Genomic DNA, 71,059 nt, shown 5'->3' on the forward strand with positions numbered 1-71,059 from the left:
TCGCTAGTAGCCACCCTTGCCACAGGCCCTGAGTCCCTGAAGCTGGGTGAGCTATGCTGGACGCGGGGTGGGCACATATGCACATATCCCCTTGTCACCTTCAGGGACCGAAGGTGCAATCTCTGGAGCCACCCACCAGCTTCTCTGCTCTCTCCCAGCCCCTACCTGCTCAGACACCTGTCTCCCCAGACCACAGCCCTCTTCCAAGCTCACCTGCCCCCAGCTCTCCGTTGGAATGGAACGTCTGTGCTGCCCACCCAGGGCTGCTGCTCCCGTGTGCCTGCTGCCTGTGTTCTCCCTGCCCTCCCAGGCCCAGGGGTCATGGCTCCCCCCGCCCACACTCCAGTAAAGTCCCCTTCTCCTCCCTTCTGGCCTGTGCGCGGGATGTGCCTGGTGAGCGCTGGAATCCTGGAACCACCTCAGGTAGAGCGAGCTCCTTAACCTCCCCGAACCTGTCTTCTCCGTCTGTGAACTGGGAATGTCACCTGCCTTGAGACTGCATGTGAAGCAGTGAGCGTGAGCCTGGTCACAGGAGGAGGTTCCCCACAAAGCTCAGGAGCGGCTTTCTGGGGGTGGGGGGAAGGGGTTGCTCTGAAGTGGGAAATGGCTTGGTGTTTTCCAGGATCCAAAGGAGAGTGACACTGTGGGGGCTCGGAGTAGGTAGCGGGGACCAGCTACATGATGTGCTTAGGCCCGGCCTGCGGCCCAGCTGCCTTCCCGGGCTGGAGCAGAGCCACCCTGGAAGCCCGTCTGTGCCCGCACACTCCGCTGGCCCTGCTGTGGGCATGAAGCTCCCAGGAGGATTTCTCCTCCATGCCCCATTTTTAGGCAGCACGGCGGGGTGTTGTGGCCCTCAGAGGGCCTCAGAATCACCCAGGAGGCTTCTCGAACGCCCTGCGGGGTCTCCCAGCCGCTTCCAACTCAGCAGGTTGGAGTGGGGACTTGAGAGAATGTATTTCTAACTGGTTCCCAGTGGGTGCTATTTACTGGCGAGAGGACCCTGCTCGCTTATAGAAGTATCCAAGACGGGAAATGAGTCGTCCAAGATGCAGACGTGGGGGTGAGCTAAGGGTGGGGGTGGCGGTGGCCGGGACTACGGAATGTTACAGTCCCCTGATGTCCCCCAGAACCTGGGGTGTGGGGCCAGCTGTGGGACCCTCCTCCCATCCTGGCTGTAAGGGAAGCGGACTCCAGTTCTGAAACCCAGTGACTGGGCCTCCAGGGGAGGCAGTGGGGCCTCCGGGCGGCAGCCACGTTCAGCGCCACCACCTCTGCTCCTCCCCCCACGTCCAGGAAGTCCTGGGCCACAGCTGTCCCCACGTCCCCGACTGTGGCAGTCCCCACGGGAGACCGACAGCGTCCGCGCTGGGTGGGGGGCACCCAGTGTCCGGGCCTCTGTCCCGCAGGCTGGAGACTGCCCGAGTGAGCGGGAAGGGCAGGCCCTGGGAGACGGACTCGCGAGCACCCAGCTGGCAGGAGCCGAGGGCCTAACGCAGAATCCCCGGGGAGGGGCGACGCGTTCTCCGGCGGCCGGCGCGGCCCGAGCAGGACGGGCTCCCCCTCTGCATCCTTTCCCGGGTCGGTTTACGCTCCCCCAGCGCCGTGTCCTCCGTCCTCACCTGGTCCTCGCCCCGGGCCGGGCGGGTCCTGGGCCGCCGCTGCGGGCACACGCGTGGAGGCGGCCTTGCGGGGCGCTCGGGGCCTGCGGGAGACTGAGGCCCCGGCCCGAGCCGGCCTCGTCGCCCCGGGCACCTGCCTTCCAGGGACGGGAGCCTGGGGGCCAGGAGGCCTGCAGAGCTCTGCTCGGTTGAGTATTAACCTGCCTCGATGGGGTGGATCAATATTTAAACTCAATTACGAGGGAAAGGGGTGATCTGGAAGGAGCTTCTCGGGCAAGAGGCGGCTCCTGGGCTCCGATCAGCGGCGAGGCGGGGCCGGAGGGGGCGGGGCTTCAGACGGGCCACGGGACGTGCACGGGGACCAGCCGACTCCCACTTGCCGGGCCGCCCTTCCTCCTCCCTCCCTCCCCACCCCCTCCCTCTCTCCCTCTCTCCCCATCCCTCCTTCCCCCTCCTCTCCCCCCTCCTTCCCCCTCCCATCCTTCCTTCATTCCCACCCCCCGCCCCACTTCCTCCATTCCTCTGGGGACTCAGCTCCTTCCTGGCTCCCAAGTCACAGCGCTCGCCAGCCCCACTCTCCCCTAGAGCTCTCGTGGGCTCCTGTGCAGAGGCTCAACTGTCTGTCTGTCTGTCTGTCTGCTTCGCTCACTGAGCAGAACTCCTCGGGGACAGAGATTGGTTTGCTCCACCAATGCCACTCAGCAGTCCAGCCCAGGGCCTGGCAGGGAGAAGCCTCTCCAGCAGTGTTTGTTGAGTGAGTGAATGATAGCGGTGCGGTGCTGATTGGCCAGCGAGGGAGAGGGACGGGAGGCCCCCGCGAGAGGGGCCTGTGCCAGGCGGGGAGCCAGCTGCTGTGCCTTCTTAACCAGACTTCAGATTAGTGTACTAGCTTAGCACACTGAGGACACGGTATGGTGGCAGGGGACTGGGACAGGTGAGTTTGGATGGGAGAGTAGGGAATTGGGCAAAGGACCAAAAGTGGGGCAAAGAGCCCCTGGCCGTGTTGGCATGGACAGGGCCTGACAGGGGCCTCCAGTTGGGTATCTGCCGAGTGCCAAGGGTCTTGCAGGCTGCTGAAAGGAACCAGAATAGACCGCTGTGAAGAGCTTTGGGGTTTTTACTTGGTGTGTGTTCTTTATGAACTCTCCTTATCTGCCCCAAAGCAGAGCCTCCCAAAGAATTCAACTGCCATAAATCTCCCTGGGCGTTTTGCAACCAGAGGAGACTGACTCCTCTCAGCCACGAGAAGCTGAGAAGCCTTGACTGGAATAAGAGATGAGCTCCCACATGCGTGCCATCTGTTCTCCTACAGGCCCATTTCTCTTTCCTAAGAGGCGGATGTGCTCCCAGCCTCCCCCCTACACTCCCCCACTCCCGGAAAGATGGTACGTGAGCCCCCAGTTCTGACCGCTTCCTTCACTCACGTGTTGGTGTGTGCGACTGTGTACATATGAGAATAAATATCTTTCTTTTGCTGTCTTCTACCCATTTCATTTCCCCGCCCCAAGCACTGGATGGAAGAGGGTGGAGGAAGACTCTTTCCTCCTTGACATTTCATGATCTCACCCGGTGCTCACACCACCTTTGGAGGCAGGTGTTAAAGTCTCCACATTGTGGGGGCCCCTGGGTGGCTCAGTGGTCGAGCATCTGCTTTTGGCTCAGGGCGTGATCCTGGGTCCTGGGATCGAGTCCCACGTTGGGCTCCCTGCATGGAGCCTGCTTCTCCCTCTGCCTGGGTCTCTGCCTCTGTGTGTGTGTGTGTCTCTCGTGAATAAATAATAAAATCTTAAAAAAAGCCTCTGCATTGCCCTTGGGGAAACTGAGGCTCAGAGAGGCTGGGTAGTTGACTCAAGGACACTCATGGGGCAGAGTGGGCTTCTGACCTGGGTCTGTCACTTCCCGGGACTGTCGTGGACCCAGAGGACCGTGCCAGGTGGCTCTGGGAGAGGTGGTGAGCTAGGGAGGGAGGCATCCTAGCCTGGGTGCTGCCCTGAGCTTGGAAGGGGAATCCAGGATGGTCTAGGTGGGTTGTGGGATGTCCCTCCTCCAATTCTCCATATGTTCAGGAGTGGGGGGAATGTGCCTTTGGGACAGGGTGGTACCATGGGCATCCCTTCCTTGTCTCCACCGTGTCCTAGTTTTGTCCTTGGGGCCATGTGATGGGGTGAGCCAGGACCACCTCCTACATCAGAGTCTCCACCTCCCATCTGCCTCCCCGGGGGGGCAGCGAAGGTGGCGGGTGGGGGGTTGCTCAGCAAGGGGGCTGACTCTACCAAGTCTTCAGCTCAGAGCCTGGCCCCAGCTAGAGGACCCCTGGTTCCCAGACCCCCTCATGATCACTGCCTGGGCATCTTCCCCACAACTGCATGTCCCTCGGTCACTCTGCTGCTGGTATCTGGAATGTGTGCCCCCAGAAAGGAGGCCTGTCCCCAGATCCCTGCGTTTGCAGCCCTTCCCCGCCACAGGCTCCTGATCTCCAGAATTCACTCTGCACCCACAGCTCCCCAGAGTGCCTTCTGCTGAGCCCTGAGCTTCAGGGAGGACACCTGCTGACCTCCTGGATCCTACATCGCTGATGTGCTCACGAAATCGTTTCCGTGTTCACCGAAGCTGGCAGGACTGGAGGGTGTTCGAGTCAGGCTGAAAATCTGCATTAGGAGCCTTTGGGCCCAGCATGCCTGTCACTCGGGAAAAGCACTGCTGCTAGTTTGCCAGAGATGAGCTTCAGGGAGAATTTTGCTCTTTCCTTTGGGCTGTAAGAGCCCCCCAGCTGTGTTGTAGCCAAGGGAGTGGAGGGCCCAACTCCCACTTGCTGGTCTGGAGCTCTGCCAGGGGTTCTGAAGGCTTCATCTTGGTCTTTTGGCCTTTGACCAAATTGTCCATTTGGGAAGCTTCCATCTCCCCATGGCCTGATGTCCCCAGTGCCCTTATGAGACCAGCCTCTATGTTCTGGAAAGTTTTTTTTTAAGATTTTATTTATTCATGAGAGACACACAGAGAGAGGCAGAGACACAGGCAGAGGGAGAAGCAGGCTCCATACAGGGAGCCCGACATGGGACTCGATCCCAGGACCCCAGTCACTCACACCCTGAGCCGAAGGCAGATGCTCAACCAGAGCCACCCAGGTGTCCTTTTTTTTTTTTTTTTGTTCTGAAATTAATCTGACTGTAGGAAAGGAGTCATTAGTTCCCCGGGTGGAACCATGTGTCAAAGTTTTGAGTGCCTTTTTTCTTTTTTTTTCTTTTTTTTTTGGCTGCTAGTGACTTAAGAGTTCAAAGAATGGGTTGGTCTGTAAACTAACTGACTAATTGAACTGTCTGTAAAGTATCCAAAAGATAACATTAAAAAGAAGACTGCCAAGAATATAAAACAGCACCACTATGGTAATAACTGTTCGGAAAAAAATCAATTTGGAAATATCCAAGAAGAACTAATTAAGAGAGTCTCATATTATGGGCATATTATTAGGTAAGTAACACTAGATGCTGTGAAAACAACCCCTAAACCTGAGTGGCTCAACACAATAAAGGCTTATTTCTTCTTTGTGTGGCAGGTGGATCTGGCTCGCCAGGCTGCGTCCTACATGGTCATCTGGGGACCTGCGTGCCTTCCATCTGGTGGTCTTGTCATGTTCTAGGGCCTCAGAGGCTTCCCTTGACCCTTCACTCCAGGCAGAGGAAGGGATGACACCCTAGAGAGTGGAGGGAGAGGTTTTAGGGACCAGGCTGCAAGTGGTGCCCAGCAGCTTCCCCTCGTGTGACAGTGGCAGATCAAGGCCCCGTGGCCCCAGCCAGCCTTGTCACAGGGTGGTTGGGAAGTGTAGTCTAGCCATAGGTCTGGCATCCTCTGATTAACAAGCCAGAATGAATGAAAAAAGAAATTGCCAGCACCTGCGGTGTTGGGCCCTGTTTGGCGTCTGTAATAGCAATGGGCCCACAGCCCTGCTCCGGGGCCTCATCGATGCTGTTGCAGGAAGGAAGAGATTGAGGTCCGGGGGCCGGGGGGGGGCAGTGACTTGCCCAGGAAAGACTTTGAACTCAGGTATTTTGATTCAAGTCTGTGCTCAACCACTATTTGATTCTGCCTTAGCAGAGAAACAGGCTTAAAAAAATATAAAGGCCAAAGTAGGCTGCATCAACATTCATTCATTCATTCATTCATTCATTCATCAACATTCATTCATCATTCATTCATTTTTTTCTTAGCCAACAGCCCTGAGCCCATGGTGCCGTGTGCCAGGCCCTCTGTTGGATGCGGTGGAGGCAGTCAGGGAGACGCAGGGGCTGAGAGGAACCCCATCTCCTCCAGGCCCCTCGTACGGCCTCTCCGTGCCTCTCCAACCCTGAGAGGTCTCTGCGGTGCCTTTAAGAAAAAAAGGGCATTGTTATTGGAAAGGTGAAATCAGCCTACAGGTTTCCAATGTCCCATCCTGGGTGTTGGTGTACAAAACAGAGGCTGGCCCCGGGGTGGCGGGGCAGGGCGGTGGCACACAGGGCCCACTGTGAGGCGGGCCGCGACTCTGGGCTTGCTGCGGTTCCCTCTGTCTCTGGCACAGAAGACCTGGTGGGGTCCAGCAGTGACACAGGACCAAGAGTCACATGCACAATTGACTGTGCCACCCAGGCCCCCCTCTAATGTTCTCTGCATTTTGTTCTATTTATTTATTACTTATTTTTAAAGATTTTATTTCTTTATTTGAGAGAGAGAGAGAACATGAGCAGGGGGGCAGGAGTAGAGGGAGAGAGAAGCCAGCTTGCTGCTGAGCAGGGAGCCCGAGTTGGGCCTCGATCCCAGGACCCCAGGATCATGACCTGAGCCAAAGGCAGATGCGTACTGCACTGAGCCACCCAGGCGGCCCTGTTCTCTGTATTTTAAAATTGATTTCAACCTGGCCAGGGATTTGATACGTTGACTTCAAAGGAGCATTGCGGCCAGGACAGATTTGAGGGTCATGGTTAGGTCAGGGAACCAGGACATAGCCATTTTCAGGGTGGCCTAGCATCAAAATTAGGAGGTGCCTTGGGGATGCCTGGCTGGCATAGGTGGTGGAGCATGTGACTCTAGACATTGGGGGTGTGAGTTCCAGCCCCATGTTGGGTGTGCAGCCTACGTAAGAAAAAATAAAAGTTTTTTTTTTTTTTTTAAAAAAAGGTGCCTTAGTCTTGGCCGGGCAGCCTAGTAGGGAAAGGAGGTCACCTGGGGGAAGCCTGAGAGACTCAAGGTTCCCACCCCACATGCCATAGCCACCTGCTGCCCACAGTTGCTAGTGTGCCAGCCTCATCTGAGGGATGTTGCCTTCTGTCTGTCTGTCTTTCTTTCTAACACTGGTGCCTTTGCTTACAAAGAGATGCCCTTTCTGAGCCTGCAGGGTTGGCTGAAATGGCAAAGCTTGCAGAGCATGAAGGTTCATAAGGTTGTCAGTGGACCCCCTGGGCTCGGAGGCGGCAGGGAGTCCGGAGGACACAGACAGGATCCAGATCTGGCCCTGACTTTTCCGGCAGGCCTCGGCCTCCGAGTCCATAGAATAAAGAGGATCGCACCTACCTCCCAAGGCCGGTTGCCTGGATTCTTTGTGACGCCTTCGCAAAAGCCCGTGGCAGCATGTTTGCGTGGAGAGGGCCCAGCTGCGCGGCGTCCTTGCTCAGGACCGCCGCTCCTGTCCGCAGGCTTAGAAAGGGTCCGAACCCCCACCTGACCGTGCTGCTCTCTTGCTTAACATCTCCAGTCCCCTTGCTGGCCGCAGGGAGGCCTCCTGACCTCCCCCAAACCCAGGTGGGGTCAGACGCCCTCCTCCAGCCCCCACGGCCCCCTGGGGCCTGCCCTGTCCTCCCACTGTGTGGAGAGCCCCTGGAGCGCAGGGACTTGTCTTATTCAGCTCCACGTTCCAGATGCTCTTGCACCAACCCAGAGCCTGGACACGGCCGGAGAACGACTCGTGGGTCTCTCTCGATAATGGAGCCTGAGGCCCAGAAGCCCCAGTGAGTGAAGGCAGCTGACCAGCTGGCCAGAGCAATCCCCCACGCTCCGTTCCATGCCTCTGGTTCTGCAGATTAATCTGGATACCTCTCACTTCCAACAGTAGCCACGTTGCTGAGCTCAAATGGAATGCCGGTCAATCAAGGGCTGGTTCAATGCGCCAACAAGACTCAGCATTTAAGGGGAGCCTATGATGGGTTCAGGTAGTTCTTTGGGGGAGTAAAAGATCCTTTTGTAACATAGCAAAGCTCACCTCCACCTTCAAAAGAAAAAAAATTCTTTTCCCCTTATATGAATTCAGATTTTGGATTTTGGAGGGTCTGGGTTCCCTGGGAAGCAGATTCTGGGGCAGTGATTTGGATGTAGGACATTTAACAGGAATGTTCTTGAGGTCAGCCCCGGGAGAGGAAGGGAGGAGAGAAGCTGAGCTGTATGTAGTCTCAGTGGGGTCCTCCATGGGCAGCTTGGGCAGCTCGAGCTGCCCCACATTTCAGAGTTGCCTCCACAGAGGGAGGCAGCCAGACCTTTATATCCCCAGCCAAACCCCTTCTAGGTGCTAGGCTCTGTACGTCACTCTTGTGATGGCTTTATAGTGTAGGGGTTATTATACCCATTTTCCAGATGGGAAAGTAGAGGAAGAAAAGGTAAGTTATCAAGGAGACTGTTGGTACTGCACTCCCACCCTCCCACCCGGCTCCCTATCCCCCTCACGCTCCCATCTTGCTCTGGGATGGGCTGCAGGACTGCAGCTTGTCAGGAAGCTGCATCCTGCCTCGCCATGCACCTGCCTCCATGCCTCATCCACAGGCATTCAAGCGTGCTCCCGGTGAACGAGAGCCTCTGGGGTGAGACCCTTCCAGGTTGACCGCTGGGGTCCAGGGCTCAGCAAGGGGTCCAGAGCAGAGCCAAGGAAATGCTGTTATAGCCCGAGGTCAGACAGACAGAGCTGGGCTCCTCTGGAAACTGCCCCATGCAAGTGCTGCTTTGCTGGAGGACGTGGCTTTAAGGACATCCACGTAGCAGACTTGGGCAGGAGCGTGCTTGGCACTGGGGGCCTGGGCAAAGTGGCACATCAGCCCTGGCTCAAGGGACTCCTGGACTAGTGGGAGATAAAGATGGAAAACCATCAACCCCCAAACCCCAAACACTGCAACAAATCCTGCAGGAATGAGAATGGCTCTCGGCGGTCTAGAGGTTCTGTGTGGCCCTGACCAGCAGCATCATCCTGCCCTGGGATGCTGCAGTCACCTCCTGACGGGTCTCCCTGGCCCTGCCCCGGACTGTGGTCTGTCCTCCACGAAGCAGCCAGAATGATCCTTCTAAAACTCTAAGTCCGATCACTCAAGAGGCTCATGGGCTCTCTAACATCAGCATCCTCCCCTTCTACTACCAGCCTCACTGACCTTCTTGGGCTGTTTCTGGAATGCTGTTTGGCCTCAGGGCCTTTGCACTTGCTGTTCCCAGCTGGGAAGATCTTCCTTCCAGGATCTGCACAGCTCTGCTGTACACAGGCTGGGCCCATGGGAATGGTGCCCCCTGCAGGCGGCCCAGCGGCTCCATCACTTCATGCAGGGACACCCCTTCCCCACAGCATCCCTCTCTTGCCTTATCACACCAAAGAGGGATAGATACATTAGAGACCCCTGTAGTTGTGTGGGGCTGACTGTCCCCTGCAGCAGGACGTGGGAGGGGGAGGATCCATGGGGGATGAGCTGTGTTCCACTCGCTGCCATTATCGCCTTTACTTGGAGCAGAGCTCAGACAGGCAGGTGCTCTATGAAGAGTGAGCAAGGACCGAGTGACCGGGTGACAAGTCTGAGCCCTCCAAGTGCATCACATACTCCCCCTTGCTTCTGTGACACCATTTACAGAGACCCTGATGGCCCTGCCTGACCTCCCACCCTCAGGTCCTGGCCCTCAGCTGCCTGACGTCTCAGACTCTTTCTTGTACCCTTCCAGCTTTCCTGGAGAGACATTGAACTCATGGGAGTCAGCTAACAGTGGGTCAGGTGGCAGAGGACGAGTGGCCCGGTGGCCCAGGACAGTGGCCCTAGCCAGGGCGAGCAGCAATGTGGCTCGCACTCTCCTCCCCGTGCCCTGCACAACTAGGAGCTCCTGAAGATGGGCACGTCCCATCTTGCTCCAGTATTTTCAGAGCCCTAAGCCTAGAGCCGGGCACGCGCACACACATATCATGTGGGTCACAGATGTGAGTTCATCACCACCCCTGTCCCCCAGGCACTTGCTGTCTGAAGTGGGAAACAGACCATCACAGTGGCATGTGACAGGGAACACGAAGAGACAGTGGAAGAACTGGGTCTGGGTGGGGGCCGGAAGGAGTCCCTGCACCCAGCCTCCAGAGTTGGGGCTGTTTTATGGAGATGAGGATAAGGTTAGTGTGGTTTTTACTTATTTTCTGTATAAAAAAAAGATTTTATCCATTTGTGAGAGACACAGAGAGGGAGGCAGAGACATAGGCAGAGACAGAAGCAGACTCCCCATGGGGGGCCCAATGTGGGGACTCGATCCCAACCCTGGGATCACACCCTGAGCCAAAGGCAGATGCTTAACCACAGAGCCACACAGATGCCCCTATTTTCTGCATTTTTAAAGCAATAATTTTAAGCTTACAGAAAAGATGCAAAATTGGTACATGGCATTTTCAATATCCTTCCTTCAGATTCCTTAAAATGTCCGTATTTTACCAGTCTCCCTTCCCCCATCTATTTACCACCTGCCTATGGTCTATCGATCTATCTAATCTGTCGATCATCTACTCTCTCAATAAATTTCTTCTGAAATGTTTCAGTGCAATCCCGCTGCAGATGTGATGTCCCTTGGCCTCTAAGCACTGCAGCACTTCCTAAAGGCCATCACGTTCTTGGACATGCCCACAGTACAGAGGTCAAGGCGGGGACGCGGAGCCGGGTGGCGTGTGTAGGAGTCTGAGCACCTGGGGGGCGGGGGGCACCGCAGGGCGGCGGCCCAGGGAGGGCTCCATCGCGCAGGCCCTGGGACGAGACCGAGGGTAGGTTGAACCTGACGGGGAAAGCCGGGGCCGCCGGGCGGATCTGGGCTCCACGCTACTCCTGCCGTCCCTGTCCTGCGGGGAGGCCGGGCTGGAGCTGACGGTCCCTGTCGCCCGAGGCCCTCAGTCCACTGGGAAGGATCAGTTTGCCCTGTTGGTAGGAAGTTCAGAAGAACAGAATGTTCTCTAGGAGCTCAGGGATCAGGGAGGGGAAGGGCAGGGACGGAAAGGGGAAAAGTGAGTGAAAGTGTGCGTCTGGCACAGCGCAGTCTGTTTGTCACCGTGACAACGTCTCCCGGTGAGTCACCACTCTGCTCCCACACACACACACACACACACACACACACACACACAGGGCCTTCCTTCCGTGTCGCCTCCCTTCTGGCAGCCGGCACGGTCCCCTCTCGGCCTGCCCGGTCCCCTGGCTGGGTCCACGCACTTGGTGTTATTTAGAAGCAGGTTCAGATCCCAGCGTGGCCGGTGTGTGGGCCTGGGCACGTTGCTCGACCTCGCTGGGCCTCAGCTGTATGTCTCGGGAGCAGGAATGGCAGTCCACACCTCGAGGTCGTGCTAGCAGTGGGGACGGTTCTGCACAAAGCAGGCTCCAGGCAGGCCCGGCTGGTCCCCTGGGGCCCTGTGGGTCTCTTGGAGTTCGAGGCCCCACGGCTCCCACACACCCGTCCTCCCCATTGGTAAGGTGGCTCCAGCTTGCCAGGGGGAGCCCCGAGGGTAGGCCCACCTCTGATTCACCTGGGCACTCCTGCCGGGGTACGTGGAGGGGTTGAGGAGCCGCATGTGAAGCCAGGAGGGAGAGAAACCCCTGAGGTAGTGCCTGGCATGCACAGGTGCCCTGGGGAGGACCAGCTGTCTTGCAGGAGACCTTTACATCATCCACAGGCATGACCTGTAGCATCTGCTCAGAGGCAGGTGCCCCAGCCAATGAGGCCGCAGTGCAGAGGTGCATGGGTGCTAAGAGCAGGCCAGGTGGCCGCCAGCCTCCCCTCCCCAGCTCCTGCTCCCATCAGGCCAAGAAGCCTCCTGCCTATGGGGCTGAGGCAGAGGAGAGGAAGCTGTGGCCCGAGGACCGAGGTGTGGTCCTGCAGGAGCTTGACGAAGGATGGCAGAGGCCCTGGGCACCTGGCTGTAGGGGTCCCAGGCAATGCACTGCACGCTGGGGGAATGTGGGTGTGCTGGCAGGAGGGGTCGGCGGCTGCAGGCCTCGCTCCCACCAGGCCCTTCCTGTGCCACCCAGGGTAACCTGACACCGGCCACCCTTCTGCAGATTGCACATCACCTGCCTCTCTTGGCTGCTTGAGGAGGTTTGAAGGTGTTGCAAATTGCTCTCTGATGTTCTGGAGCCAAACCATGTCCCTGGCCTGTGGCCCATCCCCTGGGGCTTGGCATCAGCTATACTGTCCCTGGAAGACAAGCTGCCTTTGAGGGTTTGGTGTTTTGAGGGCTTGGGTTTAGAGGGCCAGGCCAGTGGCGTCTCCACCTGGCTGGCAGCGGGGAGGTGCTTGCCTGGGATTCAGGCAGCATCAAGGTGGTCAGAGGACAGAGCTCTGGCCCCAGCCACTCAAAGATGCTTCTGTGGTGATCGGCGTGGAGGTGAAGAGCATGTGCTCTGGGGCCAGACAGCCTGGTGCTGCTTCCTAGCCCTGTGACCTTGGATGATTGACTTGGCCTCTCTGTGTCTCGGTTTTCTCATCTGCAAAATGGGGGTGGTAACAGGCCTTGCCTCTGAGCAGCGCTGTGGAGGTTTCATGAGCTAATACAGGGGAACTGTCCAGAGCAGCCCGAACATGTGAATGCTGTGTAAACATGGCGAGGGTGTACAGTCACCCCCAGTCTAGGGGGGTAAGGCCAGCCTCACCTCAGTTGACCCTCCAGCTGTCTATGCGCAGCCCCGATCCACTGTCCAGCCTCCTCTATCCTCCCCCTCCCTCTGGAGCAGCCACAGTGAGCTCCTTGGGCTTTCCTGAGCTCACCGGGGCCTCTGGCCACTGCAGGGAACCTCCTCTGCCAGGAGCAGCTTTTCCCACAGGGGGCAAGCCACTCCCTGCCCTCCACTTCCCTCACCGCTCAGCTCCAGTGCCCCCTCCTTCGGCCCGTACTGCTCCCCAGAGCGCTCCCTAATAAATGTCCTGCGTGCTAATCGCCCACCCAGAATCTGCCTCCAGGAGCCCAGCCTGCAGCAGGGTCTTGTTGTAAGCACCAAAATCCTGGTTATAGGGATTTAGGGGCTCCCCAGAGTGTGGAGGGCCAGGCTTGAGAGCTACACAGCAGGAATCACTACCAGGCTACCCAGAATGCTGTGGGCAAATAGTCCCTCAACCCTGTGGTTGGGGCCCTGGGCCGGACACGAGATCTCTGCTATGCTGTCCCCGGACTAGTGGGGTTCCATCAGCACCTGCTGGAGGGGCTCACGTAGGGTGTGAGGGTGGATTTACTCAGTAATGGAAGGGGGAGGATGCAGGGGTGGCTTGGATGAGAGGAAAAGACTTGAAACCTCCTTTGCAAAAATACCGTGCCTCCTACGCCTCACCCCGGGGACAGTCTCTTAGATCAGCTAACTACAGGACTCCGAGGGCTTGCATCCCGGCTGATTCGTTTCCGCTCCAGGGTTTGGCACTGAGGACTGAGGGGTCTCCGGTGGGCATGGAGTGGGTGAATGAAAGGAGTGCAATCAGGTCTGTCCCCATTGGAATGCAAACCCTGCGAGGGCAGGGCCACACCTGCGTGTTTGCTGCCCATCCCAGGGCCCAGCAGGCCAAGGACACACCAGGTGGATGGATGAGAGAATGAAGGAGTTCTCCAAACCGTAGTCCACAGAGGTCTTTAGTGTTCAGTATATGTGCTGACGAGGTGAGCACGGTCTTTAGTGTTTAAAATGAGTGTGGGGAATAGTGCACATGGGATCTTCCCATCCCAGGGTCATCCCACACCACAGCACGTTAAGGCTCTGAGAAGGTCTGCAGTGAAGAAACTCGCCTTGTGTTATCCGACAGTTGCCAAATGTACTCTCCCCCGACTGGCAAATCACGGCCACCAGTGGGTCATGGAGAATGTTGGGGACCGCCGCCCCCATCTGAGAATCCGAATCAGAGGCCATCCTCCCAGGGAAGTCAGACATCTGCTTGGAGAGAGAGGAAGTGGGATCAGCTCCAGCTGGGGGAGAGGCCAGGCCGCAAGGAACTAGACTGCCCTTGGGCCGGGGATGCCGGTCGGTGGGCAGGGGACGCCGGCTGGGGGCTTCTGAGGGGCGTGTTGAGGACACAGTGGCAATCTGCTGTGACAGGGGCCTCTCTCGTGGCAAGGGAGGGAGAGAGAGAGCTGAAGACCTGGGCTTTTTTCCGTCACCCTGAGGTGAGGACACACGTGGGGACAGCACCAGGGGCTGGTCCCAGGAGTGTTCCTCTGGGGACGTTGAAGGAAACACTAGCCAGTTAGTGCGGAAGACACCTGCAGACTCGGGGCGGGCGGGGGGGTGAGGGGCCCGAGGATGAGTTTGGGACAGGAGCTACCCGGGAAGCTTCGTGGAGGAGGAGGGCCTGGCGGGGCCAAGGCCCAGCAGGGGCGGGGGCCCTGCAGACCGAGAGACCAGACATCTGGACTGGAAGGCCTCCTCTGGAGAGCCCCAGGACCAGCTCTGAGGGACGGGGGGGCCACCGGGGAGGGGCATCTGGGATCCTCCTGACCCCCCGGCGGGAGCAGCGGCCTGTGAGCGCGCAACTGTGGGCTGGACGGCAGAGGTCAGGGAGGGGAGCCCAGGCCCCAACGAGCTCCCAGAGCGGCCAGCTGTGCCGCCGGCCGGCCCGCCTACCGCAGACGGTGCTGGGTGCTGGGTGCTGGGTGCTGGGTGTCTGCCCAGCCTCCGGGCTCCACCACTTCTCCTTACTGCCCTTTATGAAAACAAAACTGCTCGTCCAGTCTCCCCTGGGGCTCGGGGTGTACACGTGCGTCGTTCTGGGCAGCAGCAGCTGGTGAACGTCCCTCGGGAAGGGCAAGGTTTTGCCTGGAAGGGTCCTTTGGCTCCTTTGCCCTTCCTTATCCTTTCTGACTGGAATGTGGCTGTGAGGCTTGAGCGGCAGCAGCCATCTCGCACCATGAGTCAACCAGGAGAAAGGGAAAGGCTCTCAAAGTATTTGAAGCCAGGTGTCTTCCCACCGGTTACATCTAAAGAAGAAATGTCTCTCTCACCGCCACTCAGAAAGGGGGTGCCACAGAGGCGAATGCCAGCAGCGCCCACGCCATGCGGCAGCCCGGGCGTTTACACATGTGACTCTGTTCTGAGAGGTGCACCTGGAGTGGCCCCCAGACCCCTGGACTGTAGGACGAGCTTACCTCGTGAGCTTGTGGACTACAGAAGATGTGCCACAGATGTGCAATGAAGGAAGGAATAAACGCCACCTTCCCCACAGGAGCTGGGTTCCCGAGGGCACGGTCTGGGAGTGCTTCACCCCTGAGGGTCCAGTTCGGGGCCTGATCCAGAGGACAGAGTCTGATTGTTCTCTGCAGCTCCCAGACACCAGACACCTCAACTGACCCCAGGTCCGGGGGGGCCCTCTGCTGAAGGCCATTACTCTCACCCCAGAGACCCGAGTCCTCGGCACAGGGCCCCAGGCTGTGGCCAGGGGGGGCAGGTGGGCTTTCCACAGTGCAGCTGCTCTCCGAATCCACTTTGCTTTTGCCAGAGTCTTTCTCCCCGAGGGTATCCGAGTTCGATTTGGTTACTTGTTGCACAAGGGCTTCTGGAACCTTCCATGTGAGTAAAGATTGAGGTCTGGATTCCCACCTGACCCAGGTAGGGTTTGGTCCAAGTTTGGATTAGGGCCACATTTGCCTCCCAGAGAAGGGTGAAGCCTAGATTGAGGTTATTAGCAGGGCCAGAGCTCGAGGGTCAGTTTTTGGGTCATGTTTTTGTCTATCTCAAGAGATGTGGAGGTTGGGTTCCGAGTTTTGCAGAGCTTGAGTGCTCATTGTGGAGCAAGCCTGGGGTCACCCTCTCTGGACCCCTCTGGGCCCCTCCAAGCCCCTCCCCGTACCTGGTGCCCCCATTCAGTAGGGGGTGGACAGGCCCCTGGGCTTACTCCCAGATGGGTCTAGTGATGGTGCCAGCTTCCTGTGGGCAGTGTCCTGACCTTCTACTTGCTGCGTCTTCTTCCTCCTTTGGGTCCCCAGGAGGCTTGCAGTAAATGCTGACTGGATGGACACTGGAAATGAAGTCTGTATCCCAAGGGCAAAACACTCACTTGGGTGCAAATTTTTCTTTTTCTTTTTCTTTTTTAAGATTTTATTTCTTCATGAGAGAGGCAAAGACACAGAAGGAGAAGCAGGCTCCCTGTGGGGATCCCGATGTGGGACTCAATCCCCAGACCCTAGGATCACGCCCTGACCAAAGGCAGACCCTTAACCACTGAGCCACCCAGGTGCCCTTAGTGGCAACTTTTCAAGTCAGTTTAATCGAATTATTTTCCACGGTTTTATTGACAGTGGAGGATGTAAGGACATTTTGGATCTTTTCCTGCTTTATAGGTATTCATCCTTCATCTATCCATATATCCATCTATTCATCCATCCATCCATCTCATAAACATTTTTTTAAAAGATTTTATTTATTCATGAGACACAGAAAGGCACAGACACAGGCAGAGCCCCATGTGGGACTCCATCCCAGGGCCCCAGGATCATGACCCGAGCCAAAGACAGACACTCAACCGCTGAGCCACCCAGGCACCCCTCATAAACATTTTTTGAGGTCTACTATATTCTGGAACTTTGCTGAGCCTGCAAAAGATGAAGAAGACATTGAGGTTGTCTTCAGAGAAGTCAGACAATAAGGGGAATCAGAACAGCGAGCAGGTATGGGGATAGAAGGGCAGTAAAGAGCCCAAGTTCTGGGGGGCCCAGAGGAAGATACCCAGCCCAGCCTGGAGGCATCTAGGAAGGTTTCCTAAGGAAGAAGGCCCAGTCTCAAAAGATGGTAGGGGATCCTTTGTCAAAGAGGAAGAGAGGAGCATCCCGATGAGAAGAAACAGGATGTGCTGAGGCCCATGGCCAGAGAGCATGGTACAGAGCGAGCACAGGCAAGGCCAGGTAGGGGAGGAGGCTAAGCTGTGGGAAGATGAGAGGTCTCGGAGGACTTTACCATGAAAGTCTCGGGAGCCATGGGAGGATTTTGAACAAAGGATCACCCTGATGTGAATTGTGCTCTGGAACCACCGTCCCAGAGACTTGTGGAGGGTGGGCAAGCTTGTGGTCAGCATTCCTGTGGAGCGGTTGCAAAAGAGGAAGGTGCCACCGGGCACGTGGTGGACAGCAGTGCCAGCTCCGCGGCCCTGACAAGGGCTGGGCAGGCCAGGGGGTGACGGGGGTGGGGGAGATCCTGGAGGGTGGGGAGATTGTGGGGGCACATGGACAGACAGCGCTAAATTTGTAGCTGAGTCAGGGGTCCTCGTGGGCCAGGTGCTTGAGACGGTTGTGTTGGGTGATCTCCTGGGCGTGTGACTACCTGGTCATGTGTGCTGGTCTGCTCTGGGTGGGCTGGCGCTCCCCGTGCTTCTTTGCTGCCAGCCTCTCGCTTTGCCTCCAGTGGCTGGACGTGAGTGGGGTGCTGTGTGGACAGCCCCCGCCCCCAGGATCCGCAGCTGGTTCAGGGCACGGAGTGGAGGCCAGCAGAGAGTTGTCCCCGGAGCTGGTCTCCGAGCTCTGGAGCTCAGGACTGTCTCTCAGCCAGCTGGGCAGCGGAGGGGAAACTGGGGGCTTGGAGGTGCAAGGAGGTCAGAATGACAGAGAAGCATGACATCTGGGTGCTGGGGCTGCTCCCCTCCTCGGGAAAGAAGGAACATGTTGTACGTGCATGACCTCAACCAGGAAACCCGAAGTTTGTTGATCTTGAGCGCCTGCCAGAATCTTGGCCCCGATTCCGGGCTCCCTACCCAGGGTGTGCAGTATCCAGCCTGCAAACACTGGCTCTGGGGGTTTGCGGAGGAGGGCGACGAGGCTGGGGTGGGTGTGAGATCTGGGTGGACGTGGGTCCCTCTGCCTTCACGGCCAGCCAGCGGGACACCGCCTCCTGAGGGACAGCTGGAAACTTCTCAGGGACCCTGCTTGCAGCCACACTTGTGCCTCTCTGGGCTCTGTTCAAGCCTAGGGTTGTTTCTGTTTGCTTGTGTTTCATTTACTGAGCACCTACGGGACACCAGGCATCGCGCAGAGTGCGTTATGAGCATTGTTACACTCGATCCTCGGAGAAATTCTATAGGGGCTCAGCCCATTTTACAGAAAAAGGAATGAAGGGTTGGTGAGAATCGGCTACCCAGTGAGTAAGTGAGAATCGGCTACCCAGTGAGTAAAGGAGGCAGCGTGCAAACCAGTTCCGAGAGGAGGAAGGGCCAGGCATTGGCAGTTTCGCGATTCCCAGATCGCAGAATAGAGGCCTAAGACGTTCTCAGACCTACTGTCTTGACCTGCGTCCGCCCAAGCAGAGTGTCAGGGAGATGGCATGAGGGACAGGGGCATGAAGCAGAAGGGACGGAGAATGGAAGCCACTTGTGGTTGAGAGCAGGTTCCAGGGCCTAGCTCTGAGCAGCTCACGGCCTCATCCCTGCGGAGAGAGGGAAGGAGAATTGACGCACATGCTCCTGCGTCCCACCCTTTCAGGGTGTGATGGTGTGGCCCCCAGGCAAGGCGTGTGGGTGGGCAAGAACACAGAGTTGGTCCCTGCAGATGTATACAGGTGACTGGAGCAGAAGGCGGGTGAGGTCCAGAGGGTCTGATGTGATGCAAAGTTGGTCAATGTGTCCAGTCTCCTCACCAGACAGGCGGGGACACCAAGTCCTAGAGAGGGGTGTGAAGGGTCGCACAGTAGGGGCTGAAGCAGGACTTGCTTGAGATCTCCTGACTCCCCAGGCACTGAAGTGATCACAGTGGTGACAGGGGTGGCCTGGCCCTGTGTGTATATGTAGAGTCTGTGTGTGTGGAGTGACATGTAGGTGGCAGGCAACGGAGGATGGACACAGCCCTCTCTAGAATGTTCTCAGGTATGCCCGCTCCAATATAAAATAGGATACCCCTCCCCACCTCCCCATCTCCAGGGCTGGGATGTTCCAGCTCGGGGTGCCCAGGCCCCGGTGCTAGTCTTCGGAGGGCCATCAGGCCAACCTCAGCCCAGCCCCCGCAGTAACACCAGTCACTCCCAGGAGGAGAGGGGACGTGCAGCGGCACATGTCCTGCGCCGTGGAGCCATTCCCACCGGGTCCTCGGACAGCCCAGGGGCCCAGGTGGAGCAAGAATGATGAATAACCGGGCTCAGCATCCAAGAAAAACCACCCGAAACCCCAGACCAAACCGCCTCGGAGAGTGGCAGCTGCACTTGCCAGAGTAATCAACTCGCAGTGTTCGTCCCGCCCCGTGTCCTGTCTGCACTTTCGAGCACTGCGCCCCGGGGAATGGCTAGGTGCGGGCTTACACCGCGAGGAGGGACACCGCTTAATGGGGTCTGGCCTGGTGGCCTCCGCCCCCGGCCTCCCCCAGCCTCCCCCAGCGGAGGCCCGGAGGCCCGGCAGCTGCCAGGCTGGCTCTGGGTGGAGCGCCGGCCCCAGACCTACCCAAACCCCAGTCCTTGAAAGCTGGTTGACCTTGGCCTTGGGTTCCTCGACTGCACAAGATTGTGATTAGAGTGGCCCACGCGGTCCCCTAGGGGTGGCGTGAAGGATACAAAAATTCCTGGGAATAGAATCCAGCGGGACTGAAAAGCCAAGTGTTCCTGCTGCTGCTCCTGCTGCTGCTCCAGGCTGCTGGGAGGCTTCAGGCCTAGGGCAGGGGCAGGGGCAGGGGCAGGGGCAGGGACTGCGGCCTCAGGTCAGACGGGCCTGGGCTCCCGCACCGGCCGCCCGCCCCGTGCAGGGCAGGCTGTCTCTCCGCTTCAGCTTCCCCATGTGTAGAGTGGAGCCAGTAAAGCGAGGCAGCAAGATGACCCGGAGAGCTGCAGGATGCGCACGCCTAGCTCTCGGCAGGGCGCTGGGGGCTGTGGGGGTGGCACAGTGATGTAGAAACACAGGCTCTGGTTGGTCTCCCAGGAGCGCCTGCAAGGCGGTGGCCAGGTCAGGCCCAGCTCCACGGACAGAAGAGGGGCCCTATCCTCTCTGTGCTGAGAGGCCAACATCAAGACACACTTCTTCCACGAAGCCCTCTGGAGCTTTTCCAGCCCTCATTGTGGACACGCTCCTCGTCGAGGCCTCTAGACCCCAAGCCATGCTCTTTTAGCTCTTAAACCCTGCAGGGGGTATTTGTTATTGGGCTGAGGACACTGTCCCAAATATTTACCCCCTCCTTAGCTGACAGTAAGGCCCCTGTTGCATGAGTATTGGCAGGAGATAATCCACTCCCTGCAGAAGCAGGAGGGGCAGACATTCCCTCACCCCAGTCCTGGGCAGATGGGCTCAGGCTTGACCCAAAGGACGCTCCCACCCAAGGCTCAGAATCTTAAGTGGTAGCATCATGCAGATAGAGAGCTGGGCTCCATTCCCCACAGCAGTGTCCAGAGGTGGAAGCAGCGGTTCTGGGGTCCCGCCATGGTGGGGGTAGACCTCACCCAGAGGACCCGGGGCCATGGCTTAGCAAAACTTTTTGCTCCCGGCCTCCCTTGGCTCCTGCCATTTCTTGAGCCTGGTTCTCCCATCTTTCTGTTGACTCTGGGATCCCCAGCAGGCAGAGCTCTGTTTGCACTCAACACACACACATTTTCCTTTGCACGATACCAAGTGTTCCAGGCAAGCAAAAAGTTTTCCCCTCTACTGGACTATACCCCTCAGGAGACAGGAAGGCTGTCTTCCACTTTGGTGTATCTCCCACCCAAAGCCTCCTGGGGCAGGTGTGGGGGAGGGAATAAGATCCAAGTTCTGCCACTTAATGAAATTTGGGGCTCTGAGTAGTTACTTAATCCCCACAAGTCTTTCGTTTCTCGCCTATAAAACAGGCATAAAGATACATACTCCCCAGAGTCTCGGGGTAGGCTTGACCCCTACCCAGATGGAGGGAGAAATGGACCTTAGGCTGCTCACAAGTGAGTTCCTCATGCAGGGAAAAGGACACAGGGGTCAGGGGTGAGGTTTATGGGAATTGGGAACCCAGCTGTGAGGAGCAATGGTGAACAGAGGCAGGACACCCACTAATTATTTCTGTATTTCTCTTTACCACCTTTGTTATTTAAATCTTATTTTTAGATTGATGTTTCCACAGGCATGCACTTCCTCTCCTAAAACAAAACATGAGTTCCTTGAGGAATAAGACTCTGTGTTTTACAATTTTTTTTAATCCCTCACATTGTCCAGCACATAGCAGTTACTCGGTAAGTACTTGCTAATTCGACTCTAGTTCTGCAGGTTTCATAGGCTTCGTGCTGCTTGGACTTTTCAGAAAGGGCATGTGACATCAGATGGGCTTCGGAAGATGTAAACGCTAGAAAAATCCAGTTCCCTTGTGTGCCTCTGCTAAGAGTTGGAAATAAAATTGAGCCCACAGTCCAGTGGGGAGACAGATGGGTATTTAGTCTCATTACAGAATCGCCTGTGTTAAGATAATAATTTTTAAATGCATATTATTACTTGCTCAGCACATTCTTTATACCAGGTATTACACCAAGTGCTGTAAATGTGTTATCTAATTGTTGTAAAACTCTTAGGAGGTATGCATTTTATCAACCTGATTTTTTTTTGAGAAAGATTTTTTTTTAATATTTTATTTATTTATTCATGAGAACACACAGAGAGGATTGAGAGAGAGGCAGAGACACAGGCAGAGGGAGAAGCAGGCTCCATGCAGGGAGCCCAACGTGGGACTTGATCCCGGGTCTCCAGGATCACGACCTGGGCTGAAGGCGGCGCTAAACCACTGAGCCACCCGGGCTGCCCTATCAACCTGATTTTATAGAAGCAGAATCTGGGGCTTACGGACCTGCCCAAGGTCATGTAGCAAATAAATAGTGGAATTAAGATTTGAAACCAGATGTGTCTGATCCTCGAGTTCACAGCTTTAACCACTGTTTTGTGCTGTTTTGATAGAGACCAACTCTGGATGCAGTGGAATCTCAAGGGAGGGTCATGACATCTAAATTGGCCAGAGAAGACAGGGAACACTTCCTGGAAGAGGTGATGCTTGAACTGAATTTTTTTGGAAAACCAACTTTTTTTTTTTTAAGATAGAGCGAGCACACAAGTTGGGGGAGGCAGAAGGAGAGGGAGAGAGAGAGAATCTTAAGCAGGTTCCCCACTGAGCATGAAACCCAACTTGGGGCTCCATCCCATGACCCTGAGGTCATGACATAAGCCAAAATCAAGAGTCAGACGCTTAACCAGCTGAGCCACCCAGATGCCCCCAAACCCAACTTTTTAATGGACATTTTCAAACACTCACAGAAGTAAAGAAAATATGAGCTAAATCTTTAATAAATGAGACAGAGTGTAGGGAGAGACACCTGGTGGAGCCCAGGGTGGTCCAGCTGTGTGGCACCTTGGGGCACCCATAGCTAGCAGGTCTCTGGAGTGTCAAGTGTGACCAGGGCAGTGTGGGGAGAGGATGGGCTGGAGTGGAGAAGCCTTGGGAGCTGAGTTACATACTACAGAGATGATTGTTTCCTATCTTTAGATTTCCACACCCTGACTGGGGGCAAAAAGCTGAAGGAACTCACTGGTTTGGATTTCTCCAGTAGCAGGTAGGTCGATTAACTACTTGCAGTTTGGCACAGTTGGGTTCAATCAAGTGTGAGGACTTAAATCTTTCAGCAATGATGGTTCTCGGCAAGGGATGGGAATCTGAGTCATTCCCATAAAGCCTCAGTGCATGACAGAGCCAGGGGACTTCACAGGCGCTGGGGCGGGCGTTCGGGGAGGAGGCTGGGTGTAGCCCCACCTTTTATAGCCAGGGTCCCGAGGCAGTCATATTCCTTCCTGGCATGTTTACATACAGCAGAGAGGGTTGTGGATTGGACTTTCAAAATGCTTTATGGTTGGTTATGGTTTCTAACACTGGAAACGTCCCCATGTGTCACAGGAATAGCAAACTGCCTAAGGAGCAGAGGACAAAATTCCCTAGGATATCCCTAGCAATGAGAGCTGTCACGATGCCAGGCCACAGCCCACATCATCAAGGGTCTGGACTTTGGACAACTTTGCAGTGTTCAGATGAATTATCCATTTATTCACCTATCCATTTATTTGCTGTCCTCACTTGCTCCGTATTTATGACCCTATCTTGTTTCTGGTCATTCTTCTGTTCCGACATCCAGGTCTCCGAGGCTAGGTGAAGAAAAAGGATGAATAACCAGGAAGGAAAGTTCTCTGACACTCCTTAATTTCCTTGTCAGCGTGTCTTTCTCAGGACAGGCTTTAAATATTGGTGAGCAAGGAAATGGAAGAGACCAGGCATATGTGAACCATACTAAGACTTATAAAATCACTCATGGTGTCCTGTGGACAAGACGGAGAGAGAAATGTTGGAAGCATGGGCATGGCCACCTTCTAGCTGTATGTCCTTGGCAAGTTACTTAACATCTCTGGCCCTCCATTTGCCTCAGAGTGAGGGTAAAAACAATGTCGGCTGTGTCCTATGATACATATCACCTGCAGGAGCCTGTAGTAGGTGTGTTACATGTATAATCTGATTTTGTCTCACAATAACTGTATGAGGTGAGTAAGCCAATTCTTTCTTTTCATAGAAGAAGAAACTGGGAACCTAGAAAGATTAGTACCTATCCCTGGTCATGGGCCGGTGGATGGTCTAACAGGGATTTGAACCTCTGGAGTTTGATTTCAGAGACTCTGTTCTTAAACTCTTAACTTTACTTCCAGGTAAGAGGATTATTTTGAGGCCGGAATCATCTCATTGATGTAAAGCACTCAGTGTAGTGCCTAGCAACTAGTAGGTGCTCTTATGTGTTAGCTGTGATCTGTTACTAGATAATTGGGTGGGATATAACTGAATCAAGGTCTCACTCAGGCAGGCATGACTAAAGGCTTGGCGACAATTCTGAGGGATATCTCTGTAGGTAGGCCATATACGTGCTTTCTCCTTGCCCCCTCCTACTCTTTATATTTCATACTGGGATGATATTTTTTTAAAGATTTTATTTATTCATGAGAGACACACAGAGAGAGGCAGAGACATAGACAGAGGGAGAAGCAGGCTCCCTGCAGTGAGCCTGACATGGGACTTGATCCCAGGACCCCGGGATCATGCCCTGAGCCAAAGGCTGATGCTCAACCACTGAGCCACCCAGGTGCCCTTGGGGTGAGATTAATATCTGCACACTTGTGGGGTGTATCACACAGCTGGTTGACACTAGGACTATAAAATGGATGATGGAATGTAAATTCAATGAGCTCCTCAATAGATAGTAATTAAGAACAAAAATCTAATGAGATTAAATTAGTAGGGTAAGTTTGAGTTCAGTAAATTTGAGTTCATTAAATAGTTGAGCTCAATTTAATAAGCATTTATGTAACATCTTATATATACACCATTTTCTGTGTAAAATATTTCGGGTGAAAGGTTGGATAAGAAGCAGTCCCTACTCTTGAAGGCTTTTCTTCCTCTTAAAGGTGACTGCCCAAGTAAAAGACATGCGTCCAATGTTCTCTTCCTCCTATAGACCCTGCTTGCCCATTCTGGGACCAGCCTCAACACCAGACTGGATTGGAGATGGATGGCTCAGTAGCACCTCACAGGAAACCCTTATGAATTCTGGTGATGGTTGTCTTTCATCTGGGCTACACAGCACATGGACCCCCTCCAATGTGGGAAAAGTTCGCCAACTTATGATGTTTTGTGGGAGGCAGTGCCTTATGTCAAATTGTCCCAGGTGGGGTCTAATTCAGATTGACCCTTGAATCCCTTTGAACGTGGCCCTCATGGTCTTTAAAGTTAAAAAGGAGGTGAAAATGATTTGAGAGACAGTGATGGAAAAGAAGACAGAGAAGATCCAATATATGTATGAGAGTGATATCTGAGGAAGACCAAAGCAATGGGCACAATGAATATTAAAATCTATTAAATTAAGGGACACCTGCGTGCCTCAGTCAGTTAGGCATCTGACTCTTAATTTCAGCTCAGGTCATGAGCTCAGGGTCCTGGGGTTGATCTCTGCCTCATTGGGTTCAGCACTCAGCACAGACAGTGCTTGAGATTCTCCTTCTTCTTTTGCCCCTCTCCCCACTTGTGTGCTCTCTCTAATAATTAAAAAAATCTTTAAAATCTATTAAACTAAAATTAAATTAATTTTTTAAAGTTTCCTGAAATAAAAAGACGGATTGAAATATCAGAGGTTGGCACTCCATACCTAGGAAAATTGGACCAGAAGAGCAACAATGAGACTTAAGTAAAATTAGTAGATTTTATTTCATTTTTAAGAAATATTTTATTCATATATATATTTGAGAGACAGTGTATGAACAGGGGGAAAGGGACAAGCATACTCTGCACTGAGTGTGGAGCCTGACGCTGGGCTTGATTTCATGATCCTGAGATCATGACCCAAGCCCCAATTAAGAGTCAGACCCTGACTCAGCTACCCAGGTGCCCCTAAAATTGGCAGATTTTAAAGAAAAAGTCTTTTGGATATGTAGGAAATAAGACCAAGTCAATCTTGCACCGTCCAGTATGGTAATTGGCTAGCTTCACATATCTATTTAAATTAAAATAAAATTAAAATAAAAAGTTCAATTCCTCTCATGCTCTAAGTGCTCAGCAAATACATGTAGTTAGTGGCTATCACACTGGACAGCACAGGTTCTAGAAAGATTGCATCATCACAGAAAGTGCTGTTGGGCAGCACTTCTCTAAGGAAAAGAAGTCAGGTTGGCATCAGATATTTTGTTGGAAGCATTGCATGCCAGAAGACATTAGACAAACATATTTATATTGAAGGAAATGATATGTGAGCCAAGGATTTTGTTCCTTTCTAAAGTGACCTTCAAGTATAAAGACCATGAACTGTTATGAATTTGTAAGAACTCAGGGATTATATAATTCACACGATCCCTGCCTGAGAAGCCTATTAAGGGATGAGTTTCAGACAACCAGCATCACTGGAGACAAATCAACACAAGGACCAATAGTGAGACTAAGTGATGACCTGTAGACTTAAGACTGAATCCTGATTGGACGCGATGCAGTATAGTGTGTAAAGGCTACACACTCTAACGATGTATGTAGTACAACCAACCAAACAAGCCTTCACTCATGCTTGCTGTGCCATGAGTCTGGCCCTGCCAGCCTGACTCACTCACCCTTGCAACTGGACAGGGAGCCAACAGTGGAGAATTGTAGAGAGCTGCATGGACAGAGAAGAGATGGGTAGCGTTCTGGCCATGAGCAAATGGAGGCTCAGATTGCTGAAGACACATGCTCAAGTCTCAGGGCTGGTGAACCATGCACACTCCACTCAGCACCCAGCCTTCTACATGTACTGACTGCTTGTATGACCACTTTGCTTATTTCCCAGGAGGCCCTGGGGCAGATCCAGCCTGCCTCTGTCACTCCTCACCCTGGGCAGGAGCTCTTGCCTCAATGGGCAACATGGCCTGACATGTGGACTTGGGGCTCAGGCATGCTCCCAGCAGACCTGGGAGCACTCTCTTTGTGCTCTCCTGCCCCCCAGGATCTCCTGACACATTCCCTGGCTTGGCGTCAGCCCCCTGTTCTGGCAGGCCCAATCTGGCAGTAGTGACTGCCAAGCATCTGCTCAGCTTGCCTTGATGCTGGGAACAAAGAGAGCAGCTTAGCCCAAGCTGTCACCTGCTTCTCAGAGGCCTCCGGCATCATGGCAGGGCAAGCCCCTGTGGCAGCTTCCCAGAAAACGGGTCTGGAGGGGGATTCAGACATGCCTGGTCCATGTTCCGAGGGAAGGGATACTTGTCCTAAAGGGACAGGGAGACCTGGCATGGGTGGTGCGGTGGGTTTGGCAGAAGAGGAGCAAGAGCCCACTGTAACTCTTCTGTATAGCTATGGGTCTGCCCTCCCCTGGTGTGTGTTAGGTGCCAGGTCCAGTGCTTGCTCTGGGGATACAGTAGTTACAAAGGGAGTGACTTCTCTGCCTTTATAACAGGTCACAGATTGTAGCTGAGTAAGGAAATGAGACAAGCATGAATTTCATACTCTCAATCCCAGGTGTGCAAAAAAAGGTAACTTTAATTTTCTATAATTCACTGTAATTTCTATTTTGAGGCTGCACATAATTGAGAGAGTAAATAGTTTAATGATCATGGTTAGCTTGGGGTTCCTTTTCCTCCACCCCACAACAGTTATGTCTAGGTTCTGGGAGGCTTATGTAGCTCCATGGACAATTTATGTTGTAGGGTTGCCAGGTGCAGCCTACTGACTGCCCTCTTGGGCTCAGTTCAGAGCCCCCCTCCTTGGGCTCTATGCCTCCTCAACCTCTCCAAGACCTTCCCTGGAGGTCTTGGTGAATATCCTAGAAATATGATCCCTCCCCTCAAGCAAACGAATCCATACCTACAAATGATATCAGAGCCTTGAAGGACAGGAGGAGGGCACTTTGACGGGAGAAGGAGTTTGTTTTAGATGAGGAGGAACCAGGATGGTCTCTTTGAAGACGTGACATTTGAGCTGAAACCCAAAAAGATCCAAAAATGAGCTGGAAGGATCAGGTGGGCAGAGGAAACAAGAGCCTTGTCCTTGTGAGGAGAACTCAGAGGTGCGAATGGGTGCCGTGTCCCAAGAGCCCATGGCAGCTGGTGTGAAGGGAGCCTGACCAACCACCTTCTAGGGGTATTCACTGGGGTCGGTCCAACCAGCGTCTGTCCAGGCATTTCTCTATCCCCCGAGGGAAGCTCTGACTCCCAGGGAGCAGGTGTATGCTCTGTGGCCATCCTGTGGCTGCTCATGCCATAGACGTGCTCTAAGTTCATAGGGCAGCCCACAGTTTACACACAGCTTCAAGCCACTTGCTGGCACTCGTCTTTCCAGACTCTGGGGTGGCATCTCCTCTGTGAAACCCTTCCTGACTGCCTCCCTAGGGAAAAAATACCCTGGATTCCCACCCCTACACCTGAGTGCCGCCTTGTGGGGTCAGCCTTGCTTGTCTTCCTCCAGCACCCCAGACCCCTCACCTGGGCCTTTCCCTCCCTGACCCCATCCGCATGTCTCCTCGTCTCCCTCCACTCCATCAGTCTTAGGATGATGGAACTATTAAAAAAAGCAAAAGCTTTTACACTAAAGCAGGAGGGACTCAATTTGTTAGGCCTCCCAAAGACATTCACATTTAAAAAGATTGCTTACGGGACACCTGGGTGGCTCAGTAGGTTAAGCATCTGCCTTCAGCTCAGGTCATGATCTCTGGGTCCTGGAATCGAGCCTCGTGTCGGGCTCTTTGCTCCACAGGGAGTCTGCTTCTCCCTCTCCCTCTGTGCTCACTCACTCTCTCTCTTTCTCAAATAAATAAATAAAAATCTTAAAAAATAAAAATATCGCTTATGTCAAAAGAATGTGGACCCTGGGGCATTTGATTAATTGGAAGCTCTCTGGGGCCCTCCAATCTGGGTCCTGCTGGGCCGCCCCCCCCCCGTACACACACGAGCACCAACACGTGCACACACACACCTGTGGTCCTCATGTCTCGCTCTGCGGTCGCCTCTGTGTCCCTCCCTTCCTCCAGGGGCTCCCTCTCCACCATTAGGAGCACAGCTGAGTGGGCCGGCGAGCAGGACAGTCACATCCAGGCTGTGTTCTGCAAAGGAAGACACAGGGAATGGGTGTTGGATAAGAGGCAGCCCTAGAGCAGACATGGGCCCAGGCACTTCAAATATTTTTCTTTCAGTTTTACTGAGGCTCATGAACCTAGCTCAATGTGATCATCTGCACTTCCAGATAAGGAAATTGGGGTTCAGAGACGTTAAGGGATTCATTCATGTCAGCACCCCCTGCCCCCCGCCTGGCCCTGCTGCCTTGCTGGGTGTCCCGGTGCCCCACAAGGCCCACATCTGGGCAGTGGTGGCAGCAGGGCTCCGTGTTGTTCTTGGGACAGTCTATAATGGCTTTTCCGCATCTGGGCTCGATCCATCCTTGTCCCTTCACCCCCAGAACAAGGGTCAGGAATGTGTGCAAGAAGTGTATGAGTACCAAGGGTGACAGCTCTCCAGGTGTTCGATGACAGCCCGGTGGAGCCGAGCAGGGGAGAACAGGCCCATGGCCAAGGCACTTGAACCAGCACACAATGGAATGGGCTTGAGCCTGTGGGTTTCCTGATGCATGAATGGGCAGGGCTCGGGGAGCCGTTGAACACCCCTGGGGGAGTGGGGTGCTAGGCAGTGCCTGGGAAGAATCGACCAGACCCTGGAGTGGGAGGATGGCAACTCCCCCCACCTTCTTACTCACCCTGCACTCTTGGAGCCCACTACTGTCTCCACTATGGAGGGCACAGCTAAGAATGGCTAAACGTTGTCTTGATTCCAGCGTGCCTCTGGCAGACATGATTTATTTATTTTTTTATTTCAAGTTTTTATTTAGATTCCAGTTAGTTAACATATGGAGTGATACTAGTTTCAGGAGTAGAATTTAGTGACTCATCACTCACATATAATACCCCGTGCTCATCACTATAGCAGATATGATTAAAGGAAACTGAACCTCGAACCCCAGGACACAGTCCCTCTCAGCTCTGGAGCCTGGAACATTCCAATTTTGTTAAGTAGGGGAGGCCCCATTAAGGACATCCACAAAATGTCAAAGACCATGATCGCAGCTGGGTCTTTGGTACACATGGTGTCATAGGATCTGCAAAAAAATAAAAAGGCATTATATGTAGTTTTTAAATACATGAATTTATCCCTTTTCACCAAAATAGCATTTGACTACTTTGGTTGGGAAAATTGGCACCAAGTAAATGTGTGTGATGTTATTTATTCGGAATGGAGACAATCTTTGGAATGACTATGGGTTCACAGGCCACTGGCAATTACTCTGAGCTGCTCTTGCACAAGGAGGGCCTCCCTGCCAGGGCTCCGGGTGTGTCTGCCTACACCACCTCGCTGCCACATCCAAGGCCCACAGGCCAGGAGTCTTAGATTACAGGGTTCTGGTGACATCCTGAGCTTCTGTGTGATCTCACGCAAGTGACTTGAACCCTGTGTGGTGCAGTTTCCCCCTAATTCTTACCTATGCATAAGGATGAGGGGTAGAATGGGATGCTGGCCATGACACACATGTCTGGGAAGACAGGCTTGTGGCCTCAGAAGCTACTCCTCTCTTACTGCTCCAGATGGGAACAAGTCGTATGTCCCCTTCCCCCTCTCATTATTAAACTTTCAGATTTGTAAGGGAGGAGAAACATAAGGTTGTTTCATGGCGAGAGTTGATGGCTGGGATGTTTCCCAGAACTTTATCGGGGAGAGAATCCCCCATGGACTCTGCTGCTTTCCTGAAACCAGAGGCTGTTTGGTTTCCCCTTTTACCTTACAAAGGTCTAGATCAGGTCCCAGGGGCAGCGTTTGATTAGATAGCTAAGTTACCAGGAGCCACAGAAAACGGGGGGAGGCAGAGGATGAAGCAGGAGACCCAGAGACCAACCTCTGTCATTTATTTCCTCATTCATTGCATCCAAGCTACCCAGTAATTCTTTCCCGCTGTTTTGTTTTGGGCCAGGTACGTGGTATGTGTAGGGGCCACAAAGTGTTTGAAGACCTGCTCGTGTTGTCACAGAGTTCCCTATCTGGTTGGAGAGCAAGACATATCCACAGCTTATTATAATACAGCGCAATAAGTGCTCGGATCAAGTGGGGCACAGGGAAGGAGCACCTCATCCAGCTTTAGGTCTAAGACGACTTCCTGGTGGAAGTTACGGAGGAGCTCACTGGGAAGGATGAGTGTGGTTTTAGGCATGGGTGCAGGAATAGCATGCTGGGTAGACGGCTGGCAGGAGGGCTTTGTTCATAAATGGGGCCCCCCTCTGAGGTATGGCTTTGTCTCACGTGGTGAATACAGCCCAAGTCAAAGCCCCAAGTTCACAGAGGACAGAAACCAAAATCCTTGGGCTTAGAGCAAGTGTGCTGTGACTTCTTGCAATTTACTTTCTCAGAAGCACAGGTGGGAGGGCACCAATGGGTGCAGAATGACTTTAAAACATTGACAATTTGTGATCTTGGCCCATGGGCCATCTTTTGCAGACTCCTGGTCGAGACAATGTGGCCCTGTTGTCAGGATCAACAAACAAATGAATGCAAGAAAAGGAAGAGTACATAAATATCCCCATGAATATATGGAGGATTGATTTATGACAAATATGCCAAGGGAATTTAGTGCAGAAAGAATAGTTTCTTTTTTAAAATTATTTATTTACTCATGAAAGACACACAGAGAGAGGCAGAGACAGAGGCAGAGGGAGAAGCAGGCACCCTAAGGGGAGCCCGATGCAGGACTTGATCCCAGGACCCCGGGATCACAACCTGAGCCAAAGGCAGAGGCTCAACCACTGAGCCATCCAGGCGTCCCAAAAGGATAGTGTCTTCCTCAAACGTTGCTACAACAATAACATATCCATTAGTGAAAAAATAGATTCTGATTCCTACCTCACACTACACATAAAATTTCCCTCAGGACGAGTCATATTCCTAACCCATGTTTGAAATGAACTTAAGATGGACCACGAACCTAAACACCAAAATTGCTAAAACTATAAAACTTCTGGAAGAAATAATAAATGAAAGTCTTGGTGGCATGGGGTAAAACAAAGATTTCTTTGATATGACTCTGGAAGTATGATCCATGAAAAAAACCCCAAAGTAATATTTTGGACTTCACTAGAATTAGAAAGTTCTGCTCTTTGGGACACCAGGGTGGCTCAGTGGTTGAGCGTCTGCCTTTAGCTCAGGTCGTGATCCTGGGGTCCTGGGATCGAGTTCCATGTCAGTTCCCCACAGGGAGCCTATTTTTTCCTCTGCCTATGTCTCTGCCTCTCTCTGTGTGTCTCTCATGAATAAATAAATAAAATCTTTAAAAAATAAATGAAGAGTTCTGCTCTTTGTAAGATACTTTCAGAGAAGAAAAAGACAAGCCATAGACTGGGAGAAACATCTTTGTCAAAACATATATTTAATAAAGAACTTCTACCTGGAATGTATGAAGAACTATCTATTTATTGAAATATATATAACTATATTGAGAAACTCTATAATTAGAAAGCAAACAGGGATCCCTGGGTGGCGCAGCGGTTTGGCGCCTGTCTTTGGCCCAGGGCGCGATCCTGGAGACCCGGGATCGAATCCCACGTTGGGCTCCCGGTGCATGGAGCCTGCTTCTCCCTCTGCCTCTCTCTCTCTCTCTCTCTCTCTCTCTCTCTCTGTGACTATCATAAATAAAAAAAAAGCAAACAACCCCACTAAAAAAGATAGGCATAAGATTTGAATGGACACTTCACCAAAAAATAAATATGAACGGCAAATAATCAAGTGAAAAAAATGCTCAACATCACTAGCCATTCGGGGAACACAAACGAAAACCACAATGAGTTACTACTGCTCACCTATTAGAATGGCTAAATTTTAAAAAGACTAAAACGTAATTAATCAAGACAAAGGAGGCAAGAATATACGATGTGGAAAAGACAGTCTATTGTCTACATGCAAAAGAATGAAACCAGACCACTTCATCACACCACACAAAAATAAACTCACGATAGATTAAAGACCTAAATGTGAGACCTGAAACCATACAAATCCTAGATGAAACCATATGCAGGAATCCCTCTGACATCAGCCATTGTGACATTTTTCTAGATATGTCTCTCTGGGATCAAGTCCTGCATCAGGCTCCCCTTAGGGAGCCTGCTTCTCCCTCTGCCTGTGTCTCTGCCTCTCCCTCTGTGTCTTTCATGAGTAAATAAATAAGTAATTTTTTTAATAAATTAATTTTTATTGGTGTTCAATTTACCAACATACAGAATAACACCCAGTGCTCATCCCGTCAAGTGTCCCCCTCCGTGCCCGTCACCCATTCACCCCCACCCCCCGCCCTCCTCCCCCTCCACCACCCCTAGTTCATTTCCCAGAGTTAGAAGTCTTTATGTTCTGTCTCCCTTTCTGATATTTCTCACACATTTCTTCTCCCTTCCCTTATATTCCCTTTCACTATTATTCATATTCCCCAAATGAATGAGAACATACACTGTTTGTCCTTCTCCGGTTACTGTGGCCAAGTTCAAAAAGGGTGTTGCCTGAGTTCTCCTCTGGGATTTTGATGGAATCTTGTCTCACATTTAGATCTTTCATCTATTTTGAGTTTATCTTTGTGTCTGGTGCAAGAGAGTGGTCCAGTTTCATTCTTCTGCATGTGGATGTCCAATTTTCCCAGCACCATTTATTGAAGAGACTGTCTTTCTTCCAGTGGATCGTCTTTCCTCCTTTATCGAATATTAGTTGACCATAAAGTTCAGGGTCCACTTCTGGGTTCTCTATTCTGTTCCATTGATCTATGTGTCTGTTTTTGTGCCAGTACCACACTGTCTTGATGACCACAGCTTTGTAGTACAACCTGAAATCTGGCATTGTGATGCCCCCAGATATGGTTTTCTTTTTTTAAAATTCCCCTGGCTGTTCGGGGTCTTTTCTGATTCCACACAAATCTTAAAATAATTTGTTCTAAGTCTCTGAAGAAAGTCCATGGTATTTTGATAGGGATTGCATTATACGTGTAAATTGCCCTGGGTAACATTGACATTTTCACAATATTAATTCTGCCAATCCATGAGCATGGAATATTTTTCCATCTCTTTGTGTCTTCCTCAATTTCTTTCAGAAGTGTTCTATAGTTTTTAGGGTATATTTTGAGAACCATTTGAATGGTAAATGGTTCTCCAACCTTTTATTTTCAGGTTGTAGGTGTCCTTCTGTCTAAAATGAGTCTCTTGTAGACAGCAAATAGATGGGTCCTGCTTTTTTATCCAGTCTGAAACTCTGCGCCTTTTGATGGGGTCATTAAGCCCGTTCACGTTCAGAGTTACTTGAACTTCTTCTTAAAGGGGAGTTTTAAGAGTCCCCCTTAAAATTTCTTGCAGAGCTGGTTTGGAGGTCACATATTCTTTCAGTTCCTGCCTGTCTTGGAAGCTCTTTATCTCTCCTTCCATTTTGAATGAGAGCCTTGCTGGATAAAGTATTCTTGGTTGCATGTTCTTCTCATTTAGGACCCTGAATATATCCTGCCAGCCCTTTCTGGCCTGCCACGTCTCTGTGGAGAGGTCTGCTGTTACCCTAATATTCCTCCCCATGAAAGTCAGGGACTTCTTGTCTCTTGCTGCTTTAAGGATCTTCTCTTTATCTTTGGAATTTGCAAGCTTCACTATTAGATGTCGAGGTGTTGAACGGTTTTTATTGATTTTAGGGGGGGATCTCTCTATTTCCTGGATCTGAATGCCTGTTTCCCTTCCCAGATTGGGAAAGTTTTCAGCTAGGATTTGTTCAAATACATATTCTGGCCCTCTGTCCCTTTCGGCGCCCTCGGGAACCCCAATTAAACGTAGGTTTTTCTTCCTTAGAGCTGTCATTTATTTGCCTTAATCTGTCTTCATGGTCCTTTAATTGATTGTCTCTTTTTTCCTCAGTTTCCCTCTTTGCCATTAACTTGTCTTCTATGTCACTCACTCGTTCTTCCACCTCGTTAACCCTCGTCGTTAGGACTTCTAGTTTGGATTGCATCTCATTCAATTGATTTTTAATTTCTGCCTGATTGGATCTAAATTCTGCAGTCATGAAGTCTCGTGAGTCCTTAATGCTTTTTTCTAGAGCCACCAGTAGCTGTATAATAGTGCTTCTGAATTGGCTTTCTGACATTGAAGTGTAATCCAGATTTTGTAACTCTGTGGGAGCGAGGGCTGTTTCTGATTCTTTCTTTTGAGGTGAGGTTTTCCTTCTAGTCATTTTGCTCAGTGCAGAGTGGCCAAAAACAAGTTGTGTTGGAACACGGGGGAGTATCACTGGTCCGTCCAGCTGGTCTTCTGGGGGAGGGGCCTGCTGTGCTGATTTTCAGGTGTTAGCACTTGGGGGAGCTGCTCTGCCACTGCCTGCTGCCGGGCTCATGGGGGTTGTTTACCCCGTGGGGCCCCAGGAGGAACAGCAGCAGTTGCTATGGCAGCTCTGGAAGCCTGGATTCAGCCTCTGCAGGAACTACGGGGCTCGGGGCTCTCGGTTCTCCGTCTGCAGGGCCTGGAGGCTCCGGGGCGGGGCCGCTGATCTGCTCAGCTTGGGGCAGGAGCGTCCTTGCTGTCCTGGACCCTCCCGGCCTCTGCCTGTCCCGGGGGAGGCCGGATCCTGGGCTGTGTCCCGGCGCCCTGTGCTCCGGGGCCTGCGCTGGTGGATTCGCGCTCCCGCCCCGCAGCCCCCTCCGCGGAGCCGCTCCCGAGCCCCTCCGAGCTGCTCCGCCCGCGTGCGTGCTGCAGCCCTTAGGGAGCTCGGAGCACTCCCCTGCGCTCGCAGGTGTCTGTTAGTGTCCCAGGGAGCCCGAGGGCATCCCTGCTCTCCTGGGTCCTGCTCCAACTCCCTGCGAGCCCCTTTCCGCCCGCCCGGAAGGTTGGTGCAGCTCCTGCTCCTCCGGGACGGGGCTCTCCTGTCCTGGGGACACTCGCCCCGGCCTCAGCCCGGCTCCTCGCGGGGCCCCTCCCCCTCGGAGGCCTTTTGTGTCTTATTTCTTTTTCCCCGTCTTCCTACCTGGATAGAAGCGCGAACTCTTCTCACTGTAGCGTTCCAGCTGGTCTCTCTTTACATCTCAGGCCGAATTCGTAGATTTTCAGGATGGTTTGAAGGTTATCTAGGTATTTTGGTGGGGACAGGTGATTTGGGGACCCTGCTCTTCCGCCATCTTGCCCCTCCCCCCCTATTTCCACTTTGTAAATGAAGAGACTGGTTCATAGAAATTTCTTTTTTTTAATTTTTATTTATTTTTTTAATAAATTAATTTTTATTGGTGTTCAATTTACCAACATACAGAATAACACCCAGTGCTCATCCCGTCAAGTGTCCCCCTCCGTGCCCGTCACCCATTCACCCCCACCCCCCGCCCTCCTCCCCTTCCACCACCCCTAGTTCATTTCCCAGAGTTAGAAGTCTTTATGTTCTGTGTCCCTTTCTGATATCTCCACACATTTCTTCTCCCTTCCCTTATATTCCCCTTCACTATTATTCATATTCCCCAAATGAATGAGAACATACACTGTTTGTCCTTCTCCGATTGACTTACTTCACTCAGCATAATACCCTCCAGTTCCATCCACGTTGAAGCAAATGGTGGGTATTTGTCGTTTCTAATGGCTGAGGAATATTCCATTGTATACGTAAACCACATCTTCTTTATCCATTCATCTTTCGATGGGCACCGAGGCTCCTTCCACAGTGTGGCTATTGTGGACATGGCTGCTAGAGACATCGGGGTGCAGGTGTCCCGGCGTTTCATTGCATCTGAATCTTTGGGGTAAATCCCTAACAGTGCAATTGCTGGGTCGTAGGGCAGATCTAATTTTAATTCTTTGAGGAACCTCCACACAGTTTTCCAGAGTGGCTGCACCAGTTCACATTCCCACCAACAGTGTAAGAGGGTTCCCTTTTCTCCACATCCTCTCCAACATTTGTTGTTTCCTGCCTTATTAATTTTCCCCATTCTCACTGGTGTGAGGTGGTATCTCATTGTGGTTTTGATTTGTATTTCCCTGATGGCAAGTGATGCAGAGCATTTTCTCATGTGCACGTTGGCCATGTCTATGTCTTCCTCTGTGAGATTTCTCTTCATGTCTTTTGCCCATTTCATGATTGGATTGTTTGTTTCTTTGGTGTTGAGTTTAAGAAGTTCTTTATAGATTTTGGAAACTAGCCCTTTATCTGCTATGTTATTTGCAAATATCTTCTCCCATTCTGTAGGTTGTCTTTTAGTTCTGTTGACTGTATCCTTTGCTGTGCAAAAGCTTCTTATCTTGATGAAGTCCCAATAGTTCATTTTTGCTTTTGTTTCTTTTGCTTTCGTGGATGTATCTTGCAAGAAGTTACTGTGGCCGAATTCAAAAAGGGTGTTGCCTGTGTTCTCCTCTAGGATTTTGATGGAATCTTGTCTCACATTTAGATCTTTCATCCATTTTGAGTTTATCTTTGTGTATGTTGTAAGAGAGTGGTCTAGTTTCATTCTTCTGCATGTGGATGTCCAATTTTCCCAGCACCATTTATTGAAGAGACTGTCTTTCTTCCAGTGGATCATCTTTCCTCCTTTATCGAATATTAGTTGACCATAAAGTTCAGGGTCCACTTCTGGGTTCTCTATTCTGTTCCATTGATCTATGTGTCTGTTTTTGTGCCAGTACCACACTATCTTGATGACCACAGCTGTGTAGTACAACCTGAAATCTGGCATTGTGATGCCCCCAGATATGGTTTTCTTTTTTTAAAATTCCCCTGGCTATTCAGGGTCTTTTCTGATTCCACACAAATCTTAAAATAATTTGTTCTAACTCTCTGAAGAAATTCCATGTTATTTTAATAGGGATTGCATTAAACGTGTAGATTGCCCTGGGTAACATTGACATTTTCACAATATTAATTCTGCCAATCCATGAGCATGGAATATTTTTCCATCTCTTTGTGTCTTCCTCAATTTCTTTCAGAAGTGTTCCATAGTTTTTAGGGTATATTTTGAGAACCATTTGAATGGTAAATGGTTCTCCAACCTTTTATTTTCAGGTTGTAGGTGTCCTTCTGTCTAAAATGAGTCTCTTGTAGACAGCAAATAGATGGGTCCTGTTTTTTTATCCAGTCTGAAACTCTGCGCCTTTTGATGGGGTCATTAAGCCCATTCACGTTCAGAGTTACTTGAACTTCTTCTTAAAGGGGAGTTTTAAGAGTCCCCCTTAAAATTTCTTGCAGAGCTGGTTTGGAGGTCACATATTCTTTCAGTTCCTGCCTGTCTTGGAAGCTCTTTATCTCTCCTTCCATTTTGAATGAGAGCCTTGCTGGATAAAGTATTCTTGGTTGCATGTTCTTCTCATTTAGGACCCTGAATATATCCTGCCAGCCCTTTCTGGCCTGCCAGGTCTCTGTGGAGAGGTCTGCTGTTACCCTAATATTCCTCCCCATGAAAGTCAGGGACTTCTTGTCTCTTGCTGCTTTAAGGATCTTCTCTTTATCTTTGGAATTTGCAAGCTTCACTATTAGATGTCGAGGTGTTGAACGGTTTTTATTGATTTTAGGGGGGGATCTCTCTATTTCCTGGATCTGAATGCCTGTTTCCCTTCCCAGATTGGGAAAGTTTTCAGCTAGGATTTGTTCAAATACATATTCTGGCCCTCTGTCCCTTTCGGCGCCCTCGGGAACCCCAATTAAACGTAGGTTTTTCTTCCTTAGAGTGTCATTTATTTGCCTTAATCTGTCTTCATGGTTCTTTAATTGTTTATCTCTTTTTTCCTCAGTTTCCCTCTTTGCCATTAACTTGTCTTCTATGTCACTCACTCGTTCTTCCACCTCGTTAACCCTCATCGTTAGGACTTCTAGTTTGGATTGCATCTCATTCAATTGATTTTTAATTTCTGCCTGATTGGATCTAAATTCTGCAGTCATGAAGTCTCGTGAGGCCTTAATGCTTTTTTCTAGAGCCACCAGTAGCTGTAGAATAGTGCTTCTGAATTGGCTTTCTGACATTGAAGTGTAATCCAGATTTTGTAACTCTGTGGGAGAGAGGGCTGTTTCTGATTCTTTCTTTTGAAGTGAGGTTTTCCTTCTAGTCATTTTGCTCAGTGCAGAGTGGCCAAAAACAAGTTGTATTGGAACACGGGGGAGTATCACTGGTCCGTCTAGCTGGTCTTCTGGGGGAGGGGCCTGTTGCGCTGATTTTCAGGTGTTAGCACTTGGGGGAGCTGCTCTGCCCCTGCCTGCTGCAGGGCTCAGCGGGGGTTGTTTACCCCGCCAGGCCCCAGGAGGAACAGTCGCAGTTGCTATGGCAACTCTGGAAGCCTGGATTCAGCCTCCGCAGGAACTACGGGCTCGGGGCTCTCGGACGGAGGGGCTCGGGCTCTCGGCTCTCCGTCCGCAGGGCCTGGAGGCTCCGGGGCGGGGCCACTGATCTGCTCAGCTCGGGGCAGGAGCGTCCTTGCTGTCCTGGGCCCTCCCGGCCTCTGCCTGTCCCGGGGGAGGCCGGATCCTGGGCTGTGTCCCGGTGCCCTGTGCTCCGGGGCCTGCGCTGTTGGATTCGCGCTCCCGCCCTGCAGCTCCCTCCCTGGAGCCGCTCCCGAGCCCCTCCGAGCTGCTCCGGTCGGTCCCGCCGTGCGCGCTGCAGCCCTTAGGGAGCTCGGCGCACTCTCCTGCGCTCGCAGGTGTCTGTTAGTGTCCCCGGGAGCCCGAGGGCATCCCCGCCCTCCTGGGTCCTGCTCCAACTCCCTGCGAGCCCCTTTCCGCCGCCCGGGAAGGTTGGTGCAGCTCCTGCTCCTCCGGGACGGGGCTCTCCTGTCCTGGGGACACTCGCCCCGGCCTCAGCCCGGCTCCTCGCGGGGCCCCTCCCCCTCGGAGGCCTTTTGTTTCCTTTATTTCTTTTTCCCCGTCTTCCTACCTTGATAGAAGCGCGAACTTTTCTCACTGTAGCATTCCAGCTGGTCTCTCTTTACATCTCAGGCCGAATTCGTAAATTTTCAGGATGGTTTGAAGGTTATCTAGGTAATTTGGTGGGGACAGGCGATTTGGGGACCCTGCTCTTCCGCCATCTTGCCGAAAATCCTTTAGAATTATTTTATTAAATCATAAATGTACAACAGCTTCTTAACTCTACACACGCACTTAAATTTTTTTAGAGGAAAAACGTTATGTCTTATTACACCATGATCCTGGCTAATAGCTTTTCAAAACTTTGAGAAAAATCTTAAAAAAGGTTTCACATGTCACCTGAAACTTACAAATTTAACATTATCAAAGAAGGAATGCTTCTACACTCTTACAAAGACCACTAGAAAGAAACAGCAATTAAAAAGCTAAGAAACTGTCTCAAAGGCATTTTTTTTTACAATCCTTCCTCCACAGTAAGGTAATGTTATTAAATAATCCAATCCATTCACAAAATGGCTCTCTGCATCTGCTCTGGTGTCTTCTGCCATATCACTGCATATTTATGCATGACTGAGATAAGAGTTTCCTTAACATTGTTATTTCGATAACCTGAAGCTGTTCTGTTACCTCTGGGCTCTCATCCTCTCCTATTTATACAGTGAAGCCCATGGCAAGTAGGAAGAAGCTCAATATCGGCTTCTCCCTCCATAACCCCCACTTCCTCCACTGCCTCCAGGACCATAGTTTCCTCCACCATTTGGTCCCCCCATGTTCCTGCTACCACCAAAGTTTCCACTCTTCATTGGACCATAGTTAGAGGGTTGCTGGTTATAATTTCCAAAATCATTGTAATTTCCACTTCCATAAATTCCTCCTCCATAGTTGTCATAACCACCTCTGTAGCCCCCACCCTGGTTGCCATATCCAGGTCCTCCACCACCATATCCTCCTCTTCCTCCTCCATAAGCAGGGCTACCTCCAAAATTGCCACCTCCAGGTCCTCCTCCATACCCATTATAGCCATCCCCAAATCCACGGCCACTTCCATATCCATCAGATCCTCCTCTAAAGTTACTTCCTGGTCCTGGTCCAAAATTTCCACCACCACCACGAGAATCTCCAAAACCAAAGTTGCCTCCTCTTCCACTTCTAGAACTTTGGACTTCCTGCATTTCTTGTCTAGACAAAGCCTTTCTTACTTCTGCGTTATGACCATTGATGGTATGATATTTCTGCAACACAATCTTATCCACAGGATCATGATCATCAAAGGTAACAAAACCAAAGCCTCTTTTCTTTCCAGACTGCCTATCAGTAATTATCTCAATGGTATCAATCTTTCCATATTCCTCGAAATAATCTCTAAGATGGTGTTCCTCAGTATCTTCTTCAATTCCACCAACAAAGAGCTTCTTCACAGTTACATGAGCCCCTGGTTTTCCAGATTCCTCTCTTGCAACAGCACGTTTTGGCTCAACCACTCTCCCATCAATTGAATGAGGTCTTGCAGCCATAGCAGCATCAGCCTCAGCCATGGATGAAAAGGTCACAAAACCAAATCCTCTTGGTCTTTTGCTTGCAGGCTCTCTCATAACCACACAGTCTGTAAGTTTTCCCCATTGTTTGTAGTAGTTCCTCAAACTTTCTTCTGTGGTTTCAAAGCTCAAGCCACCAATGAAGAGTTTCCGGAACTGTTCCTTTTCTCTCTGCATCGCGGACTCAGTCGCTTCAGCCCGATTTCCCGCAGCCGAGCGCGATGAGAGAGATCTCCGCGGACGAACACGAACCGGACTCGTCCTGGCGCTGTAGTGAGAACTGCCGCTGCTCGAGAAACAGCACCGCTAAGAGCACCTCCACGCGGGACCCGGCGCTGCTGCTACTCGAAATCTACTTTTATATAGATTTTTACCTGAGGGCACTCCTTAGTCTGCGTGGTGCAGAACAGATAGAGCTCAAGCAGAAAGTATCAGTTCCGTCAGGCTAACGAGTCAGAGTTTGGAATTCAGGGCTGTCACAGCAGCTGCAAAATGAAGGAAAACATGAGTCCAAAGCAGAGGCCTTAAATTTTCCATATAAATTATCCTCAAATCTTTGACCAACCCTCGAGCTATGCATGCATGGGAAAGTCTACAGGAGCCCAGCGGAAAGTAACAACTGGAAGACTGAAAAAGTTAAGTAGCTATCCAGTAGGGGTTCCAGAGTTGAGAGTTCAAGTCCCAGCAAGTTACAGGGAGTTGGTAAATACCTTGAGCCTTCCATTGAAACCCAAAAGGGCCACACCTTAGGGTAAGGTTCACATCTCAATACTAAAGGTTATACTCTAATACTAAAGGTTATGCTCTAAAACTCAGGGCAAAATCCAAATAAATCCACTTAACAAAGCATAAACCAAGCTCTCACAGGATCAAGATGTTCTGCTTACTAGAACCAAATTCAATACTTTTTATAAGACAAAGATAGAACAAGAATCTCTGTGATGCATTTTGTAGTTTTTGATTTTATCAAACAAAAATTACTAGATATGTGAAAAAAGGAAAATGTGATTAAGACATGGAAAGAAAAGCAGTCAATAGAAACAAATCCAGAGATGACTAAATGTTGGAATTAGCAGACAACAATCTAAAAATAACTCTGACAAATATGAATAGATAATAAAAATAAATAAAACTAACAGATAAAATGGAATTTATTGGAAAAGATGAATATAATGGGTGAAGAAATGAAGAATTTCAGGAAAGCTATGCCAACTCTAAAAAAAAAATCAAAAGGAATTCCTAGAACTGAAAATACAATACTTGAAATAAAAAATTCATTGAGCATTAAAAGCAAATTTGGCAACATAGGAAAAAGGATTTATGAACTTGATGACAGATTACTAGAAATTACACAAACTGAGTAACAGAGAAAAAGATTGGGGGAAAAAATAGAGCCTTAATAACCCCTAGGAAAGTATCAACTGGCCTAATGTGTAACTGAAATCCCAAAAAGTGAGAAAAGAGAACTAGGTAGAAAAAATATTTGAAGAAATGCTGGCCAAAATTTTTCCTTATTTGATCAAGTCACAGATCTAAGACACTAAGGAAACCCCAGACAGAATAAAGTCAAGGAAAGCCACACTTGGGCATATCAAAGTAAAACTGCTGAAAACCAGAGATAATGATCATATCTGAAAAGCAGTCAGAGGAAAAAATGTAATACATATAAGGGAACATCCATAAGCAGATTGCTCATAGGAAATAGTGGATTTCAGAAAACAGTGAGATATGATTTTGAAATGTTGGAGAGGAAAAAAACACCTGTCAATCTAAAAATCTATATGTAGAGAAACTACTCCTTAAAAATTATGGTAACATCAAGACATTTTTAGATAAAGGAAAGCTGAGAGAACTCATCACCAGCAGTGCTACACTATTAGAAATGCTAAAGGCATTCTTTGAGGTGAGAAATGATACAAAATGTAAATATGGATCTATCTGACAGAATGAAAAACACTGGAAATGGTAAATATATGGGTAAAGAGAAAAGACTATTTTTCTTCCTTTTCTTAAGTACCCTAAAAGATAATCAACTGTGTAAAGCAAAAATAAGAGTAATTAATTGTATAGCTTAGGGATCCCTGGGTGGCTCAGCGGTTTTGCACCTGCCTTTGGCCCAGGGCGATCCTGGAGTCCCTGGATCGAGTCCCACGTCGGGCTCCGGCATGGAGCCTGCTTCTCCCTCTGCCTCTCTCTCTCTCTCTCTCTCTCTCTCTATCATGAATAAATAAAATCTTTTTAAAAATTGTATAGTTTACAATTTATGTTTTAAAAAAGTAGAAAATAATTGCATGAGGATAGGTAAAGGTAAATGAAATCAAGTTGTGTTTCAAGTTCTTAGATGTAAAGCAGTAGAATATTAACTTAAGGAAGACTGTGGTTAAGATAAAGATGCATATTATAGTCCCTAGAACAACCAATAAAAGAACACAACAAAAAGATGTAGCTAAAAATTCAATATAAGAAACAGAATGGTATACTAAAATAAATTTTAGTTAACCCAAAAGAAGGCAGAAAATTAGAAACCAAGAAACAAAAAACAGAAGGGATAAATAGAAAACAAAGAGCAAGATAATAGATTTTAACACAATCATATCAATAATTACATCAACTATGAATGGGATAAACAATCCAATTAAAAGTCAGAGACTGTCAGAGTCAACTTTGTGCTATTTACAAGAGACACAAAATATAAAGGCACAGACAGGTTGAAAGAAGAAGGATGGAAAAAGATACAAGAACTAACCATGTTAACATCGGATAAAGTATACTTCAAGACAAAGACAAGAAAAAAAAAGCCTCAGTAATCTGGCAACAAAAAGAAATAAAAGGCATTCAAATTGGCAAAGAAGAAGTCAAACTCTCCCTCTTCGCCGATGACATGATACTGTATGTAGAAATCCCAAAAGACTCTACCCCAAGATTGCTAGAACTCATACAGCAATTTGGCAGCATGGCAGGATACAAAATTGATGCCCAGAAGTCAGTGGCATTTCTATACACTAACAATGAGACTGGAGAAAGAGAAATTAAGGAGTCAATCCCATTTACAATTGCACCCAAAAGCATAAGATACCTAGGAATCAACCTAACCAAAGAGGTAAAGGATCTATACCCTAAAAACTACAGAACACTTCTGAAAGAAATTGAGGAAGACACAAAGAGATGGATTGGCAGAATTAATATTGTGAAAATGTTGTTACCCAGGGCAATTTACACGTTTAATGCAATCCCTATCAAAATAACGTGGACTTTCTTCAGAGAGTTAGAACAAATTATTTTAAGATTTGTGTGGAATCAGAAAACACCCCGAATAGCCAGGGGAATTTTAAAAAAGAAAACCATATCTGGGGGCATCACAATGCCAGATTTCAGGGTGTACTACACAGCTGTGGTCATCAAGACAGTGTGGTACTGGCACAAAAACAAACACATAGATCAATGGAACAGAATAGAGAACCCAGAAGTGGACCCTGAACTTCTTGGTCAACTAATATTCGATAAAGGAGGAAAGACTATCCACTGGAAGAAAGACAGTATCTTCAATAAATGGTGCTGGGAAAATTGGACATCCACATGCAGAAGAATGAAACTAGACCACTCTCTTGCACCATACACAAAGATAAACTCAAAATGGATGAAAGATCTAAATGTGAGACAAGATTCCATCAAAATCCTAGAGGAGAACACAGGCAACACCCTTTTTGAACTCGGCCACAGTAACTTCTTGCAAGATACATCCACGAAAGCAAAAGAAACAAAAGCAGAAATGAACTATTGGGACTTCATCAAGATAAGAAGCTTTTGCACAGCAAAGGATACAGTCAACAGAACTAAAAGACAACCTACAGAATGGGAGAAGATATTTGCAAATAACATATCAGATAAAGGGCTAGTTTCCAAAATCTATAAAGAACTTATTAAACTCAACACCAAAGAAACAAACAATCCCATCATGAAATGGGCAAAAGACATGAAGAGAAATCTCACAGAGGAAGACATAGATATGGCTAACATGCACATGAGAAAGTGCTCTGCATCACTTGCCATCAGGGAAATACAAATCAAAACCACAATGAGATACCACCTCACACCAGTGAGAATGGGGAAAATTAACAAGGCAGGAAACAACAAATGTTGGAGAGGATGCGGAGAAAAGGGAACCCTCTTACACTGTTGGTGGGAATGTGAACTGGTGCAGCCACTCTGGAAAAATGTGTGGAGGTTCCTCAAAGAATTAAAATAGACCTGCCCTACGACCCAGCAATTGCACTGTTAGGGATTTACCCCAAAGATTCAGATGCAATGAAACGCCGGGACACCTGCACCCTGATGTTTCTAGCAGCAATGTCCACAATGGCCAAACTGTGGAAGGAGCCTCGGTGCCCATCGAAAGATGAATGGATAAAGAAGATGTGGTTTATGTATACAATGGAATATTACTCAGCCATTAGAAACGACAAATACCCACCATTTGCTTCAACGTGGATGGAACTGGAGGGTATTATGCTGAGTGAAGTAAGTCAATCGGAGAAGGACAAACAGTGTATGTTCTCATTCATTTGGGGAATATGAATAATAGTGAAAGGGAATATAAGGGAAGGGAGAAGAAATGTGTGGGAAATATCAGAAAGGGAGACAGAACATAAAGACTCCTAACTCTGGGAAATGAACTAGGGGTGGTGGAAGGGGAGGAGGGCGGGGGGTGGGGGTGAATGGGTGACGGGCACTGAGGGGACACTTGACGGGATGAGCACTGGGTGTTGTTCTGTAAGTTGGTAAATTGAACACCAATAAAAATTAATTTATTTAAAACAAAGTAAGAAAGAAAGAAAGAAAGAAGAAAGAAAGAAAAGAAAAAAGAAAAGAAGAATAGAAAAGAAAAGAAAAAGAAACTCTAAAGGCACCAAGAATCTGTGTACTTTCTTCAGCAGTTCTGGGGGTGGGGGGAGTTAACCCAGGTCTATAGTCCTGGGCACTAGAATGAATGCCAGCAAGCATAAAAAAAAAAAAAAAAGGTAGTCTGGTCAACCAGCTGGTTATCTGTAGAATAGCCAGTTGGCTCAAGGACTTAACTAGATTGCTTTCCTAAATGTTCTAATTGGATGCCTGACTTCAGTTCCCTCCTTCTATCCCCTACTCCTACTCCTGCACCAACCCCCTCACCCAGGGAGGAAGAAAATCAAGGTGGGTCTATGATAAATACAGCCTGCACAACAGGGCAGAGAATGAAGACTAACGACCAGGTGTTTCTCTACACAAGAAACAATCTTTTGATGTTTGTTTTTCTTTTGTTTTGCTATTCTCCCTGAACTGATACTCTGTCTTATTAATTAAATAAAGCCTGGTTGGATATATTGTCTTTGAAAACTATAGCAACATCAAAACACACCAGCCTCTATGGCAGGGTTCTATGATCTCCCTTCCCCATTTACCTAGACAGAAGGAAGCCTGTCTTGACCTCTAAATCTATAGGTATTTACCACCAAGACTATCACTTACACTACCTGTTAAGACTTTTAACTAGTGAAATGGTCTCAGCAGCCCAGATCTCACTAGCAACATGGCAGTGAGGTTTATTTAGAAAGAGCATAAACAAGCCAAAGGTACGAGGAAGCTGGTGCCTTCCCCACACAGACCTCCTTGGCGTTAATCACGGAAACGGTGTGTTTCAGGAGTCTAGCTTAAAGGGAGTAAGGAAACCCGATGCTGCATTCCATAATTCTTATTCACTACTAAAGCCGTGAGGCCAGGATGTGTGTTTAGAGCCTCTTTAATTCAAAGACCTGTTATCTTTACTTGACCTTATTTCCTGTCATTGGCAAGAATCAAGCTGCTTCTATTCCCCCTAATAGCCATATAGTATAACTCTTGCTGGGAACAACTGCTGTGTGTACCTTCCTTTGTGGCAGGCCGCAATCTTGGGAAGTAATATGTCTGTTTTAAAAAGAGTCATTCGCCTGTTTGACCTAAGGGATTCAGAAGCCCACCCTTTTCTGGCCTCATACACTGTATTTCCTTCCTGGGGTTTTCGCAGGTTTAATGCAGCACAGGTGGTGGTGTGTTTCCAAACCAGGTGTCTGAGGCTAAAGACATTTGCTGAAATATTCAGCTTGGATCTTTCTTTTTGGCTTGGAATTTAGCACTGTGAACTGCTGAGACTTGGTGATGGCTTTACTTTTTTTTATTACATTTCTGACTGTCCTTTACACGGGTTTTCCTCCCTGCAGTTTACTGCTCCTTGGAGATGCTATAAAATCTTTGCAGTTTACTTACCTACACTTCTCAATGTACTGTCGCTGCCACACACACAAACTGGACACTCTCTGGTTGATTGGGTATAGGGCTGGGGCTGCAACTACTTAACATCTTAAACATGAAGACATCAGAGTTCAGAGATAGTAAGGGACATCTCAGACCCCACTCAACTCCCATCCATCCACCCCTTCCTTCCCCCACCCAGCTGTCAACACTTAGTGTCACATAGTTGACATGATAGGGAAGGCCTGAACTCTGCTTCTTTTTGACCTTGCAACGGTTGCTTCCATATAATAGAAACCCTTTCACTTCAGTGTTATGAAGACCAAATAGAGTTGTGTTCACATTATAAGCAGTACATATTTGTATATTATATGTTATAAATAAAATTTCATATCTGTTTATTTGCTTGCCTAGTGTTTATGTTCCTCACAAGACTCTAAGCTCCACATGTAAGGAAACCAGGTAGATGAACGTAGCATCTTAAACACAGTAGGAGGGCAGCCTGGGGGGCTGTGGTTTAGTGCCACCTTCAGCCCAGGGTGTGATCCTGGAGACCCAGGATCGAGTCCCAGGTCAGGTCCCTGCATGGAGCCTGCTTCTCCCTCTGCCTGTGTCTCTGCCTCTCTCTCTCTCTCTCTCTCTCTCTCTCTCTCTCTCTCCATCTCTCATGAATAAATAAATAAAATATTTTAAAAACAAATAAATAAAATATTAAAAAAAACACGGTAGGAGCTCAGAAATTTTGTTTAAAAAGGTAAATAAGTGATTTACAGATGCTAAACAGCACCATGGGAATGAAAAAACCAAAATCCAAATTGCAGAAAATTCTATAGGACAAATACCAGTTTCTTCAGCAAATACATTTTTTTAAGATTTTATTTTTTTGAGAGAGAGAGCCCACATACAAGTGGAAGGGAGGGGCAGAGGAAGAAGCAGATTCCCCCTTGGGCAAGGGCACCAATGCCAGGCTCGATCCCAGGACCCTGGGATCATAACCTGAGACAAAGGGAGACACTAACTGAGCCACCAGGGACCCCCCAACAAATACATTCCAAGACAAAAAACATAAGGAAGGAATCTAGAGATTAATAGATCTGAGGAACCTATGAATCAGATGTGAAATGTCAAAGTGATGAGATAGGAAAATCTCAGACTGCTTGGATGCTAGTTAATATCATTGTTATTTTCTCGTAGGTATAACAATAATATGGTGGTTGTGTTTAAATAAGAGTACCTATCTTTTAGAAATACATACCAAAATATTTACAGCTGAGCTGATAAGATGTCAGGAATTTTTTTTGAGAGAGAGAAAGAGAGAAAGAGTGAGTGGCAAGGGAGGGTCAGAGGGAGATGGAGAGAGAGAATCTTGAGCAGAGCCTGACTTAGGGCTCAATTGAGCCAAAATTAAGAGTCAGACTCTTAACTGGCAGAGCCACCCAGGTGCCCCAAGATGTCAGGAATTTTGTGTATAATCTGGGGGTGGGAGGGGTGATTGGGAGTGGAGATGAAAGAGGATTGACCTGAAGTTGATCACTGTTGAAGCTGAAGGAAGTTTATCTGGGGGTGGGGGGTGTCCATGGACTATTTTGTTATTTTGTATATGTTTGAGATTTTCTATAATAATTTAGAAGGAAGAAAGGGAGAGAAAAAGAAAAATGGAAGTGAGGGAAGATACCACCTTTACAGTCAAACCTGGATTCAAATCTTGGCTCCCTCACTTATCAGCTATAACATTCAAGGTTAAAATTTATCATCACCAGCCAGTTTCCATAACTGTGATGGGACTAAAAATAGCACCTGTCTCCTAGTAAGAATCAAATGAAATCCCATATGTAAAGTATGTCTAATAACTTAACACCCGAAGAATAAGCCAATCAAGAAATGGGCAGAAGACATGAACAGATATTTCTCCAAAGAAGACATACAAATGGCTAACAGACAAATGAAAAAATGTTCATCATCACTTGGCATCAGAGAAATACAATTCAAAACCACAGTGAGATACCACCTCACACCAGTTAGAATGGCTAAAAGTAACAATACAAGAAACAACAGGTGTAGGCAAGGATGCAGAGAAAGGGGAACCCTCCTAAACTGTTGGTAGGAATGAATGCAACCTGGTGCAGCCACTCTGGAAGACAGTATGGAGGTTCCTCAAAAAGTTGAAAATAGAGCTACCCTACGACTCAGCAATTGCACTACTGGGTATTTATCCCAAAGATATAGATGCTGTGATCCGAAGGAGCACCTACACCCCAATGTTTATCAGCAGCAATGTCCATAATAGCCAAACTATGGAAAGAGCCTAGATGTCCATCGACAGATGAATGGATAAAGAAGATGTGGTGTATATATACAATAGAATACTACTCAGCCATCAAAACAATGAAATCTTGCCATTTGCAATGACATGGATTGAACTAGAGGGTATTATGCTAAGTGAAATAAGTCAATCAGAGAAAGACAATTATCCTATGATCTTCTAGGTGTAATTTAAGAAACAAAACAGAGGATTATAGGGGAAGGGAGGGTAAAGCAAAACAAAATGAAATCAGCGAGGGAGGCAAACCATAAAAAACTCTTAATCATAGGAAACAAACTGAGGGTCACTGGAGGGGAGGCGGTTAGGGGATAGGGTAACTGGTGATGGACATTAAGGAAGGCGCACGAGGGATCCCTGGGTGGCGCAGCGGTTTGGCGCCTGCCTTTGGCCCAGGGCGTGATCCTGGAGACCCGGGATCGAATCCCACGTCGGGCTCCCGGTGCATGGAGCCTGCTTCTCCCTCTGCCTGTGTCTCTGCCTCTCTCTCTCTCTCTCTATCATAAAAAATAAAAATTTAAAAAAAGGAAGGCGCACGATATGATGAGCACTGGGTGTTATATCAGACTGATGAATCACTGACCACTACCTCTGAAACCAGTAATGTGTTAATTAATTGAATTTAATAAAATCAAAAATCATAAAAAGTGTGTCTAACAAATAGCATGTAATAAATGGTAATTGTCCTGAAGACCAAATGTTAAACATGTTATCCAAGTATAATTGGTGCTAAAAAAGATTACACTTTAACAACAAAAATTACTAAAATTCCAGAATCCTGGGTAGATACCATGCACTTGATGTTCTATAGTCAAAACTCATTTAATCCTCATACTTAAAGTGAATCCTCTCTAAGCAAGATTTTTTTAAGGTCTTATTTATTTGAGAGAACTCATGAGTGAGAACACAGGCAGGAGAGAGGGAGGAGCAGGGAGCCCTACTAAAGAACTCGATCCCAGAACCCCTGGATCATGACCTGAGCAGATGCAGCTGCCTAACTGACTGAGCATAATCACAAAAATAGTCATTCTCACAAAAATATCGGAGGACTTCATCCATTTTCTGAAGGCTTTTTAAATATCTCATATTCAGATCATTTTCTTTTGAATCATTCTATCAACTTTCTCTCTTCCAATTAATAACTGAACAAACCCTACCGGATTCATATTTGGTAATGGCTTTGTCTGAAACCATAGGAATTCTCCAACATGACCCTTCAGCACGCTTCCTGAAGTCCTGCATCTTCTCAAGATTTATTTATAGTTTTTTTGGCTAGATGCTGATATTGAGTAGGAAGGAGGGGAACAGAGGGATATTAATTTTATAAATTGTTAGTTATTAGAGAATTCTGCTCCCCTGTGCAACCTGCCAATTGTTGAGACTAGAATACTGGATCTCCAGTGACCTCCTCCTATAACTGCAAATTTCACATAAATCGTGCATAGCTGGATACTCCTGAAAAGCATTATTAGACTTGACATTTGAGTATTTCAATCCAAAATGGTTTAGGCCTAATTATCTTTCCAATTCCCCCAAATCTCTATTTCTCTTTGATTTTGTGAATGTAGATGAAACAACATCCTCTTAAACCCATTCAGATGGACAAAGCTGGAAGAGCACCAGAGGCTACCAAAGGCAATGTTAAAAAGTTAAATATGTACCTTGGCCTTTTATAGTTGTGTTAACCAAAATTCACTCCTGATGCTTAACCAGAGAATTCCTTTCAAGTCAATCCATGCAAATAAAAAGTTCAGCTCTAACATAGAAAGTAAAATAGGGAATGTCACCATAGGGGGCAAAATATTATTGTATTTTTTTGCCTTGTCCCCTAATGCAAACATAATCTCCATTGAGTATTTTAAATAATGTCATAACGCAAAAAAATCTGAGCAGTATAGGACAGAGATCAGGGGAAAGTACATGAGAGATTTTACTTCCTAAACCACATAAAACCCTGCAAAGATAAACAGCATATAGCCAACTGAGTTTATATCCATAAATGTGAAAATCTGCCTACACCAATGTTGACCAAAGTTGCCTGAGCACACGGGAATTAGGTTTGGAGCCTGTTAAACATAGATTCTCGGGATCCTCCTACAGAAATTCTAATCAATAGGTCTAGGAATAGAGCCCAAGAATTGATACATTTTAACAAGTATCCCAGGAATCCTTATGCTCACATAAGTTTAAAAACCACTGACTTGCTCAAATTAGAACTTTATTTTTTTAAGATTATTTATTTATTCATGAGAGACCCAGAGAGAGAGGCAGAGACACAGGCAGAGGGAGAAGCAGGCTCCATATAGGGAGCCTAATGTGGGACTCGATCCTGGGACTCCAGGATCACGCCCTGGGCTGAAGGTGGGCACTAAACCGCTGAGCCACCCAGGGATCCCCAAATTAGAACTTTAAAAGTGAGTATGGTTAAACGATGAACACAGGGCCTCCAGCTGATCTCTGGAGTCAACAAGAAAAGGAAACTGAAACAGTCTTTGGCATCAGGCAGATGTTAGGTTGGATCTCGGCTTCGTTATTTACTTGCTCAAAAGCCCTTGAACAAGCAGCTAACATTACTACGCTTCTTTCTCCTTGTATGTAAAATGGGTGTAACATGGACCCACGAATTTTTACAGAACTAAATAAGGTGAAAGGACTCAGTACCGTGTATGATAGATAGCAGTCAGTGTGCTCAGTTAATTCCCTTCCTCTTTTATATTTTTAAAAAATTTTTAAAGGTTTTATTTATTTATTCATGAGAGACACACACACAGAGAGAGAGAGAGAGAGAGGCAGAGACATAGGCAGAGAGAGAGAGGCTCCATACAGGAGCCTGATGTGGATTTGACCTGGGTCTCCAGGATCACACCCGGGCCAAAGGTGGCACTAAACCACTGAGCCCCCGGCTGCCCCCCTTCCTCTTTTATATTTTAAATGGGCCCCACAGAGAATCGTGCAGGGCAACATGAGCTCTGAGAGTTGGCATGCTTCCTACGGGTCAGGTGCCCGCTGCCATATCCTCCTCTGCCAGCCCCCCAACTGCTGCTTCCCATTCATCCTCCCCACTGCCCCCCAGTCACGCAGGACTCCCTTGGGTGATATTAGACACACCACAGCTGTGATGTGCCAGTGGAGTCAACCTGGTGACAGGTATGAAGAACCGGTCCCCTCTTCCTTCCCCACAAGGGGCTCATCGTCACAGCACACTTTATTCTGTCACAGTCTCCCCTTCCATTACGAGCAACAGCCATTACTTTCACAGGAAACCTCTAACTTTTCTTTCCCTTCTTTTGCTCAGAGACCTCAGAAAACTCTTCCTCTTACCTGCCTCCACCTCTCACCACCTGCGTTCTATGTGGGCGCCAGAACCAAGCTTAATAGGGGCTGCTGAACAGGAGGACAGCTCTAGGAGTTCTTCCATCTGACGCACAGAAGAGCCATGTGTTCAAAAGTGAAGCTGGAACGAAGAGCCTTGCTATCCACCTGGTGAGTTCTTGAAGACACCAAAAAGTTCTCCTCAGGATCACTCCAGAAACTTGTGCCTCCTTCTTAACCTTCGAGAGAAAACTTTATCAAATACCAACACAGTCACATGCAACTTGTTTTTCATCTTTTTACTGCTGCTCTTGGAGGTGAGGGACCCTCGTCCAGGCTCACCTGGAATCACTGAGGCCCACAAATGTGAAGGCCATGATCTTCCCCCTACTCTGACTTGCTTCTTGGCACTCATTCTGGCGTACCCTTCGGAGGGAAGTGGTGAAAACCCTGTGGTTACTGGGGGCTTCTCCCCTCTTTGGTTTCTCTCTCTCTTTTCTCTCTCCCGTCTCTCTCTTTTCTCTCCTCCCCATCTATTGCCTTTCCCACTTCTCAATTTAGCACCATCAGACCTGGATCCAAATTCTGACAGTCTGACTTACTAAGTGTGTGACATGGAGCATACTACTCTTCCGGGCCTCAGTGTTCTCATCTTTAAGGTGGGAGTAGTTACAGTACCAACTCCATAAGATCACTGTGAAAATGAAATATATTAATAAATTCAGAAAAGTATGTGTGTGCATGTGAGCAGGTGCATGTGTCTGTGTGTCTTGCACTTGGCATCATGGCTGGCATAGAGTGAGCATTCAATAAATGTTAGCTGTTGCTTTTGATAGTTCCTTTGTGTCTTTCACCTGTGCTAGCATGGGCTTGCCAGCAAATCTGGAGAATATTCCTGGGCTCCTCAAGTGCCAGACTCATCCTCACTACTGGAAGGAGATGTGTTCAATAAAGTCACAGCAGAGAAGGAATGAAAAGCTTTCGTGAGGTTAAGGAGCCTGTCGGATTTTTGTCAAGGGAGATTCACTTTTGTTAGGTTCTATTTTCCAAACCATGACAACTTCTTCAGGTCAGGAAACAACAGATGTCATTTAGCCTTTGAACACACTTTAATTTTTTACCGAAAGTAAAGATGTATTTTAATTTTCTAAATGTAAACCAGGCATGATTATTGAGGATAATTTGGGAAAACACAGAAAGGTTCAAAGCAGATGAAAATCACCTGAAGTCCCCTCCTTCCAGGGGCAAACCACTAAGAACATTGCAATCTTTTCCATATGCGTATATCTCTATGTTTGTTAAAAATATACTTCTACCATTTTTTAAATGTTTTTGTTATATTTTTTCTTTTGCTTTTGTCACTTAACTTATACAGTGCATATTTCCCAGGATTAAATATTCATCAAAAATGACTGTATCGCGGGGATCCCTGGGTGGCGCAGAGGTTTGGCGCCTGCCTTTGGCCCAGGGCGCGATCCTGGAGACCCGGGATCGAATCCCACATCGGGCTCCCGGTGCATGGAGCCTGCTTCTCCCTCTGCCTGTGTCTCTGCCTCTCTCTCTCTCTCTCTGTGACTATCATAAATAAATAAAAATTAAAAAAAAACTTCTCTTTAATTATAAAAAAAATGACTGTATCGTGATCCGTTATGAAAATACGCGATGATTACTAACATTCTTCATTGCTTCCAATTTTATACAGTTTAAACAACCTTGAAGTGAACATTTTTATCAGAATTTTTTTGTTCTCAATTCTGAGTATTTGGGGGAGGTACCTGGAGGGGCCTGCCAGGGTCCGCAGGGAAGGCCTTTCGGGAGACGCTCGCTCGGCAGATACTGCAAAGCCTTTCAGGAAGGTTGTGCCGCTTTACGATCCCATCAGCAAAGTCAGAAGGACCTAAAGGTTTTGTTTCGTAGTCTCGGGGTCCTAGTGGATAACCCCGGTGGCTTGTGACCAGAGGTTGCGAAGGGCCACGCACCGGAGCGCTGGAGAGGGACCGACGCACACCGCTTCCCGCCTCCTTGTTTGCTTCAAGAAAAGCTCAGGTGGATGAAAGAGGCACCAGCTTCCAGCAGCTCCTGTGGCCTGACACTACCCGAAATTCCTCCACCGTCGTTTTAGCAAAACTCCAAAGGCAGCCGCGTGCAGAGCGCCGTGAGAGCCTCCTCGCCGGACTACCCGACTCAGCTCCTCACCGTCGGTTGCCTCTCTAGCGCCAAGCCCCGGCGGGAACCGCCTACTCGCCCCGGGGCTGCGGCCCACTGCCCCGCGGCTCCCCCCCGCGGCTCCTCCCGCGGCTCCTCCCGCAGCTCCGCCGGCCCGTAGGCCCCGCCCCGCCCCGCCCCAGCGCCTGCGCAGACAGCAGGCGCGCCTCGCCCGGAGCAGGTGCCCGGCTCGCAGTGTTGAATGACCTTGTCCTTCCAAGAGCTTTCTATACTGCTAACACGTGCCCGACAGGTGCTTTTTTTTTTTTGGATTTTATTTATTCAGGAGAGACACAGAGGCAGAGACATAGGCAGAAGGAGAAGCAGGCTCCCTTGGGGACCCCCATTCGGGACTCGGTTTCAGGTCTCAGGGATCCCGCCCTGAGCCAAAGGCAGATGCTCAACCACTGAGCCACCCAGGTGGCCCCACATGCTATTCCTTTTAAGTTAGCTAAAGATACTTTATTTACAAGTATTTAGATTAATAGCATGATGGCACATCAAATGAAGAGTACAGCAGTCTGAGTAAGTCCTGTCACAAATCAGTAAGACCCACTGAAACTAACTTTGAGAATCTGGATATTGCGCCTAAACAAGCGCAATACTTACTTTGATTGCTCCCTTATATCCCTTATACACCTTGGAAACTTTCCCCTGTCCATGTTTACAAGTGTTATTTTGGGGTCCATAAACAGAAGACAAATTTTAATATTGACTTATAATACAGCCAGTTATTGGATCCACCAAGCAGAGTGGAGTGTCTTGACTGGCATAGACTATTGTGTCCACTGCTGTTCACAACCTGCCCGTCATAGAAAGCTACTTGAAGCAGTGACACCAGCACCATGCATTAGCTCTACCACAGCTCCACTGACCCAGATCACTGGGTTGGAACTCAGTACCAGATCAGAAAGTCACGTTGAAAAAAAAGAAAGAAAGAAAAGAAAAAAGAAAATCATGTTGACCTATGAGTCACCTCTGGGGTTCCAATTCTAGTGGGACATTTTAGCTTTGACCAGCAGATGTTCACAACTCCATGAGGCTAGTGCAAGCTGTTGAGAGAATTGGTTTGCTGTCATTTAAAGTTTGAAGTGCCCAAATGAAATATACCTCAGCCCTCTCACTTACTAGTTGTATGACTCTGGGTAAGTTACTTAACCTGACAATGCCTCAGTTTCCTCATCTGTAAAACAGATCCTAATGGCGTCTTTCCTCATACTGTCTTCAGGAAGACTAAAGAACAAACACACGTAAAGCTCTTGAAACAGTGCCCCGCACACAGCAAGGACCAATGAAAACTCACTGTCGTTGTTGGTGGTGTCTCAGGGCCTCTGCTTCAATATCACCTCTTCACAAGGGACTCCCCTGAGCGCCCCCATTATCCTCTCTTGTGGCACCAGCAATCGGCATACATCTGTTGTTGTCTGCCCACTCCCCACCCCCAACACACACTTCAAATGTCAGATTCTGTTGCTTGGTTTTCATCATCTCCCAGATAGCTAGTGCTTGCCTGGAACACTCTGGTGCTCAGTAAGCATTTGTGGAATGAGGAATACGTGAAGGAAACACAATCTGTCCCCAACATAGGTGGGGGCCATTCCTTTCACAGTCCAGCCTTTGTGCTTCTCTCAAGCTGCATCTCCAACCTTATTCATACACTCACACACCCCACCATGCATTTATGGATGTGTGTGCACATGTACACACAGGCACACATGCACATATGCAATTTAGGCTCAACGATGCTAGCCTGACTACAGTTCCAAGTACTGAGCCTGTGCACGCATGGTTTCTGCTACAGCCCTCCTATCTGTCCAGTCAACTCCTAACCATCCTTCAAAGCCCCACCCAGGCATTACCACTTTCAAGAAGCCTTTCCTCACCACCCTGTCCCAGCTAAGTTATTCCTCCCTTTCCTCTCTGCTTCCTCCATACTGTATGATCATTGCACTATATCTGAATCTTCCGCACATCTCCCCTACTAGACTTAACTGAGGGCAGGCTCTACCTTTCACTTCCGGAGCCCCAGAGCCAGGTTTCTGAAATCATACTACATTTGTTACACAGGTTACCTGTCCCCTCCTCTCCCTCCTGAAAGACCTGCCCCAACCTCCCAAGGCCTTGGCACCAGCAAGGTGGTGCTTACTGTTGATTTGGCCTGCCTTATCCTTGCTCTTTGACAGCCAAGGGCTAGTGGCAAATCACAATTCCTCCATTCCCTTCACCCCCAGCATTTTCCTACAGGTAAAAACAAGTACAAAAAAAATGGACATAGCAAACAAGAAACTGGAGACAATGGCTTCTTCTGAGAGGGAGCGGGGTCTGAGGAAGGAAGGAGACTTTTTTCTGGTAAATTCCTTTTGTTGAATTTTATTATGGAAATGTATTTGTTTTTCACCTACATCGTAATAATGCAGTCCTTACTAGACAAAATACGAGTCAAGGGCAGAGCGTCTTGAGAAGCCAAAGGCATCACAGGTCAGGGGCCTCCAGGAGTGTGTTAAGAGGCCAGGGCCCTCCAGACTGGGAAGAGGCTGCTGTGGTGCTGTTAGCACCATCTGCTTCCCCGTCATCCCCACCCTTGAGGACCCTCCACCGCTGGATGAACAAGCAGAGCCATCTCCATGCCCTGACACCACCACCACCACCCAACAAACAAAACAAAAACTCAGAGAACTGGTACTGTCCTCTGAATCCACCTGATCCAAGAGTTGGAGATACTATCCTGCAGGACAGGAGACAAAGCTTGCAGACCCATATCGAATATGCTCCAAGGACGGGCTGTCCCTGCAGCTATGTCCCAGCCCCAGGGAAGAGGACAGCGTATACCCTGATGGACCACATAGGGCCTCAGATGTGTAGACAGCTACCCATGTGTAATCATTAAAAATGAGCACGGGATACAAATGTGAGTGAAGAAGAGATTAAAGATTTTTTGTTCTGACTTTCGCTTCAATTGGTTAGTGTCCCTGGGGCATCTCCCCATCCCTACGTCCACATACGGAAGACCCAAAGCCCAGTTCCCAGCCACTGGAGGGGCCTGGAGCACACAGTCCTTTCGTCAGGGCAGCGAGTGTAGGGGCCACCTGGGGGTCTGTGCCATCTCTTCTATTGGGTATAGGCAGCTCCTCTGTCCACAAGGTTAAAGGAAGAAGACCCCTTCACAGGCTGGAAAACAGGGTGTCCTGTTGGTTTTATCCCCACCCCTCTATGAGCCTTGCGGTTGAAAGGTTGAATCTACCTTTTGCTGTTCTGTCTCTTCATAATTATGCACAAGGCGAGGAAAAGCAAAATCTGTAACTCAACACTTGGTGATTCAACTTGGCCAGCATGGGAATAAAACATCTCACAACAATGCAGGCCCGATGGCTATTAGGGTGATTTACTCTGGACCACATGAAGTTCAGCGGCCGGGAAAGAGGGCCGAGCCTGAAATGGTCTTTCACGCTCTGTCATAAATTCAGATCATGGCTTCAAAGGTGGTGCCAAAGTATTGGTAACCCAAAGTCAAGGGGCCTAGGTTTTGTTTTCCAGGGCAAAGGGACACCATCAATGATGGGAGAGCTCTGTGGAGGTGACCCAGGGATGGGTTCCCGGCCACCTCTTCCCTTGCTGTTTCCCTTTGGCTGAAGGAAGAGGCATAAAAGGTGTCAGTGGCCTCAGTGCTTGGTAAATCACTGGGTGTGAACTCAGCTGGGCTGGGTGATGGCCTTCAGGACCCTTTCTCCTAGAGGCCAAGCCCTGCAGGCCCCATACTCAGTGACCTCATGGATGGGTTACCAGAAGTGTGAGACCAGACGGCCTGCTCAGTCACCAGAAGGGACCTCTTCCAGGGTTAGGGAGAGGTGACAGGAGAAGAATCCTCAACCTCCCAAAAGAAATGGCCCTAACCATCTCTCTCCATGGGAATTTTATTTCACAGAGCTCCCAGGAAAACACCACATTCCAACACCGACAACTTCATATTCTCCAACATTCATTGAGTTAGGCTTTATGCCAGAAATAGTGCTACTGAAAAGTTTTTTTTTTTGTTTCAGAACCAAAAAGATCAAATAGGAAAAGTAGATATACTTCATGTGAAACAAGTATTAAGGTCATTAACAGTAATAGCTCCCATCTATTAAGAGAATGCTTTGCCCAGTATTAACTTTGAAAGGTAAATAGGATTAGAAGTGCCATTTTACAGGAAACTGTGGTCAAGAACCTCACCCACAATTTCACAGCTGGTTGCACCTAGGCGTGTACATGCTCTTTTATATGACATTGCCACATTTAATCTATATTTAAAAATTTAGAATTGGGGATGGTGCATTTACACTTAGCAGATCACATAGATTCTCCAGTCCAGCCACTGCAGGAAACAGTGTGGTGGTTCCTCAAGAAGTAAAACATGTGAGACACCTGAGTGGCTCAGTGGTTGAGCATCTGCCTTTGGCTCAGGTCGTGATCCCAGTGTCCCGCATCAGGCTCCCTGCGAGGAGCCTGCTTCTCACTCTGCCTGTGTCTCTGACTCGTGTGTGTGTTTGTGTGTCTCATGAATAAGAAAATAAAATCTTAAAAGAAGAAGAAGAAGAAGAAGAGAAGAAGAAGAAGAAGAAGAAGAAGAAGAAGAGAAGAAGAAGAAGAAGAAGAAGTTAAACATGGAATTACCACATCACCCAGCAATTCCGCCCCTAGGTATTTACCCAAAAGAACTGGAAACAGGTACTGCGACAGACATGTATACAGGCACGTCCACAGCCTCACTATTCACGACAGCCAGAAGTGGAAATAGCCCAAATGTCCATCATCGGGTTGCAGTGGTTTTATGGTTTCAAAACTACTGCATTTGTATACTTTAAATATGTACCATCATGGTATGTGGGTGATTCTTCAATCAATCTGGCAAAATAATACACACATAACAAATTTTTGAAATCTGCCCAAATCGGCATTTTCGTTCAGAATGTCTTGCAGCCCATATTTTCCCAATGTCTCCCTCTGCCTGCCGCCCAGAGACTGGGATGGGGCGGGAATGCCTGTGGTCAGCAAGACAGCAGGCCCTATCCCATCCCCATGGGGCCCAATATGGTCCCGGGAACCTTTCAGCTCCACCCACCCCCAGCCTGCCACAGACTCCCTGGGCAGGAAACGCTGACCCCACTCCTACCTCTGCCCCCACTCTCGACCCTGCTCCGAGGGGGTCCGCGGTTCTGCGCAGCTTATCAGGTGGCCCCAGGCAGCAGCTGGAGCGTCTGCAGTGGGGACCCCCTTCTGCTCCTCCAGGCCCCTGTCTCATCTTCCCAGGCTGCGGACAGCATCTCCAAGGCCCTCCCTGGTCCCTACAGCCCCAGCCCCTGGGTCAGTTACTTCCAGGATGTCCCCTGCTGCCCCTCCAAGGAGATTGAAACAGTTTGGCTCCGCTTAAAGCTTCTGTTTGCAGGAAGGAGTTTGTCACACATGCTAATGAATGGCCTGCCTGACTGAGCAGACACAGAAGCAGAAGTGGGGTGGCCTCTAACAAATTCTTCCTGGCTGCGGCACTGATAAGATGAGCGGGGGTCCTCTCTTATCTGCCAGACTGAGGCGGGTTCACCTTCTCTGGCAGCTAAGGCCTCAGGCTTGTGTGCTTCTGGGGACTTCCTGGGCCCAAGCCAGGCAGGGACCGATGTGTGGGCAGCAGATGGGGCAGCTTGGAGGGCTGGCAGCACCCAACCCCTGTGATTCCCCCACCGGGCCCAACTCCTGGGCTCCCAAGCCAAGACCCAGGGGTAGCTGAGCCACTTACCCAAGGGCTTCAGCACTTCCAGAAAACTCTCTTCTCCCTCCTTCATTCTTCGTGGGTTTTCCCCTTTCTACAAAAGTAGTTCTTATGTATTTGACAGCATTCTGCAGATATAGAGGACACAGAAGGGGTACCTGGCTGGCTCAGTCGGTGGGGCATGCAACTCTTGATCTCAGGGCTGTGAGTTTGAGCCCTACATTGGGTGTAGAGATTCCTTAAGAAAATAAAATCTTAAAAAAAAGAAAGAAAAGACAGAAGAAAATGAAGCCACTGTGATGCGATTCTATCACCCAGAGATCACCATTTTCATTTTGCTTTCCTTTCTTTCTTCCTTCTTAATGCATATGTTTTTAAAATCATAAACAGAATCATAATAATGATGGTAATATTTACTGAACAAGTGCTTACTATGTCCTAGGCTATACTAAACACTTCACGTGGAGGGACCCCTGGGTCGCTCAGCGGTTGAGCATCTCCTTCAGATCAGGGCCTGATCCCAGGATCCAGGATCGAGTCCCACATCGGGCTCCCTGCAGGGAGCCTGCTTCTCCCTCTGCCTATGTCTCTGCCTTTCTCTCTGTGTCTCTCATGAATAAATAAATCTTTTTTTAAAAAATAAATAAATAAACACTTCACGTGGATCGTCTCCTTTAATTTTCCCAATAATGCTGAGTGATGATATAATTATTACCCATGCTTATGGAGTAATTGGGGCTTAAAGAAATTAAGTCACTTTGTCCAATGTCATCCAGCAATGAAATGGTGGGGCTGAGATTCCAACCTGGGAGATCTGGTTCTGGAACTGGATTCTTCACACCTTGAAACTGACTAAACTATCCTGCAAACCTCTTTCTGAGTTCTTAGTCTTCTGTCTCATTTGTGAGGACTACATAGTAGTCTATCATTCAAATGTTCCATAATTTCCCCAAGCCCCTATCAGTGGACATTTGCTTGTTTTCAGTGTTTTCTATAATATGTTCTCCACTGAACATCCTTATGGTTAAATATTTGCTCAAAAACTAAAGTTAGAATTTTGAGGTCAAAGCGTATGGATAATTTTAAGGCTTTTGGTACATGTTGCCAAGATTGTTCTCCAAAGTAATGACCAAACTGTACTTTCTATATCTTTATCCACACTGGACTACAAAGTGATTAGAGGCAGCTCAAATTTTGCCACATGAACAATAAAATTGAGATTAATTAGGGGCTCGGGGTAGCTTAACCTTTTCCAGTGGAAATTCCATCTTCCCAGAGCAGAGGAGCTGGAACCAGATGTGGGGTGGGAAGGATTCTAGTGCCAAGAGCTCAAGAGTAACTCCTGTTTTATCAAATCAGCTAAGTATTCTAAGTCTCTCAGAAAAACCCGTTGTCACAGAACAGTCATTGTCCAGGAAGAGAGGAGTGTACCCATGTCCACGAGTCCTTCAGCTGCTGAGTCCTGCTGGCAGCAGCACTGAGCAGGGAGGATAGACACCTGGGGGTCAAGACTCACAGGTTCTTTCCCAGCCCAGGCATTGCTTGTGAGCATGAGCAAGACACGCAGAGCTTCATGTCCTTCATCTCCTAATGCTGGGAGTGCTGATGCCAGGAGTTGCCACCCACCGCAGTCCCCTATGTCCCAGATTAGGACAAGTCCTTGCCACATGGTCCCACACTCCCACCCTTCAAACCTCTTCCTTCAGGGAGGGCCTGATCTCCCTTTAAGGGTTTGCCTGGTTTTAAGGCTTGTCAGATCCACCAGGATAATCTCCTTTTTGATTAGCTCTAAGTCAAGTGCTTAGGGATCCTAATCATGTCTGCATAGTCCTTTCTGTCATATACCACATCCTAATCACAAGGCAAGCCCACCACAGTCACAAATCTTCCCTCATTCAGGAAGAGGGACTATACAACACATGTACATCAAGGGTGGGAATCTGGAGTCCATCTCAGACCTCTGCCTACAACAGCGACTGTGTGGACAAGAGGGGAAATGATGAGTGAAGGAATGAAGGAATACATGAAGTGCTCACCTGTGCAGATGGAAGGGAAGAGAATGGTCTAAACGGACACTAACTTTGGGATACACCCTCGAAGTCTGAGTTGGACAGACCCCAGGCTCACTTCACTCGTCAAGGAGGAGGGACCACGATAGCTACCCCCTCCTCTCCAGAAGGTCAGCTTCTATAGAAGGTGAATGTGGATTTGTTCTCTGCAGTCTAGAGCGGGGATAAGTGCTAATAACCCAGACAGCAATAAAGACAAAAAGCCATATTTTCCTTGCAGAGCAACAGGCTTTGATTCCAAACTCCATTTCCCACTCCCCTTCCCTTCCCTCTCCTTGTGGGTGTCTACACCATCCCCTGGAAGGAGCGTCCCCTCAGAGACCCACTGTGCTTGCTCAGAGAATCCACCTGAAAAAGCAACATACATTCACCCGGTTGTTAGAGACTATCCAGGAAACCACCAGCACCCCACACCGAGCTGGTCCATGAGAAAGGCAGAGCCCTCAGCCCTGTTAACCCTCGGTCTCCTCTTTGTAGCCCGTAAAATCACTCTAATCCGCGACCACATTAATCCTGAGTATCACATGGACCAGGAGGGTTGGACAGTAGCTAAGCCATCAGAAAGAACATCCTCGGGGGGAGAGACTAAGACAACCTCCACGATGAGTGGCCTTTCAGCCTGAACTGATGAACCCTGCAAGCAACCAGGGCCTGGTGATGACTCCCCGGTGTGTAACTCCAGATGCTTTCCTCCTCTGGGCCAAGCAGGAGGGCCAGCCCGGCTGCAGCTGGCGCCCACGCCCCTCGCTGGGCCTTCCGCCTGCTGTCACCCTCAGGCACAGGAGCCCCACCTGTTTCCGAGGAGCCCCTCAGCTGACACGTGCACTCATCCGTTCCACAGTGTTTTCCGAAGACCTGACATGCACCAGGTATGAGCCCGTGGTCCCGCAGTGTAAAAAAAGAAAAAAAAAATCCTTGTCCTCGAGTACCTTCTATTTGGCGAGGAAGCTCGGCTGGTAACAAGATAACTTAACAAACAAACCGACAAACAAGATAACCAAGTAAATAATATGACTCATGACACGGCGGTAAAGTGCTCCGGGAACAGAACCAACGCTGGGAAGGGGGAGGGGGAAGGCCCCTGGGAGGCCCAGGAGGAAGGAAGCAGTTTGAATTAGGGTAGACCGAAGGCCCCTGACGAGGTGATAGGCAGTGAGTCCGCTGGATATTCGAGTAGCTTGAGTCGCTGCAGGTGCGAAAGCCCGAGGCAGCAGCGTGGCCGCCTGGTTGCTCCACAGGGAGGGGACCGGACGCAGACGGGGCGGGGGGCCTATTCCGCTCCCGGCGCTGTCCCTGCGGCCCGAGGAGCCGCGGGTGTGAACTCGGTAAGGGGCACGGGCTAGAGGAGGCGGGGGCGGGAGGGCCCCGGGGCCTGGGCCCCGAGAGTTTGCGAGTCGTGCTCGGCGCGGTCTGCCGGGACAGGCTTCGCCCCCCGAAGAGCGTTCAGGCCCTGGGCAGCCTCACCTAGGACCTGCCGCAGACCTGCGCCGAGGTCGGGGGAGTCGCTCGGTGAATTCGTGCCTAGAGTCCGGACGGGGTCGGGAGGTGGCAGGGAGGGGAGCGGGGTCGTGGCTTGGCGGGATAGTCCGAGCAGGGGACTCAAAGCTGAGCCTCGTCTGTTGACTCCAAGCTGTGTTTTTCCCATCTCTCTCCTCGCCCCCCAAGAAGGGGAGAAAAGTGTCGGTACAAGTTTGGGGCTAAAATGTGGTGGAGAAGAAAAATAATGCCCCGAAACCACAAAGCTGCTTAGTTCGAAAGTGTTCCTAGAACTCGGCTCTCCTAACTCTTGGGTAGTCTTTCTTGACATTATGCTGGTATCTGTGGACTTTGTGTCTGCGCTGCTGGGATGTCTCCGCCTGGTCCAAGCGCAGCCCGCTCTTGGGCCCTTGACTGCACGGCCCGGAAACGCTGATTTGCGTTTCCTCGCTCGTCGGATCACAGTTGTCCCTTCCTCACACCTCACAGCCTAGTACATCACAGGCAGACACAAATACTCACGGAAATTGATTCGGTACCTTAAATGAAAGAAGCGACTTATTTCTTAGTTTCGTTTCTCTTCTTTTCTTTCTTTTTTAATGGGCCAAGCGCTCAGATTGTATGCAGTCTAGTTTCCTAAGAAAAGTCACTAATCCAGTGGTTCTCAGTTTATGGGCCATGAATTTCTGGGACCCTCAGAAAAATGTTTGTAAGGGTTTCTGCAAATCCATGTGGTCCCCAGGCAACACCCATAACCAACCGTATGTCACACAGCTAGATGTTAACTGATAAAATTTTAAGATGTATATAAAGGATTGTTATAATTTAAAAGTTTCACAGAATAAACAGGTACTAAAAGCAACGCATGCCGTCACGTTGGAGGATTATTAAAATGCTTTAGTTTTTTGAACTTAAGTATCTCAAAGATAGTTTATGTTTGGGAACCACTTCTTTAGTCCAGTTGAAATCTTGGGCTGAGCTGCCCAGCATGGAAACTCCTAGTCACATATGACTATTTAAATTTAGAATGGAGTTAAGATTAAGTACAATTTCAGTGTCTGTTTCTCAGTTTCCCTGGGTACATTTTAAGTTCTCAGAAGCCACATGTGGTTAGTGGCCACCGTGTTGAAAAGTTTATGTAAAGAGTATTTCTATCATTGCAGAAATAGTGCTGATATAGACACTTAAAATGAATAAAAAGTGACTTAAGCAGAAGTAACTAACAAATCTGCTGTAGAGCATAACAGAGAAACGAAACTGGGGACAGTAGGAAGCAGTTTCTATCCTTGTCGCAGGAATACATATCTCTTAATAGAGAAATAAGAAAAGTACTGGTTTTTCTTGGGTGTTTTCTAGATTGTAAAATGCTTCCCCCTCTCTCCCCACTTCACTCCCCCTCCCCCACCCTTGCCTCATCGATGTAGGTTAGAGTTACTTGTAAATTGGTAAAAAGTCACTATGGAGACTAAGGACCAGAAGAAACACAGAAAGAAACACAGTGGGCCCAAAGCTGAGAAGAAAAAGAAACGGCATCTGCAGGATCTCCAACTTGGAGATGAGGAAGATGCCCAGAAGAGAAACCCCAAAGCTTTTGCAGTCCAGTCTGCTGTGCGGATGGCTCGATCCTTTCACAGGTATGTTTATCAGGAGTCTAGGTGTTCCTCCATTTACTTTTTTTAAGCAGTAGGAGCCTGCCTAGATGATGTTTGGACTCATGAGTCTGACAGCTTGGAAGGACTTGAAGATGCATGCCGTACTCCTTTTACTAAAATGTGAGCAGGACACGTGGGTGGCTCAGTTTGTTAAGCGTTCAACTCTTGATCTCCGCTCAGGTCTTGATCTCAGGGCTGTGAGTTCAAGCCCCACATTGGGCCCCACACTGTGTGTGAGGTCTACTAGACAGAGAGAGACAGAAAGAAAGAAAGATTGTAAACTTTAAACAGTTTCTATGGTAATAGGTGTGCTTGTGTCTTTTTTCTCGATATGTTTTACATAATAATGTAATAAATAGCTTTATTTAATAAGTTTTTGTTATATGTACTTTAAACATTATTGAATTAAACTCTAATAGCCAAATTTAATTCCAAAGATTCTGCTTTTATTCATTATGATACACTGCCTGCATGTTTATCTTTTCTTTTTTAAACTATTATAATAGTTTAGTCAACTAATAGTTTAAACTAAACTAATAGTTTAGTTAACTATTATAATAGTTAATGAAGCAATCAGATTTAAGGTGTGTGTAGTTTTAAAATTCTCTGTACTGTTGAAGTAAACCTGTTATATGTTTACCGAAGGGGTTATTTGGATTAGGTCTAGAAGTTAACAAGTTAAAGACCACTTTACTTACAAGGATGATGCCTTTTGTATTTTAAAAATTGATATACTTTTTCTTTCTTTTTACAAATAGGACTCAGGATTTGAAGACAAAAAAGCATCACATTCCAGTGGTTGCTCGAACTCCATTAGAGCCCCCACCAATAGTGGTGGTGGTGATGGAACCTCCAAAAGTTGGAAAGAGCACTTTGATCCAGTGCCTCATTCGGAACTTCACCAGGCAGAAACTGACGGAGATCAGAGGCCCTGTAGCAATCGTGTCAGGTAGGAGTCTACTCCCTCAGGCTGATAGGGCATGTGTCGTCCGAGGGACAGGCATATCTTTGTCGAACATTTTCTTGACTGGTAAATATTGAAGTAATGTTCTCACTTTATTACCTTTCCTGTACTTGTACTAAGTTGGCTATAGTTTAAGAAAAGGATAGATTCCAGATACAACAATGATGTAGATGTGCACCTTATTTGGACTGCTATATGGATTTGCCAGGTGTGTTCCTCTGAAAGGTTTGGCAGGCCTGGGCAACCTGGGTTGGTCATAGTGATCACCTTTCTTTAACAGGTAGTGAGTATCTGCTGTGTGTCAGGCATACCTACTTGCCCTCATAAGGCCATATCGTTAGGGAAATGAGGGGGTTTTCCTCTTTTTCTGTGAGAATTTGCCTGTTCTGGGAGATGGTGACCTTTCTGTTTGAGGGAAGATGAAAAAAAATCCCAAAATGGTAATGGAAGAATCTGAAATTTTTTCCCTTTCTTTAAAGGTTTTTATTATTAAGTAATTTCTCTACCCAACGTGGAGTTTGAACTCACAACCCCAAGATCAAGAGTCACATGCTCTACTTTCTGAGCCCTGGAATTTATTATAGCAATGCTATAGTTGGATTGAGGCTTTTCTTTTTCTTTTTTCCTTTTCTTTCTTTCTTTCTTTTTCTTTCTTTCTTTCTTTCTTTCTTTTTCTTTTTCTTTTCTTCTTCTTCTTCTTCTTCTTCTTCTTCTTCTTCTTCTTCTTCAAAGATTATTTATCTTAGAGTGTGAGCAGCATTCAAGAGCAAGTGGAGCAGGGGCAGAGGGAGAGAATCCTTCAAGCAGGTTCCCTGCTGAGTGCAGAGCCTGATACAGGGCTCAATCCCAGGACTCCAAGATCATGACCTGAGCCAAAACCAAGAGCTGAACACTTAACCAACTGAGCTACCCAGGCACCCCAAAGCTTTTCTTGATCTTAAAGGCATTACTGTTATTTTTAGACTTTTTAATTTTTTTAAGTGAACTCTATCCCCAGTGTGGGGCTTGAACTCCTGACTTGGGGATCAAAGAGTCACATGCTCCACTGGCTGAGATAGGGAGGTGCCCCACTTTTATTTATTTAAAGTAAACTCTATTCCCATTGTGGAGTTTGAACTCACAACTCTGATCAAGAGTCGTAGACTGATTACTTTTTTTTAATTTTTTATTTATGATAGTCACAGAGAGAGAGAGAGAGAGGCAGAGACACAGGCAGAGGGAGAAGCAGGCTCCATGCACGGGAGCCCAACGTGGGACTCGATCCCGGGTCTCCAGGATCACGCCCTGGGCTAAAGGCAGGCGCCGAACCACTGCGCCACCAAGGGATCCCCAGACTGATTACTTTTAAGGTAATTTTGAAATAACAATTGTTCCATAGAGATTTCTCTTACGTTCGGTTTGAGGATGTTTTTAGCTCTAGTAAGAACATGCAAAACTTTGATAAGGATAGAAGTGCTGGCCTGCTGCACTTACCAGCAGGATCACAGTCACCACGGAGCTTGCTTGTCTGCCCATTCCAGTCAGAATTGTACCTGCTTGAGCACTTTATTCATGTGGATAGACTTTTGATACTATTTTAAAATTAGGGAACATAGCAAGAAAACCAAGATGGTATTTATCAGTTTGCTCCTATAAAAATGAACTCCTGGCATATTCCTGTAAGTGTATATTGTGCTTTACTGGATACAACTTAAAATGGTAATTAGAGTAAATGGATATATTTTTTCAAGTTTTTTATTTTTGTTTATTTTTATTTTATTTTATTTTTTATTTTTTTTAATTTTTATTTTTTATTTATGATAGCCACAGAGAGAGAGAGAGAGAGAGAGACAGACAGACAGACAGAGACACAGGCAGAGGGAGAAGCAGGCTCCAGCAGGAGCCCAACGTGGGACTTGATCCCGGGTCTCCAGGATCAGGCCCTGGGCTGAAGGCGGCGCTAAACCTCTGAGCCACCCGGGCTGCCCTATTTTTTCAAGATTTTTCAAAAGTCTTATTTCGGGGGTCCTTGGGCGGCTCAGTCAGTTAAGCGTCTGACTCGATTTAGGCTCAGGTCATGATCTCAGAGTTATGAGACTGGGCCCTGTTTGAGGTTCCACATTCAATGCAGTCTGCCTGAGATTCTATCTTTCCCTCTCCCTCCGCTCTTCCCCTTGCTAGTGTGCATGCTTTCTCTTTCAAATAAATAAGTAAAATATTTAAAGAAAAAAACTAAAATCTTATCTCTTTACTTACAGGTAAAAAGCGCAGACTCACCATTACTGAATGTGGGTGTGACATTAACATGATGATTGATCTGGCTAAAGTGGCAGATTTGGTAAGTCAGTGGGAGCAGTGTGAATTTCTAATGAGGACTTAGCAGTGTGGTAGATTATCCCATTTGAAGGAAAGAAAGACTTATGATTATTAAAGGGATGATGAATATAATCAGGGATACTATAGATGTGTTTGAATTGATGATGAGGTTGATGGTGATATTGTTATAATAAAAATGGAACATGCACAATGGAATGTAGTCTCAACTCTGAAAGTAGAGAAAAATCCTTTAACAAATGTAGTTATTAATACAGATAGACATATGTACATAAAAACATATAATAGTAGGACCATTTCTTGGACCCTTACAAGGTACTGCGCTAACACCTTTCTCAAAATTTCGCTCATTAAATCCCCCAATATGCTTTGGAGGTAAGTAGGTATTATTATCTCCAGTTTACATAGGATGAAATTGAGGCCCTAGAAGTTAAGTGGTTTGTCTAAGGAAGGGAACTTTGCTCTTGGTGGTGCCAGAACCTCCAGTTCTTAATGATTGTGACAAAGTAAGTACATGAGTTGCCTTTGAGAAGTTGTCAGTGTTTATAATAGAAAATCTAGACAGCACATAGCATATGGAAATTGTGCAACTTTGATTGCATTGAATAGTAGTGTTTATTAATTACATTTTAAATTAACAAAACTAAATCTAAGAAAAAAGCCATATTGATTAGGAAGAGTGTGGTAACAGAGGTGGTTTGTTTGTTTTTTGGTTCAACAATTTCTAAAAAACTGTTTGGTGACAAAGAGCTACAGATTTTGTCCTTTGGCCCAGGAAGTCTCCTAAGATACAAATTAAAAAGTAATTTAATGTAGATGTTATAGCTATGCCATTCTAATATCAGAAAACTCAATGACATTCAAATTTTGAACATATAATGCTGCTATTAATAGAAGTAAGTGTCAATTGTCAACATAAAATAGTATAAACTTATTAAATCTTGTGTGTGTGTTTTTTTAATTTTTATTTATTTATGATAGTCACAGAGAGAGAGAGAGAGAGGCAGAGACATAGGCAGAGGGAGAAGCAGGCTCCATGCACTGGGAGCCCGACGTGGGATTCGATCCCGGGTCTCCAGGATCACGCCCTGGGCCAAAGGCAGGCACTAAACCGCTGCGCCACCCAGGGATCCCATAAATCTTGTGTTTTTGAAATGATTAAAATAGTTTACGGAGTCCCTAATTTTAAAAGCATAGACGTGTTAAGAAAGATGTCTTTCATATACATCTTTTTAAGACTTAAAAAGGAAACCGTGCATTTGGTAAAATATTCAAACTATATTACAGAGTACAGTGCTTTTTTTCTCTTCCCTACTCTGACCCCTAATCTCTTAGTTTCCATCAAAGCAGTATCCTAGATATGTATACGAATACACATTCCACCCTCATAAAGCACATACTGTTTATTATACATACTATTCTGTACTTTGCTTTTTTTCACTCAATGTCTTAAATGTATATAAGTAGTATAGTTCAACCTCATACTTTCTTAAGTATTCTGTTGCATGTACCATAATTTATTTAACCTGTTTTATGTTGATTGCTCTGGGTTGTCATAAAGCCTCCTGAGTCATAGCAAAGGTGTGTACAGTACATGGATTTGTGTGTGTATGTATGTGCATAGAAGGAATAATATATAGGCTTCGTTTGTCTTCAATTGACAAGGTTGTCATCTAAGGGCCTGTTGCCACCTGCACCATTTCTATAACGAATTGCTTGCCCCTTGGCACTTTATGGTGTCAAATGGAGCAGGCTCCATGCAGCGAGCCCGAAGTGGGACTCGATCCTGGGACTCCAGAATCACACCCTGGGCCGAAGGCAGGCACCAAACCACTGAGCCATCCAGGGATCTCTGAAGTGGAAATTTATATTGTGGTGGATATTGTCTCATGCTTGCCTTTTAGAGAAAGTCAAAGGGTGGTATTTTCTCTTATCAAAATGATCCCTAATCATTTCATTTAGTCCAGAGTAGGAGTTGGGAAACTTTCTGTAAAGGGCCAGATGGTAAATATCTTTAGCTT

The 71,059-nt window shown here is 48.4% G+C and overlaps 2 protein-coding genes across 2 annotated transcripts in view; one reads left to right on the top strand and one right to left on the bottom strand.

The window, feature by feature from the left end:
- Positions 1-39,728: 39,728 nt before the first annotated feature.
- LOC129510237 (heterogeneous nuclear ribonucleoproteins A2/B1-like) lies at positions 39,729-41,071 on the bottom strand. Its single transcript, XM_055326246.1, has one exon. It carries the CDS (start codon positions 40,901-40,903, stop codon positions 39,878-39,880), a length of 1,026 nt encoding a protein of 341 aa, XP_055182221.1. The 5' UTR covers positions 40,904-41,071; the 3' UTR covers positions 39,729-39,877.
- A 24,496-nt stretch (positions 41,072-65,567) lies between these two features.
- LOC129510161 (ribosome biogenesis protein BMS1 homolog) overlaps positions 65,568-71,059 on the top strand; it is a 6,487-nt gene continuing 995 nt past the window's right edge. Inside the window, exons 1-3 of the mRNA XM_055326156.1 lie at positions 65,568-65,743; positions 66,520-66,710; positions 68,963-69,042. Of these exons, the coding sequence (XP_055182131.1) occupies positions 65,568-65,743; positions 66,520-66,710; positions 68,963-69,042 (447 nt within the window). The remainder of the gene's footprint in view (positions 65,744-66,519; positions 66,711-68,962; positions 69,043-71,059) is intronic.

Source organism: Nyctereutes procyonoides, unplaced genomic scaffold (genome assembly GCF_905146905.1).
Source record: "Nyctereutes procyonoides isolate TBG_1078 unplaced genomic scaffold, NYPRO_anot_genome, whole genome shotgun sequence".
In the NCBI taxonomy this organism is placed as follows: domain Eukaryota; kingdom Metazoa; phylum Chordata; class Mammalia; order Carnivora; family Canidae; genus Nyctereutes; species Nyctereutes procyonoides.

Coding starts and splice junctions, on each gene's coding strand:
- LOC129510237 (XM_055326246.1), bottom strand. CDS start 40,903: ATGCAGAGAGAAAAGGAACAGTTCCGGAAACTCTTCATTGGTGGCTTG.